The 71,225-nt window shown below is 43.1% G+C and overlaps 2 protein-coding genes and 1 long non-coding RNA gene across 4 annotated transcripts in view; all 3 read right to left on the bottom strand.

Annotated features, from left to right (window-relative positions):
* The window catches only part of LOC132541364 (uncharacterized), a 6,392-nt gene extending 6,308 nt beyond the window's left edge, over positions 1-84 (bottom strand). Inside the window, exon 1 of one of the 2 annotated variants that reach the window (XR_009552567.1) lies at positions 34-84. This is a non-coding gene — a long non-coding RNA (uncharacterized LOC132541364). The remainder of the gene's footprint in view (positions 1-33) is intronic. The other variant, XR_009552568.1, reaches the window with a different exon arrangement.
* A 21,036-nt stretch (positions 85-21,120) lies between these two features.
* TCHHL1 (trichohyalin like 1) lies at positions 21,121-28,481 on the bottom strand. Its single transcript, XM_007530687.2, has 3 exons — positions 28,437-28,481; positions 25,528-25,683; positions 21,121-24,453 (listed from the first exon to the last, which is right to left on the bottom strand). The coding sequence occupies exons 2-3, from the start codon at positions 25,663-25,665 to the stop codon at positions 21,970-21,972; spliced, it is 2,622 nt and encodes an 873-aa protein (XP_007530749.1). The 5' UTR covers positions 25,666-25,683; positions 28,437-28,481; the 3' UTR covers positions 21,121-21,969.
* A 19,655-nt stretch (positions 28,482-48,136) lies between these two features.
* On the bottom strand, positions 48,137-57,596 carry TCHH (trichohyalin). The gene is made up of 4 exons (XM_060201678.1): positions 57,515-57,596; positions 55,328-55,496; positions 51,510-53,947; positions 48,137-51,458 (listed from the first exon to the last, which is right to left on the bottom strand). Exons 2-4 carry the CDS (start codon positions 55,463-55,465, stop codon positions 48,446-48,448), a joined length of 5,589 nt encoding a protein of 1,862 aa, XP_060057661.1. The 5' UTR covers positions 55,466-55,496; positions 57,515-57,596; the 3' UTR covers positions 48,137-48,445.
* Positions 57,597-71,225: the final 13,629 nt, after the last annotated feature.

The raw sequence follows: 71,225 nt of genomic DNA, 5'->3' as shown, positions 1-71,225 counted from the left end.
CACCACAACAGAATTCTTTCTTGAAGGACTTACCTAAGGTTGCCAAGAGAAATAGAGGACTCAGGCCTGAGCGCTCGTGGAGCACTGGGTTCCAGAATCCTGCCATTTATATAGGGATTTTAATTGCACCTTTTGGCCAGACATTTCACAGACAACACCCTGGGTGGATAATGACCTGATTCATTGCCAGCCCAACCTATTCCACCTGTTTCTCCTCCAGCTCATCGGGGCTGTTTTATCTCAGTATTTCCTTGAATGCTCTTCCTACTTGGCATTCTCTTTGTCTGCAGCCTGAGTGACAGTAACTTCTCACCCTGTAGCACCCCCAGATGGTGCTGACTGGGTGTAAACACTCAGACCAACCTTGTGAGCTAACAACCACTTCAACTCCTAGAAGGGAAATATGCTGATAATTATTTATTATTTTTATTTTACCAGGGCACTGCTCAGCTCTGGCTTATGGTGGTGCCTGGGACTGAAATCTTAGACCTCAGAGTTCCAGGCATGAACGTCCTTCTACATAACCATTACACTGTCTCCCAGACCCAATAAGTTGATTTATTATTATTATTATTTTTAGATTGAGGCCAAGAGGCAGAGAGTGGATGAGACCACAACACTGAAGCTTCCTTCAGTGTGGTAGGGGCCAGGCTTGAACCTGGACCATGAACATGGCAAAGCACTATCTAAGTGAACTGTTTTTGCCTGCCCAAAATACGCAGATTTTTTTCTTTGATAGGACAGAGAAAATTTGAGATGGGAGGGGGAGAAAGAAAGGGAGAAACAGAGAGACACCTGCAACAACACTTTGCCACTAGTGAAGCTTCCTCCCTGTAGGTAGGGATCCAGAGCTAGAACCTGGATCCTTGCACATGGTAATGTGTGTGCTCAACTGGGTGTACCATCCACCAGGTGCCATAAGTAGATTCTTTTTATTATTTTTATGCTAAATTAATTTTAATGAAAGATACAGAGAAAGAGAGGGCAAAGAGGAAAAAGAGAGAGAGACAGACATCAGAGTACTGCCTAGCTCTGGCTCATAGTGTTGTTGGGGATTGTACCTGGGACCTTAGGGCCTTAGGCATGAACATCTTTTGCATAACCATTATTTTGTCTCTCTTGCTTATATGTAGAGTCTTAATTGGTGCCATTTCTGTCTTGAATCAGTTTTCTTTTTTCTTTTTTTTTTTTTGACACCTGCAGACCTGCTTCACAACCCCCCTGAAGGTGGGGAGTCAGGGGGCTTGAACTGGGATCCTTACACCAGTCCTTGCTCTTTGTGCCACCTGCACTTAACCCACAGTGCTACTGCCTGACCCCTTGAATCAGTTTTCTTTTATGTGGTGTAATAGAGAATTGAACTGATGAGCTCACTTACATCAGTGTTTTTGTTGCTGTAATTGTATTCCTCCTTCCTCTTCCTCATCTCCCCTCCCTCTCCCTCTCTTTCTCCTTTTTCTACTTTTTCTCTTGTCACTAGACTTATAACTGGGGCTTGGTACCTATACAACTCCAGTGCTTCCAGTAGTCATTTTTTCCTTTATTTTTAATAGAGGGTGGGAGAGAGAGAGAGAGAGAGAGAGAGAGAGACTCCAGGGTACATGGGTACATATGTTAGCTGAAGGAATAATTAGGGCTGATGAGAAGCCTACAATTGTTTCAGAAGCCTCCAGATAATACGGCAAATATTTTCCCTTATGCTTTTTTGTTTTGCTTTGTTTTATTTTTTTATTTGATAGGACAGAGGGCCATTGAGAGGGAAGGGGGAGATAGGGAGGGGGAGAAGAGATAGATAGATAGATAGATAGATAGATAGATAGGTAGATAGGCCTGCAGCACTGATTCACTGCTCATAAAGCATTTCACCTGCAGGTAAGGACTGAGGACTTGAATCCAGGTTATTGCATATGGTAATGTGATGCTCTACCAGGTGCACCATCACACAAACCACTTATTTATAGTTATTGCTATAGTGATGAACTCAGACTTCAGTGTGTGTGTTCATAATTGTTTAACAGCAGCGAAGTCAACTTTAGATACTTTTCATCACTCTGCCAAGTAACACGTCAGAGATCAGCAGCCACTTTCCAAGAGGAAGAAGCCATTTCTGCCTCTGGCCAGAGGTGTCAGTGATTTCTGCTGTGACTTCCAGTGATATGGCATCCAGGTCTCTCTGTGATGCTGTCTGGGAAGATCTTCTTGCCATGCCCATAGTCATGCTGAAGAACAGAGGGGACTCCCTGGTGGTTGCCAGGTATTGGGTCCCCGGTGGGAGAAACTTGGTGTTCAGAGTCTCAGCTGGGGTGGCCACCCCAGTGCCCTTCCCACTCTACCTGCTGTGTATCCTCAGGAAACTGGATGAAGTCTTGGAGCCTCAGTAGCAAGTCACTGGTTATCACAGCCTAGGTGTGTCACTGGAATTCTGTGCAACTCCAGGAAATCTTGTACTGTGGTATGTTTTAAGCTCATCTGAGGAAAAGCTCTTTACAAATCCCAGTTATTATGTTTATCACAGAGTTCAGCTTGGCTAAACACAAAGCTCTTGTTCCACCTCAGTGAAATGCACTGAATGAAACACATTTGGGTTGGTAATTACAGACCTTTCATTCTGCCTCAAACATATTCACAATTAGGCAGGGGTGTGACTGAATGAACTGGGGCTTGCAATGGACTCAGAGATCTCTGACAAAGGCTTGCATTAACTCAGTCTTGTATTTTTTTGCTTTTGTCACTAAGACATCTCTGGAGCTCTGTGCTTGCATGACTCTGCCGTTCCTCTTGGTCATTTCCTATACTTTTCTTTTCATAGAAGATGAGAGAGAGGAGAGAGAGAGATGGAGAGAAGGGCGGACATCTGAAGCATGACTCTATTGCTTGTAAACCCCCACTTCCACCCACTACATGTGGAAACTGGAGGCTTGAACCCAAGCCGTCTCATGTGGTAACATGCACTCTACTAGGTAAGCCACCAACCAGCCCTTATCTCTATTATTAGTAAAAAAGAAAGAAAGGGAAAAAAAGTGGTGTGTGTATGACTCCAGAAAAACTGTAGTCTTTTGTGCTTTTTTTGGACAAAGAAAATTAATTCAGTGACCAAGGCATATGGTATTTAACTGATTCTCTGTATGTGTTGGGACTCATTTCTAAAACTTTGACTATTACAGACTTTAAATATGTCCCAGATCAATGTGTAGCACAATCCTCTTTCTGGTGATTCATATGTGCTGATGTATTGATAGTTGGAGAGATAAACGTAATTTCTATATATACACAAATCATGTACAAACCACTGATTCTTGGAAAAGTTAAAATAAACACTGTAGACAAAATGACAAACTTCTTTGACTAGCACCATTGCTCCTGGTTTCTTTTCTCTCTGAGGTGACAACAGGGACCACTTAAATGTTTCTCTTTTCTTTGCTTTCTCCTTCTCTTCTTCCTTTTCCTCTTCCTTCCTCCTGATAGAGAGAAACAGAGAAACAGAGAAGCAAAGAGAGAGAGTCAAAAAGACTACAGCACCAAAACTTCCTTCAATGTGATGCACTATCCAAGAGAGCTATTTTACCAGCTCTCTTTGCCTTTACATAAAAAATGTATTTATTTACCAGGGAGGGAGGAAGGGAGAGAGAGAGAGGGAGAGAGAGAGAGAGAGAGAGAGAAGCAAGAGAACTGGAACATCAGTTTCGCACATTCATTGCCAGGGACAGAGATTTAGGACTGTATGTTTGCAAATCTGGCACTCTAGCCACTCCCTTTTCACTTTTATAGATAAAGAAAAAAAAGAACAATGTGAGCACAGGTTTCCACATAGTTCTCCCTGGTTTGATCTTATCTACTAGGCCAGATTATATGCTTCTTGGATAAGAAATGCCCATTTCTTCTTGTTGTGACTCCATTCCTCTCCACCCACTCCCAGTCCTGGCATGGAAAGTGTGTGTGTGTGTGTGTGTGTGTGTGTGTTGGGGATGGTAAGGAAAACTTAACCACCATGTTGTTGTTTGAGAGAAAAGTTGGTTTAACATTTCAGTCCAGTAGAGTTAGTAACAAGGCCAGGAAGGGCTCCAGATTGCTATGTTTAAAATCACAACACCCCCTCCCTCCCAACCCCACATGCTGCAGAAACCAGAACATTCTCACATGGATCTTTACAAAATACCTGGAGCTTTCAGCTTGATGCAGAGGGATTATCACTGGTTTAGACTCTCTTTGCAAAGAATGAAAACACTGCTAAACAGTCTTCATTTCCTCCTGCCACCCCATTCCTGCTTATTGATGCTCTAAAGCTTTGTATTCCCAGAAACAGATGTGAAACCTTTCTCAAATTCTCCTTCAGTGGTTTCTATGAAGTAGTGGTGGTGGTGGTGGTGGTGGTAGGGTGAAGCATGGGGGAGATTTGCCAGTAGGGCCCACACATTACTATGTGCAAGGATCTGGGCTTAATCCCCAGTCCCCACCTGCAGGGGGGAAGCTTCACAAGCAATGAGGCAAGGTCTGCAAGTGTCTCTCTTTCTCTCCCTCTCTTTATCTTCCCCTACCCTTTCAATTCTCTCCATACTATCAAATAAAATAAGGAATAAAGGAAAGGAATAAAGAAAAAGAAAAACAAAGCAGGGGGGAAAATGTTTGTCATGTTGCCTGAATGTTTCTGAAACAGTCTTGGATTTCTCACCAGCCCTATGTTTTCCTTCAGCTAATGTGTGTACTCAGACATGCATGGAAAGATTTGATTTTTTTTTTCCTGTCAAATAATTCTATTTTATTTTTATTTGTTTTTCTTTATTATTATTTTTTTTCAAAATGGCGCCTATGCTGGGGCCGTAGAAGATCCTGGTGGGAAGGGCACACCAGGAGGGTATTACCCTGGTGCTTTCTGGAAGGCCCCCAAGAAATGAGATCCATTCTACCTTCTGCACCCCATAAAGAAATTTGATCCAACCAACTGATTCTTCCACAAGGGTTGATTTTAATAACAGCAGTCTGTGCAATGAAAGCAATGCCTCTCAAAGTCACGCAAAGTGGACAATGAAGTCTGATGATGCACGTGTACAGGTCTCCGGTGAATTTTACACAATGCGATCTTGCAAAATAATTTTGACTCTTAACATATTTCAATGTAAATCTGAAATAAAACATAATAAACATGTAAAAAAAAGAATATTGGTCCTACTCCCAGAAGGTTAAAGAATGGGGAAGCTTCCAATGAAGAACATAGGACATGGAACTCAGGTGATAGTAACTGTGTGGAATTGTACCCTTGTTATCTTATGATCTTGTTAATCATTATTAAATCACTAGAAAAATAATAATAATAAAAAGAAATGAGGCCCATAGCTAATGTATAGAGGCTCTTTCCCATTCAGGTTCCTGTTGTTCCTGCCACCATCTGGAATTGGATTGGTCTTGGACCCTGGACTCTTTTTTTAAAGGTTTTATTATTTATGAGAGAGGAGAAAGGGGAAGAGAGAGAGAGAACCAGAGCATCACCCTGGCATATGCAATGTCAGGGACTGAACTCAGGACCTCATGCTTGAGAGTCCAACACTTTATCCACTGCACTACCTCCTAGGTCACTGGAGTCCAAACTCCTGGGAACAGTACCCTTCCTGTGCTCATTCCTGCCTTGGCTTTCAGTCTTTTCTAGTGTTGTTCCCTTTTGGTCTAAGAGCCAAATTCCCTGCTAACTGAATCCCATCTACATCTGCAGATCTCCTCTATTATCATTAGATCTCCTATTTGAACTCTGTATTTGTTAAAGGTTTATTTATTTGTTGGGTGGGGTAGGGGGCAGGGTCATTACTCTCACACATGGGATGCTAGTGGATTGAACTTGGGACCTCATGCTTTTGAGTCTACCTCTCTAGCCACTGTGTCACCCACTCTGGACCTCCAGATCTCTTACTCTTAAAGGCAATACACTCATCTCTGCTCCCCTTCCTCCCCTCACTTTCTCTCTCTCTCTCTCTTTTTTTTTCCCACCAGGGCTATTGCTAGGGCTCAGTGCTTACACAATGAACCTATTGTTCTTGGTGGCCTTCCCATCCATTCTTCCTTCTTTGCTCCCATTTTCCTTCCCCCTCCCTCTTTCTCTCTCTTTCTTAGATAGGACAGAGAGAAGTTGAGAAAGGAGGGGGAGACAGAGGGAGAGAGAAAAGAGATACCTGCTTCAGCACTCATGAACTATCCCCCTTGCAGGTGAGAACAGGGGCTTAAACCTGGGTCCTTGCACATGGTAATGTATGTGTTCAACAGGGGTATGCCACTCTCCAGCCCCTTCACTCTGCTTTTTTAATGCTCCCTAACATTTATTTCATCTGACATATTATATAGTTTCTTATTTGTTTTCCTTTTCCCAGGAGGATGGAGGTTCCATGAAGGGAAGGTCTTGGTGTGCTTTGCCCACTTTCCTATCCCCAACATCAGAAAAATGCTTCCCAGGGAGTTGGCACAGCAGAGATTGGATGAATGACCAGCCCAATTCCTCTGGCCATCACAATCTCATTCTTCTTAGTAGTCTCTTCACCAGTTGTCTGGGCCATGCCTGTACTGGGGCACTTGGTAAGAGCTGGGTGACAGCACTTTAGTTGGGCCTGTGTTGCCTAACTGCATGGTCTCCAGTTGTCTCACAAGCTCATCTTATTGCTTCAGCTATCTTGCAAGCTACTTGGGGGCAGATATTACATTTTATGATCCTTCCTAACTATAGAACCCTTTAGATAGTGCTGGGCTCCTCCTGTAATTACCTGCATGTTTGTACCTATCCTGTCACACTCTGTAAAAAGAGATGTTGCTCATGGTTGAATCACAGTGTGTGGCCCACAGCTGCTCAGGGGCTGACAGGTCACTGACACCAACTGCAGGCAAGATGATACTGACCCTAAAGACAGACTGGGCTTGCTTATTGGAAGCTACATTGGAGTACTTTATGTAAAACTTGGTTGGGGTCTTGGGGACCAGGATCTAACAACAGTCAGCACCTGCTACCATGTGTATCGACCATGGCTCAAACCCTTAGTTCCCATTTGCAGAGGGTGAAGCTTCATGAGAGAGACACCTGCAACTCTGCTTCACCAGGGTCATTTTACATTGTAACATGTACACTCAACTGGGTTTACCACCACTGGAACCCTCTCCCTCTGAGGTCTCCCCCTTCCCAATCCATTTCTCTGTTTCTATGCAAATAAACAACTCAAGGTCTTGCTTGTAGAAATTGATTTTTTTCTTTTTGAATTTTTTATTATCTTTATTTATTTATTAGGTAAAGACAGCCAGAAATTGAGAGGAAGGGGGGACATAGAGAAGGAGAGAGACAGAGAGACATCTGCAGCCCTGTTTCACCACTTCTGAAGCTCTCCCATGCAGGTGGGGACCGGAGGCTTGAGCCTGGGTTCTTGCACACTGTGACATGTGTGCTCAACCAGATGCACCACCACCCAGCCCTCAAGAAATGGATTTTCTTTGAGTGACTGAGCAACTCCTCAGTTGCCTTGCCTTTTCCTTCCTCCAGCATCATTTAGAGTCACTCAGCACCATCCTGTCATTAAAAGTGGTTGTGAGGGAGCCGGGCGGTAGCGCAGTGGGTTAAGCGCAGGTGGCGCTATGTGCAAGGACTGGCATGAGGATCCCGGTTCAAGCCCCTGGCTCCCCACCTGCAGGGGAGTGGCTTCACAGGCGGTGAAGCAGATCTGCAGGTGTCTGTCTTTCTCTCCTCCTCTCTGTCTTCCCCTCCTCTCTCCATTTCTCTCTGTCCTATCCAACAACGACGACATCAACTACAACAACAATAAAAAAAAAACAAGGGCAACAAAAGGGAAGATAAATAAATAAAATTACAAAAAAAAAAAAGAATTCTTTAAAAAAAAGTGGTTGTGGAATTAGAAATGCCTATCACTGTACAGAAATCAGTTTGTCGAGCTCCAGTAGCACAATTGGTACTTATACAGAAATCAGTTTGTCTTTACTCATTATCTGTAAAGTAACCTTTGAAAGAGAGAAAACTTATTCTCAGGGGCCTGGTGGTAGCACAGCAGGCTAAGCGCACACCAACCGGAGTAAGGACCCAGTTCAAGCCCCCAGCTCCCCACCTGCAGGAGGGTCCTTTCACAAGTGGTGAAGCAGGTCTGTAGGTGTCTATCCTTCTCTCTCCCACTCTGTCTTCCCCTCCTCTCTCAATCTCTCTGTCCTGTCCAACAACAACAGCAATAACAATAATAATAACAACAACAAGGGCAACAAAAATGGGAAAAAATGGCTTGCAGGAGCAGTGGATTCGTAGTGCAGGCACAGAGCCCTGATAACCCTGGGCAAAAAAGAAAACTTATTCTCTCATTTATAATATGTTAATATTTTTCTAGCCTCCTCAGATAGATCTGGAATTGTTTACAATGAAATGCAGAGATAATAAACTAGAAACAATTAAACAAGCAGCAAAACAGAGTGAGGGAAAAGGAGAATTCAATTTTTACCAGCAGCCATAGAGCTGGCTCAGTGGTAGAAAGCAGGACTTGCATGTGTGAAGTCCCCAGTTTGCCAGAGTGATCTCTGGTTCTCTCTCTTTAATTAAATCACTCTTTAAACGGAAAAAAAATTAACCACGAGGATCAACACCATCGTTGTGATCATGCTTCAAGCTTTCTGGTGGCATTTCCTGAAATAAAATACCACCTGCTGTGCTGTGTTTAGGATAAAAATAAGAAAATCAAACAATTGTCTAAGAATGTCTTAGAATTGACTTCTAAGGGGGGGTGGAAATTAAAATAAAAAAAGAATTGACTTCTAAAAGAAATATTTCACAAGGGTCAGCACCTGGGGGCCAGGTGGTAGTGCAGCAGGTTAAGTACACATGGCACAAAGGGCAAGGACCTGCTCAGGGATCCTGGTTCAAGCCCCCGGATCCCCACCTGCAGGGCAGTTGCTTCGTAAGTGGTGAAGCAGGTCTGCAGGTTATCTATCTTTCTCTTCCCCTTTCTGTCTTCCCTTCCTCTCTCAATTTCTCTCTGTCCTATCCAACAACAGCAATAACAATAATAATAACAACAGCAACGATAAACAACAAGGGCAACAATGGGGAAAAATAGCCCCAGGAGCATTGGATTTGTGGTGCAGGCACCGAGCCCAGCAATAACCCTGGAGGCAAAAAAAAAAAAAGTCAACACCTTATGAAGAAATTGACAAGATTCCCAACAGTGTTTTGATAACCAATCCCATGGTGAAATGTGAATTTCTTATAGTTTCAACAAAAATGAGGCTGTGAGAGCTATTATTTTTAAATGTTGGATGAATTTATTTATTTAATGAGTGATAGATGAGAAAAAGAGAGCCAAGAACATTACTCTGGCAAAGGCAACGCTGGGGATTTAACTCACAGCTTCATACCTACAAGCTTCATACCTTCATACTCTAGCCACTGTATCATCTGCTGGGCTACAAGAGTTGGTATTTAATAGGTATAAAAATGGGATATGAGGGTCAGGTGGTGGCACACCTGGTTGAGCGCACACATTACAGCGCAAAATGACCCAGGTTCAACCCCACCCATCCCTACCTGTAGCTGGAAACTTCATGTATGGCAAAGCAGTGCTTCAAGGGTCTCTACATATTAGCTATCTCTTCCCTTTCAGTGTCTCTCTATCGCTATCCAAAATAGTAAATATAAATATTTAAAGAAAAAAATATATATGGTGGCTCAGGAAGTGGTGCAGTGAATAAAAGATTGGACTCTTAGATATGAAGTCACAAGTTTGATCTCCAGCATTGTATGTGCTGGAATGATGCTTTGATTCATTAATTAATAAATATTTTTTAATTTTTTAATAAATACATTTTAAGGGGATGTGTGGACTGGAAGACAGCACAATGCAAAAGGGTTATGCAAAAGGGTTTCATGCCCTGAAGCTCTGAGGCCCCAAGTTCAATCCTCAGCACCACCATAAACCAGAGCTGAGCATTGCTCTGGTTTCTCTCTGAGTTTATTTTTTTCCTCTGTACCTCTCTCATTAAAATAAAAACAAAAAAGTAATAAGTGGGATATGTGCGCTTTGAGACATAATTCAGTGATGGCATGAATGTAGTCCCTTTATGCAGCCTTTTGTGATTGAATGTGGCAAGGAATAGACAACACTGAGGCCACGTGGAAGAAGGGATTATGCTTGAGCAGCCAATGTGCAAACCTGCCCTCTGCTCTGCCCCCCTTCAGCAAAGTCAGCGGGGCCTCCTTTGATGTTGCATAGGGGAGGAGGTGAACCTTCCGGCTCCACGCCCACCAGGCGGACATGTGTCAGCAGAGGGCCAGGAAGAACCAAGAAGCGCAATAGCAATGACCTTTCCTGGATGAAAGGTCGTGCATCTTTGCTCAGAAATGGGATTTGACGGCGCGCCCCCTCTTAGTCAGAAGCACCCTGATTCCCGGGTCCTGCGTGGGATCCGTGTCAGAAGCGGCTGCGATGTGCGTGCCTCAGCGGGCGGGTCCGGCAGGTCTTCAATTTCATAACCAGGTGGTTCTCATGGGCTTTAGGAGCCGGGCCTCCGCCTGCCCTGTTGAAGGCTTTGATCAGGGGTGGCTGCTCAGCTGCCTGCCACATTCAATGGACTCGCCAAAATCCCTGACAACACCCAGCTGCAGATGCTGACTCAGCATGGAGGGGGAGGGGATGTGACTTTTGCAGCTTTTTTTTTTTTTTTAAGTTTATATGTTTAGTAATAAGAGCAAGGAGGAGAGAGAGAGAGGGAGGAAACAGAACGAAAGCATCACTGGCATGTGTGATGCTGGGGTTCAAACTCCTGAGGTCTCCCCCTTCCCTGTCCATTTCTCTGTTTCTATGCAAATAAACAACTCAAGGTCCTGATTCTAGCAATTGATTTTTTTCTTTTTTAATTTTTAAATTATCTCTATTTATTTATTTATTTATTAGGTAAAGACAGTCAGAAATTGAGAGGAAGGGGGGACAATGGCCTCATGCCTCAGAGTTCAACATTTTATTCATCTTACAACCTCCCTGGCCACTCTGCATCTCTTTTCTTTAGTCCATTTTAACTTTTGTTGTGCCTTGTTTAAATTCCACACCCAGCTTCTGAATTCTTGCCTGTGGCTCTGACAGTGACATAAACAAATAGCCAGTGTCCCACAACTAGTCGACAAGAGAAGGGATCTGGAAGGAGCTGAGAATAGGAAGTTGGAAAGCCTGGACACACACCCTGCCTCAGGTTCCCCTGGACTGTCAGACCAGTGCATCTGCTGCTTAGTGTCTAGGGTAGTAATCTCAACACTTCTGCCCAGGGAATCATGGTATCAGGAGGTTCGAGGAACAACATTCAGCAATCAGGTGAATTGGGTGGGGTAATACTCTGTGAAGGCTCATAGTGAAGGCTCAGCAAGATCAGGTGGAGGGGGGAGCTGGACTCACCTGGCCTTTGGGTCCCTCTTAGCCCCTGGTTCAGAGCCGTTGGGATGCATACACCTTTTGTGTGCCATAGAGCAAAAAGCTCATCAAACTCGTAGCAGGGAGAGAAATTCCCACTCAAGGAGTTAAACCCAGCTCAGTGTGGCATTTGATTTATTTTTTATTGACAGTGGGGTTGGATGCCTACACAATAAATTTACCACTCCCAGAAGCCATTTCTCCCCATCCGTTCATCCTTCCTTTTCTATCTTTCTTTGTTTCTTTCTATTATTATTATTATTTATTATTATTTTTGGATAGGAAAGAGAGAAATAGAGAGAGGAGGGGAAGACAGAGGAGGCGAGAAAGATAGACACCTGCAGATCTGCTTCATTGCTTGTGAAGTGACCCCCCCTGCAGGTGGTAAACTGGGGTCTCATACTGGTATCCTTATGCCGGTCCTTGCGCTTTATGTCATGTGTGCTTAACCTGCTATGATACAGCCCCCTCTTCCTTTTATTTTATACAGAAAGAAATTGAGGAGGGAAGGGAAGAGAGAGAAAGATATCTGTAGCACTGTTTCATGGTTCATGAAGCTTCTCCCCTATAAGTGGGGGCTTGAACCTGGGTCTTTAAGCATGGCGGTGTGTGTACTCGACCCTGGCTGTGTGGTCTTCATATTCTGGTTTGGAAGTGTCCTAGGCCCAAAGTCCCTCTCACTGTGCCCAAGTGAAGATCAAAGAGTTGCATGAATAAGATTTCCCTTTCCAGCAAGGGTGAAGAGACTTAGGGAAGTCAGCTTTCCTTCTCTGGGTCTCACTTGGTGTTTCTGCAACCTGTGAGTTGACAGCCTCTTCTGAAGCCCAAGAATACCCAAACAGGTGTTCTTGAACTACATCCAGAAGTAGCTAGGGAGCCCCCTGTGATTTATTTATTTATTTGCTTATTTATTTATTTATACCAGAACACTGCTCAGCTCTGGCTTATCTTGGTACTGGGGATTGAATCTGGGACCTCGGAGTCTCAGACACTAATGTCTTTTTGCATAACCATTATGCTGTTTCCCTAGACCACTTCCTAAATTTTATGCAGCATTTTTTCACAGATGCACCAACAGAAACACAGAGAGGTTGAGTGGCTTGCCCAAAGACACATTGAAAGTGAGTGGCAGGGTCAGGAGAGACTGTCATCTGAGCACAGCCTGGCTCTTGAGTTCTTACCCACCATCCCATCCCACCTTTATTCCTCATTTCCTTACATCTTAGATCCACTTCCCTTGGTGTTTGTAGGAAGAAGTATGAGTTTTCATTCACTAGGAAGAGAGATAGCAGGAAGAGTCCTACTTGAGTGGTACACACATATCCTCAAGTGCTTTGTGGGACACCTTTGCTGAACTAGTAACTGCTGAACAATTGGACCCACCTGGCTGAACAACCAGTCATGATGACATGCTACTTCCTCAGGTCTTCTATGACCCTTTACATTAAATCAGACCTCCCTATTGGCTTTTTCTCCCTCATGGCACTTAACACAGTTTGCTATTCTGCATTGTCTTTATGTTAATGTAAGAAAATAAAAGAACTGTGGAAGTCCAGGAGGTTGATCAGTGACTAGAGCATTGGACTGAAGAGCATGAAATCCCAAGTTGGAGTCCTAGCATCATGTGTGTTAGAGTGTTGCTCTGGTTCTCTCAGACTTTTCTTTCATAAATAAATAAATATATCTTTAAAAATTTACTGTTTTCCTCCAAGGTCAAGAAGTCTGTCTCTTTTTTTTATTACTATACTCTATACATAGTTTAATAGGCCATCAATTGCTGAATTAATAGATAGGGCAAGTCCCTTTCATGTGTTTGGTAGGTCTTATAGTATGTAGCAAACACGCACGCTTTTGGCACTCATCAATGGTGTTTGCTGGGCACTTGTACTTCTGTTATTATACTTAGTCAATTTTTTTAAATACAGAGAGGTGGGGGGAACAACTGCTCAGTTCTGGCTCAAGGTGGTCCAGATGATTAAACAATGGGCCTCTGGGGCCTCAGATACAAAAATTGGTGAGCTGACAGGCTGAGCTATTTTCCCAGCCCATATATTTATCAAACTTTTTTATTGAATTATAAAATCTAAATTCTACTTTTTAATTTTCCTTTTTAAAAAATCTTTTTTATTTGAGAGAGTGAGAGAGAGAGAGAAGAGAGCACTGCTTAGCTCTGGCATATGATGGTGCTGCAGATTGAACCTAGGACCTCTGGGGCCTTAGGCATACAAATCCAACATGATTCACTGTGCTGCCTTCCAAGATAGAACATTTGAATTCTAAGTATATAGTCTGACAGGTGATCACAAAGTGGATGCTCTATATGGCTACCCCCATCTAGGATCAGAACATCACCCAGTGTCCCAGAAGTCTTTCTCTTCCCTGCACTCCCCCATCTCACTCTTGTGGTGTCATTATCCTGGCTTCTAAGCCCATAGATTATTTCTCTCTCTCTCTGAGATTTATGTAAATACAATCATGACTTATGACTTATTTCTTTTTATTTATTGATTTATTTTTTTGCCTATAGGGTTATTTCTGGGGCTTGGTGCCAGCACTATGAATCCACTGATCCTGGCAGTCATTTTAAAAATTTTTATTGGGTAGGACAGAGAGAAATTGAGAGGGGAAGGGGAGATAGAGAGGAAGAGACAAAGACACCTACAGACATGCTTCACCGCTTGTGAAGCGACCCTCATGCAGGTGGGGAGCTGGGGTTGAGCTGGGATCCTTGCATGGGTCCTTCTGCTTTGTACTATGTGTACTTAACCTGGTGCACCCAGCTCTGTTTGTTTTTCTTTATTAAAAATATTTATATTTTAAAAGGGGGGAGAGAGAGAGAGAGACAGACAGACAGACAGACACACACACACACACACACACACAGGCCACATCACTCAGGCACATGTGATAGTGGAGATGGAACTCAGGACCTCATGGCAGGTCAGAGGCTCTGTCTCCTGTGCTTGCTCCCTGGCTGCTATGCCTGGCTTTATTTTGATTCCTAGAGTGCATATGACAATGGAGGCTATATGTGACAGTTTTCTCTTGGTTGTGTTGCCTTATACTAAACTTTTGTATGGGCATAGTATAAACTGTGGTTTCATTTTCAGTTGAGGACTACATGAGCTATCTTCTTTTGGGGGGGAATGTTATGAATAGTGGTGTTATTAATATTTTTGAACTTGTGATTTCTGTTGCATTGTGATACATAGGATGGGACTATTTGGGCATAGGGTTTGAGTATGCTTTAATAGACATTTACCTACAGTTCTCCCCATTGATTATTTTATCAACATGTGCTCCCATTACCTGTGTGACAGCTTTAGTTACTATCTCTCTTTGCAGACACCTGATGGTATCACTTCTTAATTTCAGACCTTTGGTATGTGTAAGTGGTTTAATTTGCATTTACTTAGTATTTAAGGAGGTTTAGTGTCTTTTCACTGGCTTTTTTTATACCATTTTTTCTTAAGGCTCTCTTCATGTCTCTGATAATGTTCTTTAATTAGGTTTCCTTCTACTCACTGAATGACAGGCATTCTTTGTAGGTCCTGGAGACTCACTCTGTATTTTCCTTTTTTTTCTTCTTCTTCATAAGAACCTTGTGAGTTATTACAAGGACTTTCATAAAGGCATATGTTGAGGTCAGAGATGTTAAACCACTTACTCAAGGGCATGTGGGATATTAGAATATAAGAATCTTTCCTCTTCTCCTGTGGCTTATAGCCTATTAAGTTGAGTAAATAGCACTTAGGGAACAATGAGTGAGTAATACTGGCTGGTAAGTATTAAGACTTTATTAGGGTGGTGCAGTTTATGAATGCTGTGATAATTAGAGGATCATTGGGAGCTTCCTGGCAGAAGATTCAGTCTAGGCCTTGAGTGACAGGTGTCACTGAAGAGATAGAGGGAAGGTGAACCACAAGACCAGAGGCATGGAGATGGATATAAAAACACAACTGACATCTTGCATCTGAACAGTTCTTGATGTTACTGTAGAGTTGTTTCATGTAAGACTGCATCCCTCACAGGGTGGTGCTCATGCCTTTTCACCAGGACCTGCCCAGTGCCCACCACAGTGCCTGGTACAATTGGGCACTTAGAAAGTATATTTAAATGAAATGGTTACATGAATTCAGCCCCAACTAGGTTTCTGTAACTCAGTAGGATGGGATTTATATGGTCAATGTGAGGGTTGCAAGACAATCAGATGAGCAACTTGTTACCCTGAGCAGGCTTTATAGAGCCTCGAGTGGTAAATCATAACTAGAGGGTAGATTACACAGGGGATGAGCGGCTTAGACTTTCTGTGATAGAGACAGAAATGGAAGGTGTCACTGAGAGACTCTGAACGCAGAGAGATGTGGAGATGAGGGAGGAATGGATGGAAACAAGGGAGCCAGCTAAGAAGCTGTTGTGATGATACTGATACCCACCGCTTTATTCAACAAATATAGACAAGTATAGACTCGTCTGATACTAAGTTCCCTACTAGTGTAAAATATAAAGAGGCATGCATTATTTTTTAAGTTCAAAATTTAAAAATTATATATTTTGATAGGACAGAGGTAAATTCAAAATGGAGAGAGAGAGGGAGAAAGGTCTTGAGTTCTGCTTCACCACTCATGAAGCTTCCCTCCTTAGGTAGGGATCGGGGCTTGAACTTGAGTCCTTGCACATACTCAGCAGGGCAAGCCACCACTCAGCCCCTGAGTGTACGTTCTGATTATTGTCATCAAGGAATTTGTAGTCTAAGAGAAGAGCTAACACAAGCATATAGAAAATTAAAACTCAGCTAAGAGGTCATATGGTGGTGCACCCAGCTGAGTGTATACATTACTATGTGTAAAGACCTGAGTTCAAGCCCCTAGTCCTACCTGTAGGGGGAAGCTTCATGAGTAAAGAAGCAGTGCTACAGGTGTCTTTCTCCTCCCTCTCTATCTCCCCCATCCCTCTCAACTTCTGTCTGTCTCTATATAAAAAAATAAAATAAGAAATCCAAGCAGGAACCAAGAACCAAGACACAATTAAAGACTCTGAAGTTCCCGGGAGGACCACATCCACCTTGTCCTCAGCAAAGATGGATGGAATAGTCCACTTCTGCCTACCTTTGCCTTCCCACTCCTGTGCCCCCAATAACACTACCAAACTTATTACCTGGAACTATCTTACTTATTGTTACTTTTAAAAAACATTTATCTATTTATTTCCTTTTGTTGCCCTTGTTTTCTTATTGTTGTTGTTATTGATGTTGTCATTGTTGGCTAGGACAGAGAGAAATGGAGAGAGTAGGGGAAGTCAGAGAAGGGGGGAGAAAGATAGACACCTGCAGACCTGCTTCACTGCCTGTGAAGTGACTCCCCTGCAGGTGGGGAGCCAGGGCTCGAACCAGGAACCTTACACGAGTCTTTGCACTTTGCACCACCTGCACTTAACCTGCTGCACTATTGCCTGACCCCGAAGATGGTACTTTTAATAAGGGAGTAAACATTACAGAGTCTTATTCATTTGTTTCATTGGTGATAAGATGATGGTTTACAGGGTTATAAAATTTCCCATCCACATAGAGGGGTAGGGGCCCACAGAGGGGTCCATTTTGTTGTTCCTGAGGGAGATGACCAGTGACCGTGGAGAGAGGGATCTGTTAGAGGTCTAGGCCCATCATGTCTCTGGGAATCCCAGGACTCCCTGTCTAGGGCTGCAGATGATGGGGTGGCCTGATAGTGACCAAGGAGTCACTATCACTGAAGTATGCCAGTCTCTTGCCCTTATCTAGCTTTTGCAATCCTTACGTTGTCTGACAAGGTCAGCTTTGTGTGCTATTTCTTTAAGGTGTATATGTTATGGAGATATGTGTACATAAGCCCTATCTCATGGACCCTGGTATATATGTAGGTTTTTTGAGGCTTTGTTAGGAAGTGTACCACCCGAAATTGAATTAAGGAGTCCTATGAGCTAGGAAAGTTCTTACCAGAGTAATGAAGCTGGAGGGTTGACATTCTGTGCCTAACATCTCTGTATGCAATCTGAAGTGAAGCATGTCAAGGTAGTACTGGTTGCACTGAATAGGTTGGGATCAGCAGATGCAGTATCAATTGGTGTGAATTGAGACAAGCATGCAGGAAAGTGAGCCCCTACCCAGAGGTTCCAGGACTGGGAGAAATAATGGTAGGGACTATTCCATTCTCTGAATGAGGCTGGACATCATACTCTACCACTTGAGGAAGATGGGTCCTGAAATATTAGTACAGCCTGGAATGTTCCTAGCTGTGACCAAAGAATGCAAGCTTAGACCTACAGAGATTACATAGGCTCCTGTGCAGAATCTGGGCCCCAGCTCAAATCAATGGGGTTTATAGTTAACAATATTTATACGCTTTCCCCATATTTGGGAGCTACTCTCTTCTCTGATCCAACTTCCTAGTCCTTTTTCGAACTATGACCCCATTTCCTCAGACAATGTTGCAGAAATTCATCCCCAAACACCAAACCAGAGTCGGGTGAGGTAAAAAAGAGAGGCTATAACACAAACCAGGGTCGGATGAGGTGAAAAAGAGAGGCTATTTACTTCACACCAGTGGGGCTAGAGAACTGGATAACTCCAGCAATTTCTCTGTGACCCTCATAGGGATGTCTTCCAACTTTATAGGATTTTACAAACATGGTGACATTTCAGTAACGAAGGAGCAAGACAAGATGAATTAGTTTTCACAGGGATGCAGTCAAGATTGATGTTTTACTGTGACACAATGCAACTTGGCTCTGGAGTGGAGGGGTATGGAACTTATCTTGGGCCTGAATTGCTCCCTGGTGCCAGCCAGCCTGAATTCCTCCCTAAAGGTTCTTATCTCTCAAGGATATCTCAGGCTGTTCTGCTTAGGAGTGTGGGTTATTAGCAGCAACCTCTGATTGCTGTAAGGCCAGGACACAAGAGAAATATGAACACAGGTTATGACAAAGGAATATTCATCTATTATCTATACCAACAGTGCCGTGGGTCCTCCTGCATGTTAGCTGTCAGACTCAGGCAAAAACTAGTTAAGTCATGGGCCCCTTGGACTATACTTAAAATAGACCTCTGGGCTTTTTCCAAAATGGAGACCCCCAAATCTTCGTCTGCAATATTCTTGCCTTTAGGTTCAACAACTTGTTCTGCTTTATATCTTAACTCTTTTTCAGCCACCAGGTTCCAGATGCTATCATGATGCCAACCTGACTTCCCTGGGCAGATGACACCAATGTGTCCCCACCAATGTGTCTCTAGAGCCCTACCTCACTAAGGAAAGAGAGACAGGTTGGGAGTATGGATCGAACTACCAACACCCTTTTTCAGCAGGGAAGCAATTACAGAAGCCAGACCTTCCACCTTCTGTATCCCACAATGATCTTGGCTCCATACTCCCAGATGGATAAAGAATAGGAAAGCTTTACAACCCCCACTAGGTCCTCTGAATCCTTCTTGGACCTGTATTCTCCCCACCCACCCACCCCAGAGTCTTTTACTTGGGTTGTATTGTTATATGGGAAACTGGGGAATGTTATGCATGTACAAACTATTGTACTTACTGTTGAATGTAAAACATTAATTCCCCAATAAAAAAAAATCAGAAAAAAAAAAGAATAGGAAAGCTTTCAAGGGGTCGGGGGATGTGATAGGGAGTTCTGGTGGTGGGAACTGTGTGGTATTGTATCCCTCTTATCCTATAGTCTTGTCAATATCTCCATTTTATAAATAAAAAAAATGCAAAAAAATTTTCCCATCACAACCACAGAGCACATACACACTTCTAAATTTAAAAACCAGAAATCTGTCATATCACAGATCTCTAGGAAAAAGACAAGTCTTGGTAGAAAGTCTTAATGATTCTGTGCTGAAGTTTCATAGACCATAAGGCTCTAGTTTATGTATCTGATTCACTCCTGGTCACAGGACCCTTTTCATCCAGAAAAACTACCCCATGCCAGAACCAGTTAGATGTGATTGAACTCCCTCTCCCCTAAAGGCCCACCACTCTATATAACTCTTGAATCCCACTTTTAGTTAGACGGTTCTCTGAGACACAAGTGTGTCATCTTCCAAGGCCCCTGGCAACCTGAAACAAACAAACAAACAAACAAACAAACACAAAGCAAACTTGTTCATCTTTGCACCAATCACTGCAGAGTGGCTCCACAGCACTCGGTGCTCCAATGTAGTAGTGGCCAGGTGGCTTGAACTCAGATCCATGTGCATGGTAAAGTGCACTGTCTACCAAGTGAACTATCTTCCAATCTCTGTAGATGAATATGCAAATTTCTGATTATTTCCTTGCAGTGCTATCTGTGGAGTGTTTTTGGATACTTTTCTGCCAATTATTAGATTGTTTTCCAGGATGATTATGCTCATTTGAATGCTTAGAACTGATCACAAAGATATTTTGTGTTCGCCACACTCAATCTCACTTTGTGTTGTTGCTGATGCTGCTTCCTCTTGGTCTTTATCTTCTTCTCCTTCTGTATTTAATCAAGTAATTTATTTAGGATAGAAACAGAGAAAAATTGATAGGGAAGGGGTATGAAAAGAGGGAGAGAGGCACCTGCAGGTGTCTTGTGAAGCTTTCCTCTGCAAGTGGGGACCAGGAGCTTGAACCTGGATCCTTATGCACTGTATTATGTGTGCACCAATGCCTGGCCCTCACTCTGTGCTATTAAAAACAAACACACAAATGATCTTTACTAATTGAATAAGTACAGTGGAGAATTTTAAGTTTGCATTAAAAAATTTATTTATAAAATGGAAATATTGACAAGTTTATATTTTCTTGATGTTAAATGAGTTGTCTGCCAAAAGGGTTGATTAATTTATACTCTAGTGTATGATATGATATGATATACATCATATATATGTGTGTGTGTGTGTGTTTGTGTGTATGTGTGTAAATTGTGCATGTCATTTGCTCATCTAAGGGAATGAAAAGGGATGTTCACTGATAATTGAAAGTATAATGAAAAGAGCTGAAAATACTAGAGGGGATTTGGAAGAGGTATAATTCAAAGTTAAAGCAAACACAGCCTTGAAAACAGAATATATTTTCTAGGGTATTTTGGCTTCAGGAAACATTCTGTAATTGCTGTGGTATTTATTTCTTGGGTCATTACTAGGCTCTGAAAGCACTGTCCTTGGGCTGGGGAGAGAGCACAATGGCTATGCAAAGAGACTTTTTTCATGCCTGAGGCTCCAAGGTTCCAGGTTCAATCCCCAGCACCACCATAAGCCAGAGCTGAACAGTGCTCTGGTTTCTGTTCCATCTCCCGGTATATCTCTCATTAAAAGAAATAAGTAATGTATATATATATATATATGTATATGTATTTAAATTTTTATTTATTTTTTGGATAGAGACAGCCAGAAATTGAGAGGAAGGGGGAGATAGGGAGATAGAGAGACACCTGAAGCTCTGCTTCACCACTTGTGAAGCTTTCCCCCTGCAGATGGGGACCGGGGGCTTGAACATGGGTTCTTGCACACTGTAACGTGTGTGCTCAACCAAATGTGCCACCACCCAGCCTCAGTAAAATATTTTTTAAATGAAAGAATATCCTTTAATTATCATCTTGAAAACTTCCCGCAAATCACTAAGACTGTTTTTTTTTTTTTTTTTCCTGATCGATGACTCTCCAAGGCTAGATGGGGAATTAAGGGGAAAATGAGTCAACAGAAGATAAATAGCCATTAGATTATTTATTTATCAATTTAAATGCAGTGACTTCATCAGACCACATAGGTAAACATCTTGTAGGCTTAGTGAATTAGTTACAGAATTTGTGAACTAGTTACAGAATTTCTTGTGGACTCAAACAGACTTAGAATTTGCATTCTCTCTCCTTCATAAGTATTCTGATTGCTTGCTTAAGCCAGTAATTCTAAAAGACCATATAAAGAGAGGAACTTAATAAAATTTGTTGAATAAAATAAATGAAATAATATGTGGCATGAATTTTTTTGTACCTGGACATGAACAAAGAATCAAGACTCAAACTGGGTGCTAGAAAAATCATAATTCTTTGAAGTTATAGTGATATGTAAAATTATCTTGAAAGACAAACTTGAAATATATGCTAGGAAATGTGAAAAAAATAATTGACTTCTATAAATCAATCAATGATTATAAATGAATATTGCAGAGTCTCACCCCTCCTACTGCCACATTAAAAAAACAACAAAACAGAATCATTTAAAGAGATTGGCATCTGTTAAAGACATGGAAGGAACTTTTAGTAATAAGTCAATTTTGACTAGTGGTCTACAAAGAAGTTCATTCTGGCACTTGAAAATGGAATCATAAGGTAGGATGTTTCCTTTGTGTGATATTTCTTTCGGTATTTAACTCTCACTGCTGAACACTTCGTTGTTTACTTTTTTTAGGACTGTAGGAAAGGACATTAAATGGTCATTAACTTGCATCTGAATACGTTCATATTGGTAACTGTTGAGGGTAGTTGAGAGGAAAAAAATCTGTGGTCTGTCAAGACATAGGAAACTGCTTGGAATATCTGCTCCTCTGGGAACAATAAATCATTGCTTTGTGGTGTGTTCCTTCCTCTGTAGTGCTGGTGTCTCTTTCTGTGGGCAGCTCTGCTCATATGCCAAGGCCTGAAGAGCATCTGATGTCTGCTCTGTATCAGCTGATTCTCCACCAGGCACAAGTTCTTTGGTGCTCTGCTGTGATACTTGATTATCATTGGTAAGGGATGAACCAGAGGGGCTGTTGCAGCTCTCTGGGAACGACTCCTTGCCTCTCTGATCTTTCTGTTGAAGCTCCTCTTGGGTCTTGTCTGCTTGTTGTCCTATCTTCTCTTGCAGGTATGTGTACAGTGGATTGGAATACACAGTCTCTCTCTCCACTCTCCAGTCTCTTTCTCCACCTTTCTGTATCTTCTCTTTTAGGTCTGATTGGGAGACTGAAGTATTGTGGTCTTTCTTGGCTGAAATTTGTGGGTCATTGTCTGCATCCACCAGCTCTAGGGGCTGCTCCTTCTCCTGCTTTGATGTTGCAGACTCTGTTTCTTGGAATAGCTTGGAGACTGATGAGTCTTCATGCAGACTTTTAACTAGAGCCTCCTGCATCTCTGGTGCACCACCTTCCTCTTTGGAACTTGGGTCCTGGAACTTTAGCTCTTTCCCACTGTCTTCCTTCTTTACTGGGAGCTGTGTTACAGAAAGCTGGTCAATAAAGTCTGCATCCAGGGCACCTGGGGCCTCTATCTCCTGGAAGTTGTTTTCAGCTTCACCTGTGGACTTGTGTGCTTCTGGGTGCTCTTGAGGCTCCACAGCAGGAGCTGGACCTTTGACCTTGGAGCCCTGCTCTCTTTGGGGAGGCTGCTCCTGATCCTTGGAGAGCTGTTCATGCCCTTCTGTGACTTCCAGCATCATTGCCTCCTGACTTGTATTGTTCTCATCTGATGATGCCTGTTTCTGAGCAGCATCCAGGCTTCCTTGTGCAGACTCTGCAAGTAGGCCTACTTGACCCTGGGACTCCCTTTGTACAGGTGGGTCATTTAATTCTGAACTGCTGGTAGCATCTGGAGCCCAGCTTTTGGGGATTCCAGAAAGCCCTTTCTCCTTCTGTGAGACTGTTGCCTCAGGATCCTGTACCGGTTCACCAGCCTTCTCCTTGACCAGTTTGTTCTGAATCTTGCCAATGTTCTGGCTTTCCCACCCAAGTGGTGTTGACTCCTGTATCCTTTCTATTGTTTCCGGTACACCTTCTTCTTTAGGATCGTTCTTACTGCTTGCCAGTGCTTCTGCTGTGCCTTCTTCCTTGGCATAAGTCGTCTTTTTGGTTTCATGATTATTCTGATTTCCAGCTTCTGAAGCTGACTCTCGTGTCTTAGGACCATCAGTGTCCCCATGTTTGGATAGCTCTTGGAGTCCTTCATGCATCTTTTCATCCTGTGTATGGTCTTCCAGGACTGAAGGCTGATGTGGTCTCACACTTTCCTTCTGCCCTGCTTCTTCATGGACCTCAGGCTCTCTCCCTTCTTTGTTTTTAACATCAACAGCAGATATTTCTGGAATGTTTTTGCTATCACCTTGGAAATTCAGGTCCTTTGTTTCATCTTTTTCTTGTGTTGGTAAGTCTTGGCTCTTAGCTTTTTCCTCACTATCCTCAAGCTCTGCTGAGCTCTTGATCTTTGTTGGAGCCCTGGCTGCATCCTCTACTGTTTCTTGAGTCTCAGCTAGGCTGCTCACATTCTCACTACTGGCTGTTTTCTGCATCTGAAACATTTTCTGGGAAGCTGTTTGTTCTGGCAGGTCAGCCTGCTCTGATGTGAGCTTGTCTTTTCTCTCTGGCTCTTGTGTTCTTGAATGTTCCTGCACTTCCACACTGGTGGCAATTTCTTGCTCTTCAGATGGTGTCAGTGTTACTCCTTTTGGTGGAAAACTTTGGGTTCCTAAGTTTCCTTCTTCTCCTTCCATCTGCTCTCTTAGCTCAGTGCCGCTCTTCTCCCTGGTGGGTTTTGCTCCCTCCTTGGGCATCTCCTTATCTTGTCCCACCTGCTTTGTGGCATGAATGGCCTGTTTTGATCCTGCTGCATCTGTCTCTCTGTCTCCTGTTGCAGGAGCATCTTGAGCTTCTTCCTTGCTCTGTTCATCACGTCTCAAATGTTCTTTTTGAGAGTCTTTGTGCCCTGACATTCTGAGAGTCTCAATGTCTCCCTGTGAACTCTCTCTGTTGATCCCATTTCCTCCTGTAACCTCAAGGTTGAACTGAGCTGGGGGAGGCACTCCTGAGGGAGACACCCCTTTCTCTTGAGTTGGTAGAGCCCCCTCTGTTGAGTGACTAGTGGTGCTGATTGCTTGAACATCCCCATCAACTGGCTTCTCCTCTGGGTTCTCTCCTGGTCTTGGTTCTGAAGTGAGTATTGACTGGATGTCAAGATAACAGAAGTTCAACAAGTTGAAAATTGCAAGCAGAAATTCTTCAAAACAGATAGTGCTATTGCTATTGAGTTCCAGAAGGTCCAGGTTTCTCTCCACAGCGTGAATGACGGATGGCTACACGAAAATAAATGGGGAGTCAACTGATTTATGTGGGGAGAGATGTTCTGAGTGTCTGCCTGGCTCCCAGGAATCCTTTTCTCTGCCCTTATTCCTCAAGCAATTTGGAGAAATTTCCCCTAGATACTAAGAATGTCCATGTTTTCATTAGAGAGCTGTGGATAAGTAGGAGCTTTCATTCCACCAGTGAGCATCCTTTAGCTACAGGCTTTGGCTCCATTTAGAAGGCTCCTTTGCTGGGCCAGGTAGTGGCACACCTTGTACAATGCACATATTCCAGTGCACAAGGACCCTGGTTCAAGCCTCTGGTCCTCACCTGTGGTGGAGGAGTTTCACAAGCAGTGAAGCAGTGAAATAGTGCTGCAGGTGTCTCTCTTTCTCTCTCCCTCCCTCCTCACTTTGTGTCTATCCAAAATAAATCTATAAAGTATTAAAGAAAAGAAGCCTCCTTTGGTGAAACAATAGTCATGGGAGGAAATCTCTGTTTTCTTTCTTTCTTTCTATCTTTTTTTTTCCTAGATGATTGACTAAGCAATTGCACAGAGTAGGGAATTAGACTGGAAAAAAAGGTCAAGTGTAAAAGGGGAGCAAGTTTCATTTATACTTATCTTGCTTAGATTATAGAGAAAAGTAATATAGAGAATTCCCATAGCTCCATGAGCTTCTTCTTCTTTTTTTTTTTTTTTTGCTGGAAAATTTCATATGCATGATTTCACTGCTTCTGGGATTTTTTTTTTTCATTCAGAAAGAAATATAGTGAGTGAGAGAGAAACAGAGACACCACAGCACCAGAGCTTCCCCCAATGCTAAGTGGTGCTGGGGCTCAAACCTACATTATGCACATGGCAAGGTATATATCCTACCCACTGAGTTATTGCTCCAGACATTTTTTAGATGATTTATCTTAGTTATTAAATATGAGTTAAACTGGGGAATTCATATGTAAGAGAGGGAAGCCTGAGCACTGCTCTGGTACATGTGGTGTCAGAGGTCAATCCAGAAGCATCAGGCCTGCAAATCCTGTGCTCTACAAACTGAGCTATCTCCTCAGATGCCTCATGAGCTTCTTACCTGTAGGATGTCCCCAAACTCGCCCTGGATGAGCTGTTTCAGCTCTCTGAAGGTCAGCGTGGCCTCATTGCTATCCTCCTGGGCATAGCTGTGGAATGTCTCAATCACACACAGGATGTCTCTCAGTAGCCGAGGCATTGTTTGGAGCTCAGGAGGCTGAGAGAGACAGCAAGCAGAGTGAGTTTCACAGATGGAGCCACAAGGATGACTCCAGGGTGGCCTTTCTCTCTGTCCCTCTCCAGCTCCACCTGCGTCACATGAAACATCAGTAGTACTGCTGTCTTTTTTTTTTTTTTTAATATTTCATTTCTTCTTCTTCTTATTTTAATTACTTGATAGAGATAGAGAGAAATCTAGAGGAAGGGGGAAATAAAGAAGGGAAGAGACAAAGAGACACCTGGAGCATTGTTTCACCTCTTGTGAAGATTTTGCCCTGTAGGTAGGGACTGGGATCTTGAACCTGGGTCCTTGGGTATGATAACATCTGTGCTCAATGGGGTGCACCACCACTTGGCCCCTGATGTCTGTCTGTTTGTTAATTAATTGATTACTTTTGCTGCAAGAAACTATGAGCTCCTATGTTGCGGCAGGAAGTTCGAATCCAGATTCTTGTGCATGGTAAAGTATGCACTCAATTGGCAAATCATGTCCTTACCCCCTTGGTTCTATTTACATATATACATATATATATCTGTGAAGAGAGAGTGTGTCAGAGAGAGTGAAAGAGTCCACAGCACCAAAGTTTCCTTCAATATGGTGGGGCTGGGCTTGTGCTGAAACCTGGGTTGTGTCTATGGAAAAGCAATGCACTATCCAAGAGTTATTTCACTAGCCCATCAGTTCTATTCTTTTTCTTTTCTTTTTAAAAATATTTTTATTGGGAGTCAGGTGGTAGTGCAGCAGGTTAAGTGCAAATGGCACGAAGCCCAAGGACTGGCGAAAGGAATACAGTTCGAGCCCCCGGCTCCCCACCTGCAGGGGAGTCGCTTCACAAGTGGTGAAGCAGGTCTGCAGGTGTCTGTCTTTCTCTCCCCCTTCTGTCTTCCCTTCCTCTTTCCATTTCTCTCTGTCCTATCTAACAATGACAACATCAATAACAACAATAATAACTATAACAACAATGAAAACAAGGGCAACAAAAAGGAAAAATAAATTTTTAAAAAAAAGAAACTCAAAGAGTTAAAAATATTTTTAGTTAGTTTATTTTAGTGAGAAAGAGTAGATAAAGAGGGAAAGATACTGAGAGAGAGACCAGAACACTGCTCAGTTCTGGCTTATGGTGGTGCTGGGGATTGAACCTGGGACTTCAGAGCCTTAGGCTTAAAAGGCTTCTGCATAATCATTATGCTATCTCCCCAGCCCTCAGCTCTATTCTTTATCTCAGAATATTGTATGTGAACTTAAGAGGTGATTTAATTCTCTGCCAGATAATTTGTCGTGATCAGATTTGGCACAGGTAACTATTAGAAGAGACACTTCACCCCACCCTGTGACACCATGTGCACAGAATCACTTCCATTGCCAAAAGAAGAGGCACAGAGGGTTCCAATACAAGTATAGAGACACACAAATGGTCTGTGGCCATACCAACCTGAACATGCCTGATCTCATCTGATCTCAGAAGCTAAGCAGGGTTGGGCCTGGATAGTACTTGGATGGAAGAGATGCACAAATGAAGACAGCAGCATGAGCCTAACCCTTCCAGTCTCACTGAAAACATTCTTCTGTGCCCCTCCCCCTATTTGGTTCAGCCTATTGTCTCAGTTTAGCAAGATGTAATTTTTGAAGTGAATAAAGCTTCAAGACCAGGAGAAAGCTCATTCAGTACAGTGCATCCTTTACCATGTGCAAGGACCTGAGTTCATGCCCCTGGCTGCCACAGGGGAGCAACATGTACAGGGAAAACCTTACGAGTGCTGAGCAGTGCTATAATGTCACTCCTTCCCTCTGGGACTCTCACCCACTAGCTAAGAAAAATAAATAGATGCGAGGTGGTGGCACATCTGCTTGAGTGCACATGCTACCAAGGGTCTAGGGCCTGGGTTCAAGCCCCTTGTTCCAACTGGCAGGGGATGGGGAGAACTTCACGAGTGATGAAGTAGAGTTGCAGGTATCTCTCCCTCTCTATTTACTCTTCCACTCTCAATTGCTCTGTGCCCTAGAAAATTAATAGAAATAAGTAAATAAAGAGATCAGAAGAAAGAAGGAAAGAAAGAAAGGAAGGAAGGAAGGAAGGAAGGAAGGAAGGGAGAAAGAAAGAAAGAAAGAAAGAAAGAAAGAAAGAAAGAAAAAGAAAAAGAAAAAGTAAAAAAGGCTAAGTATTACAGACATGTTTTGCTAAGAAGACCTGGTTCAGTGAACTCACTGGTCAAACTGAATCCAGTCATTCCCATTGTTACAATAACTTGACATTTTCATTTTCATGGGGGTGTGGGGTCACTGAGTGCCATATCTTGTTAAGCAATGTCTGTGTCTATGCCATCCAAACTGTTCATAATTGAAAAATACGTATCTTGTTTATTTTATTTTAATGAGAGATATACATGGAGAAAGAGACACAGAGAAAGACCAGAGCACTGCTCAGCTCTGGCTTATGATGGTGCCGGGGGACTATCCCTGAGACCTCACCCACTGTGCTGTCTCCCCACCTGCTCCCTCTTTCTCCTCCCTCCCTTTCCTCTTCTCTCTTCATATATATATCTCTCTTCGTATGTATACATAAAATACACAATATGTATATTATGCATTTGAATAACATCAGTAGTGTCCTGACAGACTGTATTTTCTCTGAAATCCTAGTCTCTCTTACACACACACACACACACACACACACACACACACTCACAGACACACACACTACAGCAGCCCCTATCCAAAGGATTCTCAAGCAGACTGTCAATAAGACTTACCTGATTCACAGATGGGAGCAGGTGAACCGTGGGGCAGTGGGCTGTGAGCTGTGGCCAGCGCTGACACCTTTTATGGAGTCCCTAATTATACAGTAGGGAGGGAGACACCCTCTGGGGCTAATGCTCTGATTCATCATCCAGTCTCCCCTTCTTCTCTGCTGTCAGGTTGTCTTAATTTGAGTTCCTTCTTTGGGTCACTTTAGTCTTCCCCCTTCCTTGTGGAAGTCTTAGCTTCAACAAAGAAGATGGAAGGATATTTTTTTTCATTTATTGACCTCTGACCTTTTTAAAGTTCTTTAGAGAAATGAGGAGACAGCATAATGGTTCTGCAAAAGACATATGTGCCAGAGGCTCTGAGGTTCTAGGGTCAATACCCAGCACTATGAAAAGCATGAGCTGAGGAGTGCTCTGGTAAAAATAAAATAAGAAGAAAGAAAAAGAAAATAATTAAGAGGTGTTTTCTTTTTTTTTTGAATGGTGGAGTCAGTGTTTTGGTGGTGGAGTCAGTGTTTTGAATACATCCTTGATTTCACCACTTCAAAACACTTCTTTGGGGCTGGGTGATAGCACACCTAGTTGAGCACACATGTTACCCAGGTTCAATCCCCTAGTTCCCACCTGCAGGGGAGGAAGGCTTTGTAAATGGTGAAGCAAGACTGCAGGTCTCTCTCTGTCTCTCTGTCTCTGTCTCTCTCTCTTTACCAGAGCATTGATCAGCTCTGGTTTATGTTGGAGCAAGGGGATTGAACCTGGGACTTTGGAGCCTCAGGCATGAGAGTCTCTTTGCATAATCATCATGCTATCTACCCCCACTCTCTCTCCCCCCTCTCTCTTTTTTATTATCTTTACTTATTTATTGGCTAGAGACAGTCAGAAATTGAGAGGAGGAATAGAGAGGGTGAGAGACAGAGAGAGACACCTGCAGCACTGTTTCACCACTTGCGAAGCTTTCCCCCTGCAGGTGAGGACTGGGGGCTCAAACCTGAGTCCTTGCGCATTGTAACACATGCACTCAACCAGGCGCACCACCACCCATCCCCCTCTTTCCCTCTCTATCCCCCTTTCCCTTTCAATTTCTGGCTGTCTCTATCCAATAAATAAATAAATAAATATAATACAAAAAAACCCCACCAACAACCACTTCTACTATTTAGATAGAGACAGCAGACATAAGGGAAGACACCGCAGCACTGAAGTATCTTTCATTGCCATGGAACTTTTATATGGTGTCTGGGACTCTAACCTGATGTATGAGCATGGCACTGCAGGCACCTGTCCCGTGAACTATCTTTCTAACGTTCCTCTTTCCTTCTTTCCTTCTTTCCTTCCTTCCTTCCTTCCTTCCTTCCTTCCTTCCTTCCTCCCTCCCTCCCTCCCTCCTTCCCTTCCTTCCTTCCTTCCTTCCTTCCTTCCTTCCATCCTTCCTTCCATCCTTCCTTCCTTTTTTTTCTTTTTCTTTCTTTCTTTTTTTTTTTACATAGGACATAATTACATTTGTTTGACAAATCATAAAGCTGGCAGAGACCTCAGCAGTCATTTGATTCTTCTCTCTGCCTGCTGGATGGACTGTACTTGACCCAGCTTGATAGATGGGTGCCAATCATGTGTTTAAAAGTAAAGGCTCCATTAAGCCATGTGACAAAAGCATAGGTAGTGCTTGATTCAAGTGTTCCAGACCTATCCTTGCCCAGAGGCAGAGCAAGGAAAAAAAACCTCCTGCTAGGTATGTGGAATATTGCTTACCTAAGATATGCTACTTTAAAATGTGATTGGTATCTGTGCCAAGTGCTTTTTGTAATCCTAGGAGTTTAGAAATGGGCATCATTATTCCTGAGTCCCTCTCTCTCTCTCTCTCTCTCTATATATATATATATATATATATATATATTATATTTATTTATTTATTGGATACAAACAGCCAGAAATCAAGAAGGAAGGTCCACATAGAGAGGGAGAAAAACAGAGAGACACCTGCAGCCCTGCTTCACTGCTCATGAAGTTTTGCCCTTGCAGGTGGGGACTAGGGGCTCGAACCTGGGTCTTTGTGCACTGTAACTGAACCTTTCTATGAAGGGGAAAGGGAACTCAGAGGACAGTCAGGCTGGGAGTAGGTAAGGGAAACCTGAGATACTAGACTGGCGGGGGCTTTTATTTCCTCTTGATTTTGGATCCCTTTTAGTAGAGACAATTTGATTAGCAGGAGAATGAGATTCTGATTTTAAAAAGTTATTTAAAAATAGAGCAAAGTATGGACAGGGCGGGGTAGCTTAGTGGTTATGTAAAAAGACTTTCATGCCTAAGGCACCAAAGTCTCAGGTTCAATACCCAGAACCACCATAAGCTAGAGTTGAGCAGTGTTCTGGTCTCTCTCTCTCTTCCTCTCTCTCATTAAAATTAAACAGGTAAAAAAAAAATAAAACAAGTAATTATGTTTTAAATAATAATAATAAGAGAATAAAGCATATTTAAAAACATTCTTGTCTGTCTGCACAAAGATATAAGAAATAGATCCAAGGAAAAATATCTAAAAGATAATGATCAAGGTCACTGAAAGGAGAAAAGAGGAAAGGAGGTGATTACATGAGAAAACTAAGACTAAAGGAAACATTGCTATTGAGTAAAACCTATTACAATGTTCCTGACAAGGTAAGTACAAGAAGACTGAACATGTCCATGTAGGGAGACCACGCTCATCATTTTAACTGAGTATAAAATTCTTAATATTCCCCTAAGTGGGAGAAGACTTCTGTTGAGAAATGGGATTGGCCTGTGATAGCATCTTAAGTCTGATCAGTTTAAACCCCTTGAGTGCCAATTATTTCTCAGACATTAAGCCAGGCAATAGAGGTGGTTAAAGTCCTGGAGCTCATGAGTCAGCCTCATGAGAAAGGGTTCAGTTGACACTAAATATGTTCTAGACAGGACTGAAAAGAAGTCTTGGGGAGACATTATATAACTGATATTGATTATCTGAAAGGTTTTTATGGGGATGAGAAGAGGAGTCGAAAGAGAAAAGAGGGCCAGGGAGATAGCCATAATAATAGTACAAGAGTTCTCATGCCTGAGACTCTGAGCTCCCAGGTTCAATCCCCAGTATTACCATAAATCAGAGCTGAGCAGTGCTTCGGTATCTCCCTCTCACTTTAAAAATAAATAAGTAAATAAAATAGTTTTTAAAATAAAGAGATGAGGATTAATATTTATTGAATGCTCGTTGAACATAAGGAATGTTAAGCACTTCATGTGAGCACTGCTCAGCTCTGGCATATGGTAGTGTGCAGGACTGAACCTGGGACTTAGGATCCTCAGGCATGAGTGTCTCTTTGCATAACCATTATGCTCTCTATCCCCACAGCTACTACCCCTTTTAGCAGATAAGGAAATGAAGGCTCCTGGATGATAAATAACTTGCCTGTAGTTTTGTACCCAGTAAATGGCAATGCCAAGATTCGGAATAACAATGCCCCCTTAGGAAACACGCCTCTCAAATTATCTTGAGTTTCTTATTCTTTTTATTTTATATAGTTCTCTTTTTAAAATTTTTTTAAATACTTATTTATTCCCTTTTGTTGCTTTACTGCTGTAGTTATTATTCTTGTTGTTATTAATGTCGTCGTTGGATAGGACAGAGAGAAATGGAGAGAGGAAGGGAAGACAGAGAGGGGAAGAGAAAGATAGATACCTGTAGACCTGGTGGACTCTTCACTTCTGTGGGCTCTGATTACACAGCCAACCTGCTCTCACTTTTACTGTCAGAACCTTGATGGACTGTAACCAATCAGCTTGTATTGTGCCTAGCTTGGAACAGATAAAAACTGGGTACTGGTACAAGTTCAGGTCTGGTAGGAATCGGCCTTTAACTCATTCAAAAGTAAACATAGCTCCCTACCCTCCATGCAGCCTCAGTCTCATTCTTTGGTTATTCTTTTTTTTTTTTCTTTAAATTTTTTTATTATCTTTATTTATTGGATAGAGACAGTCAGAAATCAAGAGGGAAGGGAGGGATACAGAGGGTGAGAGATAGAGAGACACCTGCAGCCCTGCTTCACCACTTGTGAAGCTTTCCCCCTGCAGGTGGGGACTGGGGGCTCGAACCTGCGTCCTTGCGCATTGTAACGTGTGCGCTCAACCTGGTGCGCCACCACCCAGCCCCAACGTCTTTGGTAATTCTTGAGCTATAACACTGAACAGCTATATTATGGAATTATTCATAGTATCACAACTTTCCAATAACCCACTACTTCACACAACACTGGGCATTTATTGGTTTTGTAACTGAGCAAGAGATGATGAAAAAATATTAATAAATTCTAGTTTTTAAAATTTATTTTTTTTATCCAGGGCTGTTGCTGGTGGCCATTTTTTTTATTGGATAGGAGAGAGAGAAATTGAGAAGGGAGGGGAGATAGAGAGGGAGAGAGACAGATAGACACTTGCAGACCTGCTTCACCACTTGTGAAGTGACCCCCTTGTAGGTGGAGAGCCGGGGCTCAAACTGGGATTTTTGCACAGGTCCTTGAGCTTCTATGTACTATGCGCGCTTAACCCGGTACAACACTGCCCGGCCCCTTAGACATTTTCTTAAATTTTTATTTATTTATTGGATAGAGACAGAGAGAAATTGAGGGGGGGAGATAGAGAGGGAGAAACAGAGAGACACCTGCAGCCCTGCTTCACTTGTGAAGCTTTCCCCCTGCAGGTAGGGACCGGGGGCTTGAACCTGGGTCCTTGTGCACTGTAATGTGTACACTTAGCTAGGTACATCACCTCCTGGCCCCAACAACCAGTACTGTTAAGATATAAACTCTGATTTGTATCTATTATTGTTAAGAAAGGGATTTCAGTTTACCTCTACTAGTGTTAAGAAAGAAACAATAGTTTGACCTTTAAACACTTGTCTTTAAGAAAAGAGCTCTGGTTAACATCTGTTAGTTAAGAAGAAAATTCTAGTTTAATCCTTGTTAGACATATTGCACTGAAAACGGCAACACCCAGCTTTACAAAATGGGCTTTTTAACATACGACTGACTGAAGACCTGGAGTGCAGCACATAAGCGAGTGAGCTGAGCCTATATGAAAAGCAAGACAACACTAAAATGCGGAGTGGGAGAGGAGATGATTTTAGAAGTGATTCAACTAATTTCTTTGGGAAATATGTGAAAACGGTGTCTGTCTAAGCCTTAGAAAAGAATAAAGACATTGAGAGATATGAGCAAGGGGGAAAAAAAAAGAATGGTGCAAGGTCTAAGACAGCAAGCAGCCTGAAGGCAATCCTGAGTGTGTGTGTGTGTGTGTGTGTGGGGGGGGCTCTTTATACATTACTAGGGGGCTAGAGTTGCTTCCTTCCCATTGGTGGATAGGAGTGAACTCACAATCTAACCCTCTTGGGGGGAGGAGAAGTGAGCAAAGATATGGGAAGTGAGGAGGGGGGTGGGCAGGCTAGGTTAACAGAAGAAAAAGAGGGCCTGACTGATGAAAGCCATGGGCTGCAGCCATGCAGGCTGTATCTCACACCTCCATTTTCCCCTGTCAGAGAGGGATTGATTTGAGAGATATTCTTCTTTTGCCCCTTTGGCCGGTGATTTTCACTTTTATTCTTCTTAATAAAGTTTTCCTTTATGACTTCCTTACTAGCAGTTATGTGTTATTTATAATGATTTTTAAAATATTTTATTTTTGAACTTTTTCAATTGGCAATCTGAAGGGATTTTTAATTTTTCTCCTCCTCCAGAGTTCTCCACTATGGCTGAAGAACATCCAACAAAGCCCAGCAGCTCACTGGATTAGTCCAGGAATTTGATCTGAGGATAATTTTTTTTTTTTAAAGTTTCTTTACATGGTAAGGTAGAGAAGCTAACTGTTAAAAAAAATTTTTTTAAGCCCTTTTAGAAAAAGGAAAGACAGAGGTTGGGTGGTGGTGCACCTGGTTGAGCATATACATTACAGTGTTCAAGGACCCAGATTCTAGCTCCCGGTTCCCACTTGCAGTGGGGAAGCTTTACAAATACTGAAATAATACTGCGGGTGTCTCTCTTCCTCTGTATCTCCCTCTGAATTTCTCTTTTTCTCTATACGAAAGAAGCAAATAATATTTTAAAATAATGTAAATAAATCTTTGAAAAATAAAATTGAAAAAAGGAAAAAGGAGAAAATCAATCTCCCTCCCTCTCTCCTTCCTTCTATCCCTCCCTTCTTTCCTTCCTTCCTTCTTTCCTTCCTTCAGAAGTCACATAACTGACTCCGATAGTCCATTGTGCTTCAGATGAGCAGTTCCTGAAAGAAGGCCCTCCAACTTATCTGTTTTTGAGGCTCCTGGCTTGACGGTTCTGTGTAAGATCCCAAATCTGCATTGCATGATCTGTTCCTGAGAGGACTCCAGCTTGTTCTACTCTGGTGAGAGATCCTGATCTAGCAGAGCTACTTCTGAGACCCACTGGCATTGGTGGACTTGATGGGTCCCCATATTTGGCTTGTGTACACATTGTTTCCTAAAAATTCCATGCCTTAGTTCCATCATTCTGCTTAGCTCCTGAGTGAGGAGATTCCCACCTGGGCGCCATGCTATGCCTGAGAGAGACTTGAGACCTCAACTCATGTTGGCAGTCTATTTCTGAGACCCCTGCACCCCTCCGACATCAGTGTCTTTCTTCGTCTAGCATTGTTGTCCTCCTTAATTTATAGCTGAGCCCCCTTCAAGTTTTTACTTGATGTTTTGCCTGAGAGCTACCTAGCATTGGCCTTCTGCTTAATTCTGGGTAAGACCTCCACAGTTTGTGCTGATAGTTTGTTTTTAAAGAAAAGACTTCCAACTCTGTGCCTTTTAATAGGTGAATTCAGGCCATTGACATTTATTGATATCAAAGATTGCAGATATTTTAATGCCATTCTTATAGATATTTAGAGTGTTCTGATATATGGCATATTTATGCTGGTCTAACTGTTTATAGGAGACCTTTCAGAACTTCTTTCAGAGCAGGCTTGGTGATGGTTGATTCTTTCAACTGTTGCTTGTCTGAGAAGGTTTTTATGCCTCCACAGAGTCAGAAAGACAGTCTATCAGGATACAGTATTCTTGGTTTAAAGCCTTTCTCATTGAACACTTGATAGATATCTTGCCATTCTCTTCTGGCCTGTAGTGTTTGTGTGGTGAAGTCTGCTGTTAATCTTATGGGTTTTCCTCTGTAGGTGACTCTTTATTTTTCTCTTGCAGCCTTCAGGATCCTTTCTTTATCCTTATTCATTTCCATTCTAAATAGGATGTATCTTGGTGTCTTTAAATCTGGATTAATTCTGTTTGGGACCCTCTGGGCTTCTAGAACCTTTATGTCTTTGATGCTGTCTAGACTAGAGAATTTCTCAGCTATTATGTCCTAAAGAATGCTTTCTTCCCCTCCCTCTCTTTCTTCCTCTGGTAAGCCAATAATGTGTATATTATTTCTTTTGAAGTCATCCCATAGGTCTCTGTTGTTGTTTTCAGTATCTCTTAATCTCTTTTTGAGATCTCTTACTTCTTTTTTAGTTGTCTCTAATTCATCCTTTATCTTGCTAATTCTGTCTTCAGCCTCATTTATTCTATCCTCTCTCCCCTCTACTGTTTCCTAGAGTTTAACTATTTTGTTACCCTGTTCTGATACAGTTTTGGCTTGTTTAGCTAGCTGTGTTCTTAGCTCAGCTATTTCAGCTTTCAGCTCTCTAATAACCTTGAGATAATTAGTGTTTTCTTCCAGAGTCTCCTTTCTTGTTTCTGCATTTTTTATGACAATTCTTTGAAACTCTTTACTCACTCCTGTGATTATTTCCTTAACTGGTGTTTGGATGTTGACCTCATTATTTTTTGCTTCAACCTTTGGAAGGCTTTTAGCTGGACTCTTGTCCTGGTTAATTTCTCCAATATTCCTTCTTGTTTGTTTAACCATCCTATATATTATGTTATGAGGTCTCTCTCTCAGTACTTTTCAAATTACTGATCACTCTTGCCTGGATTGACTTGGGTCTAAATAAGATACTTAAAGGGTTCACAGTTGTGGAAATTGACAGTTGTTTCAATGTTATTTTAATCCCTGAGTTGGAGCACAGTGGCTTAAAAGCCTCTTTTGTTCTTTTTCTTCCCTGAGGCTATGGGAGCCTGAGGGCTTTTAAACTATAAGTAGGCTTCTTAGCTTAATCCCTCACTCCTGACCAAGAGATAAAGCAGGGTGTGGCAGAGATAATCCAGTGGTTATGTAAAAAGACTTTCATAGCCTCACCACTAGACCACTGAGCTATAGATCTTCTCCTGAGTTTCCTGGTTAGTTCTCTGTCCCCTGGTTCCAGTTAAGGCCTCCCCTCTCCTGCTCAGCCTTCTGAGGGCAGTAGCAATGGAGACTCATATTTGCATTTGATGAGTCTTCGGGGGAGTCCTCTCCTCCCTTCAGCTGTCTTTTTGGTGGTGAAACAGACTGGATGTGGTGTCTCAACTGGTAAACTGACAGATTGTTACCAGCCACTTAATCTCTCCCTAGGCTCGCTCCTCTTTGTCCACGAGCCACACGTATTTGCACTCACTAGTGATTTGGTGGGTTCCTGAAGTCGTTCTAGTCCTGTCTTGTTGTGGTCCCAGGTGATCCCTTTGGTATTTCTAGTTGACCCAGGAGAGAAGAGGAGAGAAACACAGCTGCTGCTGCTCCGTAGCCCCCTAGTCTAAGCATTTAATGTTTCATATTTGTAAACTGATTGAATCATGACACTGGGCTTAAATTTTTAAAGCATTTCTAAAAGTAACATTTTTCCCCCAAATAATAGAAACCTATGACTTTAGACCAGATAGATCAGAATCATTTGGTCCTCTCAGTATCCATGATATAGTTATTAACAGATAGAGTTAGATGACAGAATTCATTGTGAGGTCAATTATAGTATAGTAAACACTAACTATGGAATTTTCAAAGAAAACCAAGCTTCCAAGTAACTTGGTAATAATAATGATGATAATAATTATTATCTATTGCCTTCTAAAGAGATTTCCTATCTTCTGTCCACCCTGAGGTCCATCTCCCCATCTGCTGTATTCCTACTCTATCATTCCTATTTATTTAACATTTTGTCCTGGTTTATATCTTTTAGCCACCAAGTTACAGATGTTTTTATGATTCCATCCTGACTTCCCTGAGCAGATGACCTTACCAATGTGTCCCAAAGTCTCACTTCTCCAGAGCCCTAAACTACTAGGGAAAGAGAGAAACAGGCTGGGAGTATGTATTGACCTGCTAATGCCCATGTCCAGCAGAGAAGCAATTATAGAAACCAGAACTTCCATCTTCTGTACCCTATAAAGAATTGTGGTCCATACTCCCAGTGGGGGATAAATGTTAGGGGAAGATGATCAAGGGCTCTCAACTCCAATTCCATCAGGACCCAGAAGAAGAGGAAAACAGGAGGACATTCAGAAGTAACAGGTGTAGATGTGACTTAGGAAGGAAGGGAAGGCAGGGCCATAGAAAAAGTGGGCTAATATATATATAAATATAGAGTTATAAAAATAATAGTCAACATATATCTGTGACCTTGGGAAAACTAATGCAGTTTTCTTTTTTTTAATATTTGTTTATTTATTCCCTTTTGTTGCCCTTTTTTATTGTTGTAGTTATTATTATTATTGTCATTGTTGTTTAATGCAGTTTTCAATGGAGGGGATGGGGACACAGAAGTCTGGTGGTGGGCATGGTATGGAATTATACTCCTGTTACCTCATAATTTTGTAAACAAATATTAAATCACTAATAAAAATTTTAAAAAGTGTCGTATGCTTTACATTGGTTTGTTCTAGCCCTCCCCCGCCAAGAGAATTGGATCAGTCCAGTTAATTTCGCGGGCCCGCTTGGCCCCGCCCCAAGGAACCCCGAGAGAGGGTTCCTGAGTTCGAGAGTGCCAGAGTTTTCAGAGGGTTCCGGAGTACGAGAGTTCGAGAGTTCCTGAGTTCGAGAGTAAGAGAGAGTGCTTATGCCTCCGCAGAGACAGCAGAGTTCTGTTTGGTGATTAAAGAAATATAGCTTCCCTGCCCAGCCGTTGTCTCCGCGTCTCTGTTACCCGCCCGTGAAGCTAACTCGGCCAGCAAGAGCTTACAATTTTTAACAACAAAAAAGAAAAGAACTCTGGTTAACATCTATTAGTTAAGAAGAAAACTCTAGTTTAATCCTTGTTGCATATCCTTCACTGGAAAGGGCAACATCCAGATTTACAAAATGGGCTTTTTGGCATATGACTGACTGAAGACCTGGAGTGCAGCATGGAAGTGAGTGAGCTGAGTCTATATGAAAAGCAAGACAACACAAAAATGGGGAGATGGGGGCAATTGATTTTAGAAATGATTTGAGTAACTGACCTTCATCCTTTTTCTTGGAGAGCCTTTCCCTGTATAGATCCACATGCTGTGCTGAACTCTGGGAAAAAGCCAAAAGAACAGATTGCTATTTCCTCTTATAGTACAATGCCACCAGCTTTCCATCAATATCCGATTAAACTTACTCTAATTTTCCTAATACCATTTGTGAGATCTAGACTTTCATTATCACTAAGAAGTCTACTTCCCCCACCACCCCCACCAGGATTCCTTCTCTCCTTTTCTCTTTCCCTTCCTTGTCTCCTGTTTCTCTTAAGGGACCCTACATGTTCAGACCAAGAGGAATGAAGTACTTACTTGTGGTTGGAAATGCAAAAGTGTAAGTGGTCTTGCTAAAATTCGATGGGAAAAAATAGTGCACTGTTTAGAGTTTGAAAGGTAACCCAAGGTTAGAACAATGCATATATTAAGCATTGAGACAGGTAGAAAAGAGAGGTAGCTTAAGTAATTCAACCCTTACTTGTCGCATATAACCAAAAGGTCTAGATTACCCACTTAAGTATGATAAACTCAAACAGTATTATTATTTTATTTTAAATATTTAAATTTTTTTACCTCGTATTTTTTTCTTTATTGGGTGATTAGTGGTTTACAGTTGACAGTAAAACACAGTAGTTTTTATATGTGTAACATTTCTCAGTTTTCTATACTCCCCCCATTCTCCTCTGTCATCATGTTCCAGGACCTGAACCTTGAACAATATTTATATTTTATAAATAAAGTTTTTATTATTTTTATGGGAGTGGGGTGCCCAAGCTGAGGAGCAGCAGGGTCGATTTTCTGCAATGACTACACCAATGAGGGTTGACCACCAGCAGTTTTTCAGGAGGAAGAAGAGGAAACGCAGATTCCTGGTCCTGGGCAGTTAAGACAACCTTCATTCTGTTGGAATTTTCAACCTTGCTGGCAGTGGGAAATAAACGTTTGTTGGAGATGGTATTTATTTAAAGACAAAGATTGTCTTTTAACTTTGGTCCTAAAACTGCCCCAGGGGAGCTCTGCAGCCCTAAATTGAGGGACTAGTGTTTACTATAATAGAAGGCAGAAGGAAGGACTGCCTTTAATCCCCAGCAAGGTATTTGCATACTTAAGGAGGAGATGGGGCTATTTAGAGAGAAGAGGAATTTTCTGTTTAACATAATTTTACTGCAAGAGCTAAACTCCTGGAGAGTTTAACAAATTTGAAGTTTTCCTCTGAGCAAAGAAAAAAAACAAATGGGGCTAGGTGGTGACACACCTGGTTAAATGCACACACTATAGCGTGCAAGGACCTGGATTCAAGTCCCTGTCCCCATCTGCAGGGGGAAAGCTTCACAGGTGATGATGCAGGTCTGCATCAGGATTGGTCACCACTGGTGAAGCTTTCTCCCTGCAGGTAGAGACTAGGAGCTTGAACCTAGGTCCTTGTGCTCTAGGTCCTGTATGCGCTACAGGATGCACCACCACTTAGCCCCTTGTATATGTTATTTACAATGATTCTATTTAAAAAAAATAAACATAGTGAAAAAAAACAACGACCCTAGAATTTGACATATAACTTGAGGAACTTGAACTCAGATTCAAAGTCACTGTTTAACCACTTATCCATACATAAAGGATGATAATGTTTACATTTTGGTGTAAAGATCTCATATATATATTTCTTCCTGATTTTCTCTCAAATTCTCTTTCTTTCTTTCTTTCTTCTTCTTTTTTTTGCTGGGGATCTGTGCCTGCATGATTCCACCATTCCTGGTAGAATTTTTTTTTTTTTTTTTTTTGCCTTCAGGTGGCTGGGGGTGCTCAGTGACTGCACTACGAATCCACTGCTCCTGTGGCCATTTTTTCAATTCTTTAGAAAGGACAAAGGTGCCCAGACTATTAAATGGGGAAAGCAAAGTCTCCTCAACAAATGATGTTGGAAAAAAATGGGTTGAAACACACAGAAGAATGAAACTGAACCACTATATTTCACCAAACACAAAAGTAAATCCCAAGTGGATCAAGGACTTGGATGTCAGATCAGAAACTATCAGATACTTTGAGGAAAATATTGGCAGAACTCTTTTCCGCATACATTTTAAAGACATCTTCAATGAAACGAATCCAGTTACAAAGAAGACTATGGCAAGCATAAACTTCTGTGACTACATCAGATTAAAAAGCTTCTGCACAGCAAAAGAAACCACTACCCAAACCAAGAGACCCCTCACAGAATGGAAGAAAATCTTTACATGCCATACATCAGACAAGAGTTTAATAATGAGAATATATAAAGAGCTTGCCAAACTCAACAAGAAGAAAACAAATAACCCCATCCAAAAATGGGGAGAGGACATGGACAGAATATTCACCACAGAAGAGATCCAAAAGGCTGAGAAACATATGAAAAATGCTCCAAGTCTTTAATTGTCAGAGAAATGTAAATAAAGACAACCATGAGATACCACTTCACTCATGTGAGAACGTCATACATCAGAAAAGGTAGCAGCAACAAATGCTGTAGAGGTTGTTGGGACAAAGGAACCCTCCTGCACTGTTAGTGGGAATGTAAATTGGTCCAACCTCTGTGGAGAGCAGTCTGGAGAACTCTCAGAAGTCTAGAAATGGACCTATCCTATGATCCTGCAATTCCTCTCCTGGGGATAGATCCTGAGGAACCCAACACACCCATCTCAAAAGATTTGTATATACCGGGAGTCGGGCTGTAGCGCAGCGGGTTAAGCGCACGTGGCACAAAGCATAAGGACCGGCATAAGGATCCTGGTTCGAACCCCGGCTCCCCACCTGCAGAGGTCACTTCACAGGTGGTGAAGCAGGTCTGCAGGTGTCTATCTTTCTCTCCTCCTCTCTGTCTTCCCCTCCTCTCTCCATTTCTCTCTGTCCTATCCAACAACGAGAACAACAATAATAACTACAACAATAAAACAACAAGGGCAACAAAAGGGAATAAATAAATAAAATAAATATTAAAAAAATATTTGTATATACCTATGCTCTTAGCAGCACAATTTGTAATAGCCAAAACCCTCAAACAACTCAGGTGTCCAATAACAGATGAGTGGCTGAGCAAGTTGTGGTATATATACACAAAAGAATACTTACTACTCAGCTATAAAAAATGGTGACTTCACTGTTTTCAGCCCATCTTGGATGGAGCTTGAAGAAATCGTGTTAAGTAAAATAAGTCAGAAACAGAAGGATGAATATGGGATGATCTCATTCTCAGGCAGAAGTTGAAAACCAAGATCAGAAGAGAAAACACAAGTAGAACTTGAACTGGAGTTGGTGTATTGCACCAAAGTAAAAGACTCTGGGGTTGGTGGATGGGAGAATACAGGTCCAAGAAGGATGACAGAGGACCTAGTTGGGGTTATATTATTATATGGAAAACTGGGAAATGTTATGCCTGTAGAAACTATTGGGGGGTCCTCCATTTTATAGATAGCTAGGAGGCATATTTTAGTTATATTCCAAAGGGCCTGTGACTATACTAGTTTTTTTTTTTTTTTCCCCTGAGCCTGAAATCTGATATGCAGGTGGATCCTAATTATTGTCTGGGGAGATGATGCCATGGCTGGAAAAGGAACAGAAAGCTGGATCAGGGAAGAGAGTAGTTCCCTATTATGGGGAAGGGGTATAAATATTGTTGACTGTAAACTCCATCGATTTGATTTGGTCTGGGGCCCATATTCAGTTTAGGAGCCTATGTGACCTCTGCATCCCTGTAGATCTGAGCTCACATTCTGTGGTCATGAGTAGGAACATTCCAAGCTGCCACAATATCAGAACCCATCTTCCTCAGGTGTAGCATAGAATATGTTCCATCCTCCCTTCAGATGGAACATTCTCTACCGTTGTTGATCCAATTTGTTCAAATTGAAGATCTGATGCTTCATCTTGTAGAGAGTGTCATGTTTCTTTTCTTTTTCTTTTTTTCCCTTTTTTTTTCTTTTTTCTAAGGAGGGGTGTTGTTACAAGAAGTCAGATTAAATATTTTTTTCTTTTCCAGAAAAGCCACTAATTAGGAAGGAAATATGCACCCTATGTTCATAGCTATATTATTCACAATAGCCAAAGATTGGAAACAGCCTAGATACTAACAACAGGTGACTGGCTAAAGAAGTTGTGGTATGGGAGTCAGGCGGTGGCGCAGCAGGTTAAGCGCATGTGGTACAAAGTGCAAGGACTGACAAAGGGATGCTGGTTCAAGTCCCCGGCTCTCCATCTGCAGGAGAGTTGCTTTACAAGCAGTGAAGCAGGTCTGCAGGTGTCTGTCTTTCCCCCTCTCTGTCTTCTCCTCCTCTCTCCATTTCTTTCTGTCCTATCCAATAACGACGACATCAATAACCACAACAATGTTAAACAACAAGGGCAACAAAAAGGAAAATAAATAAATATATATATAAAAGAAGTTGTGGGATAATATATTCATTCCATGGAATACTACTCTGAAATCAAAACAGATGATATCGTGCCCTTTGGGACAAAATAGATGGAATTGGAGGTGATTATGCTTAGCAAAATAAATAAAGAGATGAAAGACAACTACCTGATAGTTTTATTCATATGTGGAATAAAGAGAACTGCTATACATGAAATTAAAAAAAAACAGAAGCAAGAAAACTGTTTCTGAGATTTATGAGAACTATGGTGGTTGGTTATCTTTGGGAGGTGGGAGGGTGGAAATACAGAATTTGGTGGTGGGTGTGGTGTGGAACTATACACTGTAATTTTATAACCTTGTAACCTATCACTAATCACAAATTAAAAAATGAAAAAAATTGTCGTGGATATCCCAAAGATTAAGAAAATGATAACCTGTTTAGAAATCTAGTTTTTGGGTTAGTTTCATATGATTACATGTGACTGTCACCTCCCTACTTAACAAGGGAAACATATGCTTATTATATATTACATAGATTACAGTCTTCAAAAGATTATAGTTCTAGTACACTTACTGAACAAAATAATAATTACTATGACTGAATAAAAATATTAGCAATGTATAATTAATGTAGATGATGGAGCAGAGATGTGATCATGATATTTAACCAAGGACTATTTAGTTTTACTTTGAATGGAACCAAGTTTCAGGACTTCTTTTTCTCTTTAGAAGAGAATAGTAGTAATTAAACTAATAGATTTATAAACTAGAGGGCATCTTGGATCAGGAAACTAGAAATGGTGTGAGTTTAGGTTTTTCTTAATGAATAAATGTAGGATGGTAGGAAAGAACTGTAGACAGGAAATTTAGAGACAAATAGAGAGTAGCTCAGGTGTGATTGGCTAGAAAGGAAAGGTCTTTTGAAACTGGAACTGTGCTCAGAAGAATCATTTCCTTCAGTTAATTATGTTCCCTACTTTTGATTAGCTAAAGGTAGAAATTCAGGTGAAGTGTTATTTAATTCAATTTGACAGTTTCAGCAATACTAGCACAATGTTTGAGTTAAAATCATTTTCTTTCTTTCTTTGTTTATTTTTAAAAAATATTTATTTATTTATTTCCTTTTGTTTCCCTGGTTGTTTTATTGTTGTAGTTATTATTGTTGTTGTTGGATAGGACAGAGAGAAATGGAGAGAAGAGGGGAAGACAGAGAGGGGGAGAGAAAGATAGACACCTACAGACCTGCTTCACTGCCTGTGAAGCAACTCCCCTGCAGGTGGGGAGCCAGGGGTCTTTTTTTATTTTTTAAGATATGGGAAAAAATTTTGTGATACTTAATCTAGCTCATGGTTTCAAATACAAAATAATGGAGACCCAGAAAGCTAAAGTAGCTTGCATGAGAATATCCAGATAATAAAAAAGAGGAATGAACTGGAATGACTACTTGACCACTGTATGCGTATCATCTAGAATACTTTGCACATAGGTCAAGCTCAATAATGTTTGTTGAATCAGTGAACCAGTCCTCTTCTAATTCTTTGCAGCATTCTCTCCACTGTATCATGAAAAATATGGTAGCTCTAATAAAAAACAAGTGTCTTTGAACAACCATGTCTTGCTTAGACAATGTCTAAGGACAAAGATGATCACAACATAAATGAGTTCACCTTGTAACATAACTACATTTAATGGTTTCTTAATTTACTAGGGTTATTATCACAGAGTGTAACAGATTGGGTGACTTTATCACCAGGAATATATATATATGTATATATATATGTATATATGAATATATTTATTTGCTGGTAATATTCATTTTTCTTTTTCAAATTGAGAGTTAATTGACATATGATATTTATTAGTTTCATGTTGGTTTCTTTCCAGGGCCACAAAGAAGGATTTATTAGATTCATTTTAGGCTTCTATGCTTGACTTGTAGATAACCATCTTTTTCCTGTACCCTCCTATAATCTTCCCTTTGATGTGTTCATTTCTCTTCATCCTCCTTTTTTTCCCTTTCCTTTCCTTTTTCTTACTTCTAGACATATGGTGGTGCCGAGGGTTGAACCTGGGATCTTTGGTGCCACAGGGATACAAATCCTTTTTCATAATCATTATGCTATCTGCCTGGTCCCATTTCTTCTTCTTGTAAGGACCCCATTATTTTTGGATTAGAGTCCATCTAATGACCACATTTTATTAAATTACCAATTTAATATGCCATTTATCCAAATGTTACATTCCAAGGTAATGTGAAGGTTATGATTTCAACATCTGAATGTTTAGAGAGGACACAATTCAGTCCATAACAAATTGAGACCAGTTTTCTTTTTTGACACAGAGAATAATAAATCTTCAACTTCATTCCCTAGAAGCAACTAAAATAATGTCAGTTGAGCTTCCAGTTCATAGTTAAGCAGCTAACTTCCTAACAGCTAAAAGGTCCACTTACATTGTTTAGGTGGAGCAGGAGAATTTGCATGTCAACTTGTCCTTCTGCTGGCATGCTAAAAGAACAGCCACAAAGCATGTGCTGGCTGACAGTTTTAAATACTATGTTGTTATAATTGTGATGAAACAATACTTCTTTGGAAATAGGTGCCTACTCATCTTGTAAAGTGTTACATGAAGTTTCAAGGATTTTGATTGCTTTTATAGTTATCGTTGAACTGTAGCTTATTTGTTGAGTGTATATTTTAGGAGTATCTGCTTTTATAAGGAAACTCTGAAGTGAGTGCCCATTGAGAGAGTCCTGGGAAGAACAAGGATGGCTCCCATGGTTTCTGTGAAGATCCTTAAGTAAGCAAAAGAAGACACTTATTTTAAGAGAAATTTTGTCTTGCTGTTAGAAATCATTTGAAAGAGATTAAGTTCCAAGAATGATAAGCTTCTTGGTCTCTGATGTATGGTGAGGTAATAGTGAAAAATAACATGAAAGTTTATCTCAGCATGTCAAAACTAGATGACCAGTCAACTAAACACACACACACACACACACACACACACACACACACACACACACACATTTCCAGATCCCATCTTGAGTCAGCACCAGTTATTTGTGTTTAAGTTAGAGAGAACCGGGTGCTCCTTAAAGAAAGAAAATGACACCTCACTCTATGGAAATAATACTTGGGAACTGCAGATTTAGATGTTTTATCTCTACCACTGACCAAAATGTTGAGTGACTATAACTTAAAACATCTCACCCACGACCCTCACAATTAAAAGTGATGCTATCTCAATCAGGGCCTCTTTGGACTTATTCTTAGCTACTAATGAACACAAAATAAACAGACTCCAGTTGGCAAGACAGGGTTATTTGGATCTGGAGTATTTAGATAATTTGATACTTTGGGCTTGGTTATTATTAAGCGCCGCTATGTTCCATTGCTGGGGAGCCAGAGACAATCCGAACTGCCCCTGCGGCTACAGACAGACTATGACCCACATAGTCAACGACTGCCACCTCTCCAGATTCAAAGGAGGTCTCAAAACTTTACATCAAGCTCAACCTGACGCTGTTGACTGGCTACGGAAGAAGGGCAAATGCTAGTAGTAGTAGTAGTATTAAGCACCTACTAAGTCACCTTATCTATTGTGTAATTTAAGTTGACTGGTCATCTAGTTTCAGAAATGCTGAGATAAACTTTCATGTTATTTTTTTACTATTGACTCACCAGACATCAGAGACCAAGAAACTCATTATTCACTTAAAGATTGACAAATACTGGGGATACCATTACCTATTATTTGTTGTGACTAGTGTATGGCTGGAAGAAAGGGAGTAGAAAAGTGTGGATTCAATAATAAAAATACTTGAAAGGGGAATTTTAGTTTGGGTAAGGAAATAATATAAGGTTCATCTTAACCAGGAAAAATAATGGCCATGTAGACATTTTTTCTTTTACATATTTAGACATAGCTAAAAGCAGTCAAATACTATTATGTGACTGGGAATGTGTATTGGTTTCTGATTCAAAAAATAAAGAGAGAGAAGTTGAGAGGGAAAGGGGGGTAGAGAAGTGCAGAGAGATACCTTCAGTACTGCTTCACTGTTTATGAAGTCTCCTCCCTGCAGGTGGGGGGCCAGGGACATGAACCCAGCTCCTTGTGCACAGTAACATGTGTGCTCTCTCAGATGTACCACTTTCCAGCTCCAGGAATTTATATAACATTAGATCTTGGGTTGTGACTTAAGGCATACTTAAGACAGACAAGAGGAACTATTTGCCAAACATTTATTTCCCAACAACTGCTTCAACAAGAATGTCACTAAGTGTCAGTAGCCTTCAAAGGAATGTGGGCTGATTTTTTTTTTTTTTTTAAATCATAGGGCCTGGAGGAACTTGATCTTCTGTTGACAAAAAATTCCCATTCCCTCCCCCAAAATATCCTCTGTAATCTCTTATTGGCCTTAGAGCAAGAGAGATGTTCACAGGATACTGAGTAGGTTTACTCTCAGTAAAATGAACAAAGGTAGTAATATTCTCAAATTCATCAAAGATTGGGGAAAGGGAAATGAGCACTACAGACTACAGCAGTTTTAAAATTTGGACTTTCGAGTTGAGAAATATTTTGCTTTTGTTTCATGAAATTTTAAGTGCTTATGAATTAAGTGTAAAAATAATCTTAAGTTTTACCTCCAAGTTACATATATTTCTCTTAACAGATGTTTATTTGGATTATGGGCTGATTTCACATGGGAAAGGGGCTCTGTAGAAGTTACCCTCCATTATTTAATGGTGTTCAAACTGTCACCTCACAGAATCTGTGCTAATTATGCCACTAAATATGAGAGGTTATTTGGAGGTACATGTGTGTACTTCAGGTTCAAAATGAAATCCCTGCTTGAACATAAATATCTTAAGTTGCTACGTGATGGATCAACTGTCAGATTCTCAGATTGTCGCGTTATTCTTCCTATCTTAGAAAGCAATATACTCCAAACAAAACTTTTTTTCAAACTTAATGGTTTATTTGTTTTTGTTTATTTTTTTAGATGCACACCACATCCGCACCAAAGAGCAAAGACATTCTGAAGTAAGGAATTACTTGAAGAAGATCAAAAGGGGGGTAGTAGAAAGTACATGAAATGAGAGTAGTTTAAGAATCTGGGGGCGGGGGCGCCGGGGGGGGGGAGGACATTCTAATATCAGAGAGGTTCCCCATAACCAGAAACATTTGGGCCATCTGGCATCCAGTGTTCCTTTGTTTCTTCTTTGCTCGAAGCTTTGGCAGGTGCCGGGGTCCGGGCAGGCTTTCTCAGGGGCGGTACTGAGACCTCTGCTCCTGGATGTACTCGTAGAGTGGGCTGGAGCGCACAGGGACATGGGCAGACTGCGGCCGCCCGCTGCGCTGCTCTTCCTGGGATCTCTTCTCCCACTGGCGGCGCCTCTGCTCTTTCTCCTCTTCCTCCTCCTCCTGGCGGCGGAGCTGCTCCTCCCGGAACTTCCTCTCGCGCTCCTGCACTTCCTGCCGCAGCTCTTCCTCCTGCAGGCGCCTCTTCTCCCGGACAAACTGCTCCTCCCTCTCCTCGCGCTGCAGCTGCTGCGGCTCTTCGCGGGACTTTCTGTCGCGCAGTTGCTGTTCTTCCTCCTCAAACTTTCTGTCACGTTCCCGGCGCAGCTGCTCCTCCTCCTCATGGAACTTACTGTCCCGCACCTGCTGTTCGCGTTCCTGGCGCCTCAGCTGTTCCTCCTCCTCCTCCAACTTTCTGTCGCGGTCCTGGCGGCGCAGCTGCTGCTCCTCCTGTTCTTGACGGAGCTGCTCCTCAAACTTTCTGTCACGTTCCCGGCGCAGTTGTTGCTCGCGCTCCAGGCGGCGCAGCTGCTGCTCCTCCTCCGCCTCAAACTTTCTGTCACGTTCTTGGCGCCTCAGTTGCCGCTCCTCCCGTTCCCGAAGAAGCTGCTCCTCCTCTTCAAACTTTCTGTCGCGCTCCTGGCGCAGTTGCTGCTGCTCCTCGCGGAAATTTCTGTCACGTTCCCGGCGCAGTTGTTGCTCGCGCTCCTGACGCCGCAGCTGCTGTTCCTCCTCAAACTTTCTGTCACGTTCCTGGCGCAGTTGTTGCTCGCGCTCCTGGCGGCGCAGCTGCTGCTCCTCCTGTTCCCGTCGGAGCTGCTGCTCCTCAAACTTTCTGTCAGGTTCCCGTCGCAGTTGTTGCTCGCGCTCCTGGCGGCGCAGCTGCTGCTCCTCCTGTTCCCGTCGGAGCTGCTGCTCCTCAAACTTTCTGTCAGGTTCCCGTCGCAGTTGTTGCTCGCCCTCCTGACGCCGCAGCTGCTGTTCCTCTTCAAACTTTCTGTCACGTTCCCGGCGCAGTTGTTGCTCGCGCTCCTGACGCCGCAGCTGCTGTTCCTCTTCAAACTTTCTGTCACGTTCCCGGCGCAGTTGTTGCTCGCGCTCCTGGCGGCGCAGCTGCTGCTCCTCCTGTTCCCGTCGGAGCTGCTGCTCCTCAAACTTTCTGTCACGTTCCCGGCGCAGTTGTTGCTCGCGCTCCTGGCGGCGCAGCTGCTGCTCCTCCTGTTCCCGTCGGAGCTGCTGCTCCTCAAACTTTCTGTCACGTTCCCGGCGCAGTTGTTGCTCGCGCTCCTGGCGGCGCAGCTGCTGCTCCTCCTGTTCCCGTCGGAGCTGCTGCTCCTCAAACTTTCTGTCAGGTTCCTGTCGCAGTTGTTGCTCGCCCTCCTGACGCCGCAGCTGCTGTTCCTCTTCAAACTTTCTGTCACGTTCCCGGCGCAGTTGTTGCTCGCGCTCCTGGCGGCGCAGCTGCTGCTCCTCCTGTTCCCGTCGGAGCTGCTGCTCCTCAAACTTTCTGTCACGTTCCCGGCGCAGTTGTTGCTCGCGCTCCTGGCGGCGCAGCTGCTGCTCCTCCTGTTCCCGTCGGAGCTGCTGCTCCTCAAACTTTCTGTCAGGTTCCCGTCGCAGTTGTTGCTCGCGCTCCTGGCGGCGCAGCTGCTGTTCCTCCTGTTCCCGTCGGAGCTGCTGCTCCTCAAACTTTCTGTCAGGTTCCCGTCGCAGTTGTTGCTCGCGCTCCTGGCGGCGCAGCTGCTGTTCCTCCTCAAACTTTCTGTCACGTTCCCGGCGCAGCTGTTGCTCGCGCTCCTGGCGGCGCAGCTGCTGCTCCTCCTCCGCCTCAAACTTTCTGTCACGTTCTTGGCGCCTCAGTTGCCGCTCCTCCCGTTCCCGAAGGAGTTGCTCCTCCTCTTCAAACTTGCTGTCGCGCTCCTGGCGGCGCAGCTGCTGCTGCTCCTCGCGGAAATTTCTATCACGTTCCCGGCGTAGCTGCTGGTCTTCACGTTCCTGACGGAGCTGCTCCTCCTCCTCCTCCTCAAACTTTCTGTCACTCTCCCGACGCTGCAGCTGCTCTTCCTGGCGGAGCTTTCTGTCGCGCTCCCGGCGCAGCTGTTGCTCGCGTTCCAGGCGGCGCAGGTGCTGCTCCTGCTCGCGGAACTTTCTGTCTTCCTCCTTCAGCAGCTGCTCTTCCTCTTGCAGCTCCCTGTCTCGCTTCTGCCTGCTCCTCTCTCTCACCCCCAGCTCGTCCCGTTGGCGTCGGCTCTCGCGCTCCCGGAGACCCTGGGGTTGTCTGCCCTCTTCTTCCTCCTCTGGGAGTTGGGAGTAGAGCCTGCTCCTGCGGGCCTCACTTTCCTTTTCCGGTTGCCACTGCCACTTCAGGTCGTGGCTCTGTGCCTCCTCCCGGAATTGCCTCTGGCGGTCCCGGCGCTGCAGCTCCTCCTGCAGCAGCGGCTGCTCCTCCCAGAGCTGCCGGCCACGCTCCTGGCGCCTCTCCTCTCTCTGCAGCAGCTCCTCCTCCCGAGACGGCCTCCTGCGCTGCTCCCTCTTCAGCGAGAGCTCCTCTTCCAGATCCCTCCTCTGGAGCTCCTGGCGCCTCTCCTCTCTAAGCAGCAGCTCCTCCTCGCTCTTCAGCTGCTCCCGCCGCGGGGCGGGCCTGGAGAACAGCGCAGGGCTGCGCCTCCGACTCTCCTCCTCCAGGCTCCTCCACTTCTGGCCCGGGCGCTCCTCCTCCAGGCGCTGCTGGGCACGCTCCCGCCGCTGGGAGCTTGGCTGCTCCTCTTCCTCCTCCTCTTGCAGGAACCGCTGCTCCTGCTCTCGCAGTTGGCGACGTGCCTCCTCCTCATGCTCCCGGCGCTCCTCCGCCCTCAGCTGCCGCTCCCGCTGCTGGTCCGCGGGTCTGGCGGACAGCCGCTGGAGGCGCCTCTCGCTCTCGTCCTCCAGCCGCCACTGCAAGTCGCGCCGCTGCGCTTCCTCCTCCTGCAGGCGCGCGCTCTCTTCCTGGCGCAGCCGCTGCTCGCGCTCCCGCTGGAGAGACCGGGACCTCTGCTCCTCCGGCTCCCGCAGCTGCTGCCTCTGCTCCTCCCGCTGCCGCTGCTCTTCGCGCTCTTCCTGCAGCCTCAGCTCCTCTTGCCTGCGGGGCCTGGAGTAGACTTTGCTCTGCCGTGCTTCGACCTCGCTTTCCAGCTGCCACTGCCAACTTTGGGAGGGTGTGTGCGCCTGCTCCTCCTCCTCAGCCAGCTGTTGCTCGCGCCTCACCACGCGCCTGTTCTCTCGCTCCCGCCTCAGCTCCTGCTCCAGGCGCGCCTCCTGCTCGCGCCTCTCTTGCTGTTCTCGCCTCTCTTCCTGCTCTAGGCGCGCCTCCTGCTCGCGCCTCTCTTGCTGTTCTCGCCTCAGCTCCTGCTCCAGGCGCGCCTCCTGCTCGCGCCTCTCTTGCTGTTCTCGCCTCTCTTCCTGCTCCAGGCGCGCCTCCTGCTCGCGCCTCTTTTGCTGTTCTCGCCTCTCTTCCTGCTCTAGGCGCGCCTCCTGCTCGCGCCTCTCTTGCTGTTCTCGCCTCAGCTCCTGCTCCAGGCGCGCCTCCTGCTCGCGCCTCTCCTCCCAGCGCCTCAGCTCCTGTTCGCGCCTCTCTTCCTGCTGGCGCCTGAGCTCTGGCTCATGCCTCTCCTGTTCCAGGAGCGCTTCCTGCTCGCGTCTCTTCTGGCGCCTCAGCTGCAGTTCCTGGCTCTCCTGCTCGCGCCTCTCCTGCTCCAGGCGCGCTTCCTGCTCCCGCCTCTTTTCCTTGCGCCTCAGGTCCTCTTCTTGCCTTACTTGCTCCTGGAGCCTGAGCTGCTCTTCACGCCTCTCCTCCTGCTCCAGGCGCGCTTCCCGTTCGCGCCTCTCCTGGCGCCTCAGCTCTTGTTCGCGCCTCTCCTCCAGCTCCAGGCGCGCTTCCCGTTTGCGCCTCTCCTCTTGGCGCCTCAGCTCCTGTTCGCGCCTCTCCTCCTGCTCCAGGCGCGCTTCCCGTTCGCGTCTCTCCTCTTGGCGCCTCAGCTCCTGTTCGCGCCTCTCCTCCAGCTCCAGGCGCGCTTCGCGTTCGCGTCTCTCCTCTTGGCGCCTCAGCTCCTGTTCGCGCCTCTCCTGCTCCAGGCGCGCTTCCCGTTTGAGCCTCTCCTCCTGCTCCAGGCGCGCTTCCTGCTCGCGCCTCTTCGCCTTGGTCTTGAGCTCCTGTTCGCGCCTCTCCTCCTGCTCCAGGCGCGCTTCCCGTTCGCGTCTTTCCTCCTGGCGCCTCAGCTCCTGTTCGCGCCTCTCCTCCTGCTCCAGGCGCGCTTCCCGTTCGCGTCTTTCCTCCTGGCGCCTCAGCTCCTGTTCGCGCCTCTCCTCCTGCTCCAGGCGCGCTTCCCGTTCGCGTCTTTCCTCCTGGCGCCTCAGCTCTTGTTCGCGCCTCTCCTCCAGCTCCAGGCGCGCTTCCCGTTTGCGCCTCTCCTCTTGGCGCCTCAGCTCCTGTTCGCGCCTCTCCTCCTGCTCCAGGCGCGCTTCCCGTTCGCGTCTTTCCTCCTGGCGCCTCAGCTCCTGTTCGCGCCTCTCCTCCTGCTCCAGGCGCGCTTCCCGTTCGCGTCTTTCCTCCTGGCGCCTCAGCTCCTGTTCGCGCCTCTCCTCCTGCTCCAGGCGCGCTTCCCGTTCGCGTCTTTCCTCCTGGCGCCTCAGCTCCTGTTCGCGCCTCTCCTCCTGTTCCAGGCGCGCTTCCCTTTCGCGCCTCTCCTCCTGGCGCCTCAGCTCCTGTTCACGCCTCTCCTCCAGCTCCAGGCGCGCTTCCTGCTCGCGTTTCTTCTGGCGCCTCAGCTCCAGTTCCTGGCTCTCCTCCTGCTCCAAACTGGGTTCTTGTTCGCGCCTCTTCACCTTGGTCTTGAGCTCCTGTTCGCGCCTCTCCTCCTGGCGCCTCAGTTCAGGCTCGCGCACCTCCTCCCGCTCCTGGAGCTCTCTGGGCCGGCGCACCCCGTCTTCCAGGCGCGCCCGCCTCTCCTGTCGCTGCAGCTCCTGCCTCTCCTCCTGGCGTTCCCTCTGCTCGCGCCTTGGCCGCTGCACCTGCCGCTCTTGGTCTTCAAGTCTCGGTTCCTGCCCTTTGCGCCCCTGCAGCCGCGCTTCCTCCTCCACAAGCTCTTCGGGTTCGCGCCTTCGCCACCGCTGGCGGTCCTCCCTCAGTTCCTCGTCCTCAGCGAGCTCTCTCTCCCGTTCCTGCCTCTTCCGCCTGCTTTCTTCCTCCAGCTGTCTGTCCTGGGACTCGAACCTCCTTTGATCTTCCCTTCTGCGATCTTCTGAAGGGCTCCTCTTCCCCTCAAGCTTGGCTCCCTGCTCTTCGAGCCCAGAGGCCTGGCTGAGAGCGTAGTAACAAGCTTGAGCCATCTTGAAAATGAACAGGAGGAATTCGTTGAAATCGACAACCCCGTTACAGTCGCGATCCAGAAGTTCCAGGGTCAGGTCTACTGTCTCTGGGTCATGTGGCCTCTGGGAAAGGGGAAAAAATAAAGAGAGAAAAGAAATTCTTACAAAGTACAGGCTGGTAGTGAACTCTCAAGCCTACACAATGTCTGTGTTAGGATATGCTGATACTCAAAATATATTAAGGTCAAACTAGAAACATTTCCAGTGTGTAGAGTATTGTCTCATGTGAACTGTGAACGTCTCATTTAAATGTAAAAAGTAAAGAAAAAGTCTGGGGAGAGAGCATAATGGCTATGCAAAAAGCTTTCATGCCTGAGTCTCAAAGGTCACAGATTCAATCTCTAGTACAATCATAAGCCATAGTTGAGTAGTGCTGTCCTCTGATTCTCTGTCACTGTGTCTCTCATTAAAGTAAATAAAATATTTTAAAACGCAACAAATTATTAAGACCAAATATTCAACATTAAAAACTGAAACTTTGCATCTTTTAATTAAAATCTGAGATAAAAAAGAGAAATTCTCTTTAGCTAGGTGCATAAGAATGAACTCACTCTTGAGAGAAACACAATGGGAAATTTATGAAGATTCACAGCTGTCATTTCTGTCTGAAATAGTACTCCTATTCCCTATTCCTACCTCCAGATGACTTATAGAGACACAAAGGAAAAGACACCACAGCAAAAACTTCCCCCAGTTGGAGGGAGTGCAGGTTTGAACTGGGGTCTCACAACAAAGCAGGTGCTGCCTTCTTTCTTTTAAAAAAATTTACTTATTTCCTTTTTGTTGCCCTTGTTTTTACTGTTGTAGTTATTATTGTTATTGATGTTGTCATTGTTGGGTAGGACAGAGAGAAATGGAGAGAGGAGGGGAAGACAGACCTGCTTCACTGCCTGTGATGCAACGCCCCTGCGGGTGGGGAGCCGGGGCTGGAACCAGGATCCTCACACTGTTCCTTGTGCTTTGCACCATGTGCGCTTAAGGTGCTGCGCTACTGCCTGACTCCCTGGTGCTGCCTTCTTAGGTGAACTGTCTTTCTAGTCTTGTCTCATATTTGAAAATAGAATAAACCACCTGTGGGAACACCACTTTAGTAGAGGGAAGACTGATTTTGGATATTGAAATTTTGAAACAAATTTAAGCTCCTTTCAAATCTAGTTCGATCTGTCATATTTGGTGATAACTCACCATGAACAGATCATTCACATGAACATTGTCATAAGTCCATGACATACTTTCCACCAACTTCTTTAGTATTCTTTTGTATTCAGACAATGACAATTAAATACCTCTAAACACAAAAAAAAGAAGAAAAAAAAAAAGAAAAGGAATGTAGTGTGATGTGAAATGGATGTAAAATCACCGTTCTTTGTTCTAGTTTCTTCCAAGAAGAAATTTCAGAACCCCAAATCAATAAAAGATTTCCTTTTCATATTATTTTCTTACCTGAAGAACATCTCCAAATTCTCTTTCAAGAAGGTTTTTCAGGTCTTTCTTGCTTAATGCTGCCCCATCACAATCATGTGAGGCATACTGGTTGAAAGTTTCGGTGATATCCAAGACGCTTCTCAGAAGTGGAGACATTTTTTTTCTTTTGTTTCTTTCAAGATTAAACCTAGAAAATTAAAAAAGCTACAGAATCAAAACTGAACTTGGATCTTGGTGAGGCTTCATCTCCTCTGTTATATGAAGATGCCTAAATCATATTTATTTTTAAACATTTATTTATTTTCCCTTTTGTTGCCCTTGTTTTTATTGTTGTTGTAATTATTATTGTTGTTATTGATGTCATCATTGTTAGATAGGACAGAGAGAAATGAAGAAAGGAGGGAAAACAGAGAGGATGGGAGAAAGATAGACACCCGCAGACCTGCTTCACAGCCTGTGAAGTGACTCCCCTGCAGGTGGGGAGCTGGGGGCTCGAACCAGGATTCCTGCACAGGTCCTTGCCCTTTGTGCCATGTGCTTAACCCACTGTGCTACCACCTGACTCCCAATGATATTTATTTTATTATTGAATGGAGACAAAAATATTGGGAGAGGAGGGGGAGATAGAGAGGGAAAGAGTTGGAGAGTCAACCTGCAGCCCTGTTTCATAATTTGTGAAGCTTTCCTCCTGTAGGTGGGAACCAGGGGCTTGAACTTGGGTCCTGGCACACTGTAATATGTGTGTTTAACCAGGTGCACCACTGCCTGCCCCCCTCAATCATTTGACTTTACAATAGTAATTATTATTTTTTTTATTGGATAAAACAGAGAAAAATTGAGAAGGGAGGGGAAGATAGAAGAGAGAGTGATAGACACCTACAAACTTGCTTCACCACTTGTGAATTGACCCCCCCTGCAAGTGGGGAGCCAGGGGCTTGAGATGGGCTCCTTCATGCTATGTGCACTTAACCTGGTGCACCAATGCCCCCCCAATCCAATAGTAATTATTTTCAACTAAGGTTTTCATATTATTCTATCACTGAATACAGCACTAAGGAAAGGGAATTGAAAGCCTGAGAAATTTTAAGTTAGATAATTATTTTCAAGTTACAGTCAGCTTTTGGTTATTCTCTCTCTGGATTCTCTATCCCCTGTCCTTCTTTGTCTGTCCAACTCTCTAGCATATTTCAGCTCAGACAGTGAAGAGAAGAGTATAGGCATTTAAATTTGATGTGTTACTACTAGTGAATATCTTCCTCTAAAGTTAAATAAAGAGTTGAAGTCCAAATGGGGAAGGAATATTTAAGGGTATTTTAGAGAGAATAGAAGTCATGTGTTCCTGATTGTGGCAACAACACTATATGTAGTAAGTAGAACAATGAAAATCTACTATGGACTGTTCTGCAACTCCATAAGGGATTTGGAAATAAAACTCATGAGCCAGCAGTTATAAGATTAAACACTACCTCTTCCTAGTCCAAGATGGCTTTGAAATATGCACATAGGCAGTGCAAAAACATATATTCCAATGCCTCAACTCAGTTATTGTAGATATGTTCAATCACCAATATCACTGAGAGGTACTATGTGACTGGATACCAGATCCAATGTATCTAACTTAACCTAGAAAACTTTGAATACTACTGATTTTATTGTTAGCTTTTGTTAAGACCAAACATGCCACTTGAATCACGGCATTAAAAACAAAACAAAACAGGACTTAGCCAGTAGCTGATCAATGTTAAATTCATGGAATATTTGAATAAAAAACTGGGTGAATACAGTGGTTCATCTAGCTATCTTCGTCATTTACTACTCAACTTTTATACTCAGATGCTACAACTACATATTGATAGCACATATTGGGATATATATATATATATCTCCATGCATCTAGAAGGAAGACTTTGGAGATGGTGTTTTCAGCAAGATGAAATTCACCAGAGTTACACAGGACCACCCCTAACCCCTGACATGCAAACAAATGTGTAGAATTCAGAGCCATCAGAGAAGAGCCATGTCTCTATTCAGGCAATAGTTCCAACCATAAGAAGATGGCATTGAGTTAGTGAGATTTCCATGTCCCTGTAAGATATGGATGCCTCTGGCATACAGACTGTCCTCAGTCCCTCCACCCCTAGCATCTCCAACAAATGGACAATGAGACATTGCGCAGAGGAGCATGATCCCCTGAATGGAACTTACCCACTCCACCAGAGGAAGAAGTCGAGTGCTCACTGACACCGCTGGCAAGTGTACTGGGCTACTGGGATCCAAGCCTTTTATAGAGGTTTTAATTGTGCCCTGGAGAGCAACTTGGGGAGGAGACACCCATTCTGTGGGATGGCCTGATTCATTCCCAACCAAGCCCAGCTCCACCTCTGTCTCCAAGAATGGCTTGTTTATCTCACTATTTGCTCACACAGCTATTTGGCACGAGTTTCACAAAACTTGCCTCCTGACAGGGTATGGACTCCACCTAACATGAAAAAGTAGAGTATTTGAGAGAATATCTTGTTCTTTTTAATTGTTAAAATTAAATCAAACCAGGGCCACTGAAATGGCTCACTTGGATACTGTGCTGCTCTGCCATGTGCATGACTCAGGTTTGAACCTGGCCCCACTGAGTTGAAGGAAGCTTCAGTGCTGTGGTCTTTTCCACTCTCTTTCTCTCAGTCTCTCTGGCTCTATCTTTAAAAAACAAAACAAAACAACAAAGTGAAGAAATTAACTTTTTTTAAAATTTATGACAAAATAGTATCCCCTAAGTCACTTAGTTTATGAAAAAGAAAAGTTCTAGCTTGGGATTAAACAGAAATTAGCATAAACTGGAGAGAACCAATTAATTTTATGCTAAGATAGTGACAGTTATGGGTACTTGGGGAGCTGCATGTAGCTCTTCCCAAAGGAATTCTAGTACAATAAGAAGGTGTAAGAAATTGGCTTTAGTTTCTCCTCTTAAAATACAGATCAGAAAAATTTGTATTCTTGGGATACATTATGATTCTCCTCCAGGTTGAGGATGGCTTACTTAGTAACTCATTTTAGAGGGCACTTTAAAAAATGTGTTTTTAGATCTTTGGTCCCTACTCCCAGAGGGATAAAGACTAGGGAGGGGATGGGATATGGAACTCTGGTAGTGGGAATTGTATGGAATTGTACCCCTCTTATTCCATAATCTTGTCAATCATTAAGTCATTAGTAAAAATGTGTTTTTATTAAATTGCTCATAAGAAAACTCAAAATCGGGGACTGGGAAGTGGCACACTGGCTTAAGCACATAGTGCAAAGTGCAACGACTGGCATAAAGATACTGGTTTGAGCCCCCCTCCTTTCCCATCTGCAGGGGGTCACTTCACAAGCTGTGAAGCAGTTCTGCAGGTGTCAATATTTCTCTACCCCTATCTATCTTCCCATAATCTCTCAATTTCTCTCTGTCCTATCCAATAAAATGGAGAAAGATGACTACCAAGCAATGGATTGATAGTGCAGGCATTGAGCCCCATCAAACCCTGGTAGAGGAAAAAAAAATCAAAACTTCAAAATCTGTGAAATTTTATCCTCTGGGGCATTATGTTGGTCATAGTTTGCACATTTTTCTCATTAGCATATTGATGCCCCTGGAGAAAAAGAGCTTGATCATAGATAGAATCATCGTACTCAGCTTAATGATTATGACACCTAAGCACTTGACTCTGATTCTCTTGAAAGCATATTAACATAATCAGTCATTCTAACCCATTATGTCTGTCAGGGCTTTCTCAACTCTTTTGGTCATTTGCAAATCTAAATGCTGTTTTATTGTAAGGAACTGGGTTTTATCCTTGGTTGGCAGCGACTCCTACCTTTACATTTCATACTATATGAAACTTTGCTTCACCATAGGTTTATGACAACTATTAAATGATTCAGTGGCTTTAAGCATTTCCATCTCGTCCTTTGTCTAACACAGGTCAAGCATTGTTTTTCTGAATTCTTAGAGATCCTGGGGCACTTTACTGAAAATTTGGAACTTAAATCTTGATGGTTATGCCAAATGATAGTGGGGATGAATCTGTGTGCCTTCTCACTTCCTTACCCCAGATGTCCAGGGTGAAGAGGAACATGGAAGTCATAGGGGGTGGGAAGGCAGTGTGAGCCTGGCTCAATTCTGCTTCCTTGGGTTATAAGGAAACTTGACCTAGTAGTTCTTTGATTTATTTTTACTGCTACCGTGGTTATTGCTGGAGCTTGATTCTGGCACTACAAATTTACCACTCTCAGTGACCATTTTTTTACTTTTTTTTTTTTTTTCTGTTTTCTTTGATTAGATAGAGAGAAATGGGGGGGGGAGATAAAGAGGGAGAGAGGAAGATAGATACTCGCAGACCTGCTTCATGGTTCCTGGAGAGCAGGGGCTCTGACCTAGGCCCAGGTCATGGTAATGTGTGCACTCAACTGGGTGTACCACGGCCCAGCCCTAGCAGTTCTTTAATAATGACTGAAAACTTCTACTTTGGAATTTACACAGCTCTCTTTATATTTGGATTTTAGGATAAGGCCATAGCAAACAAAAATCATCACGTACAGTGTTCTCACAGAAGATGATTTTTTTTTTTTTTTTTTTTTGGTGGGCATCCTTTAAGGAACGTCCTGGACAACCTCTGCCTTTTGTTTGACTCTCTCTCTTTCCCTGTGTTTGATTTATTATTGAATCTCAATCAAGGTGTTGGGTGACTTTGTAGGATTCCATTGTCTTTCTATAGTCAATTATACTCAAGGGGGTGGGGTGGACACTAATTACATTCTATGAGAATAAAGGGAGATATTAGTCATTCTAAAATCATGGTTAAGCAAGCAAATTAAATACAGAGGCAAACCTAAAAGGAAGATGCTTCTGAATATACTTGAAAAATGCCTGAAATTGCATTTAGAGGAACAGAAAATGCTCCTTGGAATGAATCTAGGTCTTAAATCTGGTGATGATTCTCTTACCCTCTCTTGTTTAAAAGTGGTACAAGGGGGCTGGGCAGTAGTGCAGTGGGTTAAGCGCACATGGGCACAAAGTGCAATGACCGGCTTAAGGATCCCAGTTCAAGGCTCCCAGCTCCCCACCTGCAGGGGGGTTGCTTTACAAGTAGTGAAGCAGGTCTTCAGGTGTCTTTCTCTCCCCTTCTCTCTTGATTTCTCTCTGTCCTACCCAAGAATAATGACAGCAATAGCAACAACAATAATAACTACAACAACAATAAACAACAAGGACAACAAAAGTGGAAAAAATAGCCTCCAGGAGTAGTGGATTTGTAGGGTATGCACTGAGCCCCAGCAATAACCCTGGAGGCAAAAAAAAGTGGTACAAAGTAAGGGGAAATATTTAAAAACCTGAATAAAACTAAAGGAATAAGTTTCTTCCTTGATACTTTTGTGTCATAATTAGCAAGAGTGTTAGTAGAACCAAATAATATATATATATTTTAAATTTTATTTATTTTTTTCCCTTTTGTTGCCCTTGTTTATTGTTATTGTTGTTATTGCTGTTGGGTAGGACAGAGAGAAATTGAGAGAGGAGGGGAAGACAGAGGGGGAGAGAAAGACACCTGAAGACCTGCTTCACCGCCAGTGAAGGGAACCCCTGGCAGGTGGGGAGCCGGGGGCTTGAACCGGGATCCTTACACCACTGCGCCACCGCCCGGCTCCTCCAAATGCTATATTTTAAAATAAGACTTGATATTCTCCAAATGAAGTGATTCTCATTACCATGTATTGTTTATTTGTTACCATGACATCACTAAAAAATATAACTAAAAAAAGCCACCCATCCCTGACCTTTCAGATTGGGAAATTATTTTCATTGTTTTCCAATTTCTCAAAACACTGGTAAATGTCAGAGATTGTAGAAAATTATAAGGTCCTAGCACACTGACGATATATATATATATATAATTTATTTATTTTTAAAGAACAACTGGGAGTCTTTAAAGTGTGGTGGTGTCTGTCCATTCATTGTGGTTCATCTGTAAAGAATGGCATTTTGTAATCTGGAAATCTCTACATTCTTTTTTAAAAAAATTTTTATACTTATTTATTTTCCCTTTTGTTGCCCTTGTTGTTTTATTATTGTAGTTATTATTGTTGTTGTTATTGATGTTGCTGTTGTTGGATAGGACAGAGAGAAATGGAGAGAGGAGGGGAAGACAGAGAGGGGGAGAGAAAGATAGACACTTGCAGACCTGCTTCACCGCCTGTGAAACAGCTCCCTGCAGGTGAGGGGCTGGGCCTGGAACCAGGATCCTTAAGCAAGTCCTTTTGCTTTATGCCATGTGCGCTTAACCTGCTGTGCTACCGCCCGACTCCCTTGCATTCTTTATAAGACAAAAAGTCCTGTTATCTTTATATAAAATTGGAGAATGAGGCATTAAGAGGTCAGACCACATTACCAATGGTCCAGGGATGACCTGAATGACCTGCTCTAATCAGCAATTTTGTCCTTTATCAAAGGTTAATGCCAGTGTGTCCACAGCACAGCTACAGTAGTGTGCTATTACTTGGGATTGAGATTTGGACTCCTCATTATAGAGGAATTAAGAAGAAAAAAATGAAATTGATACCACTCAGATATCTTAACATTACACATTGATTATCAGTTTTGAAGCCCCATCTTGCTGAAATTATGGAGGTGTGGGTGAACTTCTACTGGCTTAATAGGGAACTAAGAAAGAAATGTATCACACTGTTTTTTTTTTTATTTCATTCAAAGGTGCATTTTCCATTTTCTCCAGTCAGAACCCATAAAAAAGAAGATAATAAATGTGGCATTCTACCAAGATAGGGACTTGTATCCTTGATTAAGTTTTAAGTTCCTTGGAGGCAGTGCAGTATCTTTTATTTTCTACTAGGTGTTTAGTAAAATTCTTGCTGACAGATAATTTTATTGTGCTGTGGCCATTTTAAATGGCCAGCAGATGGGAATGAGATGAGTCTCTTGATTTGGGCTGGAGTTCCGTGGGTTTGGGTGATGACTGGGGAGTGAAGGCATATACCATAATGGGAGTCAGTCTTCCTGGGGCCTCTTTTTAGTTTTGCCACTTATGAAACAGGTGACAGAGAAGGTGGAGAAGGCATTACTCTACCCCCATTCCTCCATGCCCAGAACTTCACCCTTCTGCTATGTGAGGACCAGAATGATATGAATCCCTTCCTCAGAGAGGTGCTGTGATAATTATAGCTTGTAAAGCATTTTGTGATTCTTAGATATAAAGGGCTAACTATTATGACTATTAATAATTCTTAATTTTTATCTTCTTTAAAGTAAATTATCCTTACTTTAATTATACCCCCACCCTGGTGGTAATTATACCTCTGAGAGTCAGCAGATGCTTTCATCTTACATCATGTCAGGCATGGTGACTGGGTAGAGGTGTCCAAGGAGAACCCTTCCACCTTTTGCCTTGTCACCCAGAGTAGCTGAGGATCTCTGGCTTTTCTTGGTCAATACACTGGTCAGAGAAAGACAAGTGGTATCTATCTATCTATCTATCTATCTATCTATCTATCTATCTATTCTCTCCCTCTATAAACACACACACACACACACACACACACACACACACACACACACACACTTCTATATATAGGGAAACACCGTGGTGTTTCTCCCTCTGTGCTACACACACAAAATTGGAAGAAGGACTTTGATTTTTGTGATTTGAAGAATGCTTTGAGTGAAGGAAGCCTCTGATTGGGCTGTGAATGTTTTCTGGCATTTGTTATCAAAAAGCTCACAACTGCCATATTAAAGAAGGGTCATAGCCCCTTAAAGCTAGGGATGCTGGAGATTTAAAAAAATTTTTTTTATATTTATTTATTAGATATAGAGACAGAAATTGAGGAGGAAGGGAGAAATATAGACAAAGAGTGAAAGAGAGAGATGCCTGCAGCAGTGCATCACCACTTGCAAAGCTTTTTCTCCTGTAGGTGGGTACTGGGGGATTAAACCTGGGTCCTTGAGCACTGTAATGTGTGCACTCAACCAGGTGCATTACTATTCTTGGGCTTAGATCTATTTTTACTTATAGTAGAAGCTAGAGGATTTTGGGAATGTTTATATAGATATAGATATAGATATAGATATAGATATAGATATGGATATATATATATATCAGAGAGAGAGATAGAGAGAGATACCATAGTACCAAAGCTTCCTTCATTGTGATGAGGGATAGATTTGAACTTGGTTTGTTCTCTTGGCAAAGCAACACACTATCCAAGTGAGCTATTTTGGCAATCCAGCTTTTGTATTCTTCACAGAGATATTTTGCTTCTGACAGTAAGGCAAACCATAAAGAAGGCTGGAAACTGAGGCTCTACACATAGTAGATGCTTTAGGTTGTGGGAGCAAAGACTTTGACTGCCCAAATGACTGTTGTCTGCCAGTTTGACTTAGAAAATTTTCTCCAGATCCTGATAGTCAATAATCACTTTGTACTGCACATGAGTCTTGCTCTTAGATGTTTCAGCGCCCTAAATTCCACCCTGTGCTGAAGCTCAAGTATGGCTATAAGTGCAACAGGAGGTGGGGTACCCGGTCAGTGTTGAGAATCTTCGGTGACTTTAAAAAAAAACTTTACTGGAGGATTAATGGTTTACAGTCAACAGTAAAATGCAGTAGTTTGTGACTTTTATCCTGATCTTTCCCCTTTTGAGAGGCCCATGGTACTATGGATTCACTCTCAACCCCAGCTACCTAAGTTGATTGCTTGCTTTCCTCATTTACTTTTCTCTTACTAAAGAAAAAGTCTCTGTTTCCCCATTGCATCTGGAAAACCATTCAAAACTCAGACAGGGATACAGGATAGGGCTGAAGGGACTTTGCGGGTACAGTGGCAGTGGACTCCATGTTTCTGTTTCCAATAAGGATATGCCTAACTTCCTAGCAGAGAAGCCAGAGTCTGTGCTCGTCTTCGCTCCTCCTACAACAGTGTCTTGATGTGCAAATACTTATTGAAGTCCTTATTCTATGCCAGGGATTGTAATGTATGACATTGTATGTAAGGCATTGACCATTATCAGTACTGTGTGCCCTTAACTGGGTGCACCTTATTGACCATTATCAGAAGGTACTTTAATCCTAGGCCCTGATTTGGAGTAGAAGGCGTTATGACGAGAGGTTGAACTCTTTATGTGATATACTATATATTAGTATTGCTTGCATCTGTTTTGTGTATTTTCTTTTCTTTTTCTTTTTATTTTTTTGCACCTGCAAACCTGCTTCACCACCTGTGAATCAAATCCCCTGCAGGTGGGGATCTGGAAGCTCAAACCAGGTGCTTTCTGCCATGTGTGCTTCACCTGCTGTGCTACTGCCTGGCTCCCAGTTTTGTGTATTTTCTATCAACGGCAACAAAAATAAGTAATAGTGCTTATCTTTAGGAAAGGGAGGGGAAGTATCTCTTTTACTGCTTTCTTATTTTCACTTTTGATATTTGATCCCTTAGAAAGTCCTACCCATTCAAAAAAAATTTTCCCCCTAAATAATTGACCTGTGGAGAAAAGAGATGATGCAAATGAGAAGATGTCAACTAGCATATCATCAGGAATGACAGTGTTCACTTGAAGATCTGGAACAGGAGCATTCTTAAGAGTTGACGCTTTAGAATACAGTCATATGTTTTGTTTGCTCATTTTATATTGCACCTAACAAAGCTCTTTGGGATGAATGCATTTTTAAAATTGTATAAAATAATGGGGGCCCCGTGGTTGAGCAGCAGGTTAAGCACACATGGTGCCAAGTGCAAGGACCAGTGTAAGGAATCTGATTCAAGCCCCTGGCTCCCCACCTGAAGGGGGTTTCTTGACGGGTGGTGAAGCACGTCTGCAGGTGTCTATCTTTATCTCTCCCTCTCTGTCTTCCCCTCCTCTCTTGATTTCTCTGTCATATCCAACAACAACAACATCAATGGCAACAATAACAACAGCAACAAGGGCAACAACAAAGGCAACAAAATGGGAAAAAATGGCCTCTAGGAGCAATGGCTTCCTAGTGCAGGCACCAAGACCTAGCAATAACCCTGGAGGCAAAAAAAAAAAGTATAAAATAGCTCTTGAACTGTTTAAACCTTAAGACTGCTGAAGTGGCTGCGCAGTAAGCATTCATGTTAGCCTTTCAGATGTGTAATTGCAACTTTATATATCTTTTTCATTGAAGCTTTTCCTTATCTGCAGATGAAGAGTGCTGTGGCTGCTGCTTCTATGCTGTCTGTCCAAGCCCTGCCTGGCTCTGGGTTCCTAGTAGAAGGCAGAGGGCACACCATTTAAGACTCATCTGTAACTACATCCTTTGAAAGTCCTTCTCAAATTATAAGAAAAAATGCTTCCAGCAGCATGGATTGGGTCTTTGAAGTGAACCACATCCTCAACAGGTATTACAAATGGGGAATGATTAAAGATAATCCTCCCCCCAACATTAATGCAATCTCTTCTTTCAGTGCCAATGTATTTCAAAATCAGAATCTGGGTCTTTCTTGTTATGTTTTTCCAGGTGCAGAAAAAATTTTACAAGTCTCTGAATACAAACCCTATCTTGGTTATTTATATTCCCTTTCTGGTCCCATGAATATCCAAAGGCCTTGCAACTCAGCTAGTCAACAACTTTGTGTAACAAACAGTTAAGTGATTGATGCAGCCCCTGTGGAAAGCAGGATGGAGAGTACTTAAAACACTAAAAGTGGACGTTCAACTCGGAAATTCTTTCTTTAGGTATCTTTCCAAAGAACACAGGAAAGAGCATACCTGTATTTGTCACAGCACTGTTTGTAATAGCTCAGATTTGGATACAACCCTGATGTCTAGTGATCAGGACATTGTGGTATATGTACACAATTATACAGTAAGTAAGGAAGGTCATCCTTAACACCAAGTAAAATGGTGTCCCAGTGTCAGACTCTTCTGTGGGGAGTTCTCTTCCTAGGGCAAAAATTTCAGGGCTTACCCGCTCTGTTGCACACATTCCCCCAGAAGGAATGTCCCGGGGCAGCAGGGGTGAGCAACTGGATCTTTCCTTATGTAGCAAGAGGTGCCACCAGAGATCACTAGGGGAATGTGCCGTGCACAAAATCCGTTTATTGAACAGCAAAGCAGGGTTTATAAGGGGTTGCAGGAGGAAGTGACATGTGTATACCATATATGGTAGGGAGGCAAAGGGTCCTGGGGAGGGTCAGGACGTTTCCAGTAATTGTTGAGCAAAAGGTTTAATCGGTTAAAGGAACAAGAAAGCAAGGTTATCAGTAACCAGCAGCCAGTGAGGGGGGAGTCTTGGGGGCAGAGAGAAGATAGATCAGATACCATCAAAGGAATGGAATGGGTGGGGAATTAGGGAGGAGAATTTCAGGCAAAACAATGATTATGTAGATAATAAGGGAGTGGGCTACTGTAAGGCAGGGAGGCTGATAGATGGAACTTTTCCCTGGTGGTCATTTTCTTCCATGCTCGATCTCAAGTAGAGAGAGACTGATGGAAAGGTCCTGCCATCCAGGCTCCCCCTTTTAAATAGGAGGTGCCACACCATGGTCAACCATATCCTCACAATTTCCCTACATCCCAGCTTGATCAGTCAGAAAATCTTAAACAATAATAGCTTTCCTGATACAAAGAAGAAAGTTTCCTTGCAGAAAACCTTTTGATTAAGGTCATGAGATCCCTCCTGCCTATGGCCCACTCTTCCTGCTGGCCCTAATTCTCTGGCTGAACACTCCTACATACATTCTGCTGTATCTCTGGTGGTCCCATGCTTTGCTCTGAACCTATTTGCCTTCTTCCTCTCCTCAGATTTAATTTGTATGCCACAGATATTGATGGTATCTGTTGGAGGAAATGAAATAGGAGAGGTAGCTATGGACCAACAATATATATTTTGTTTATGTGTTCAAACAAAATATCTTGGAAGAGTTCACATATTAAATTCTACTTGATTATGCATAAAATACCCCTTATTCTACTCAGCTGTATGAAACAATGAAGTCTTCTCCTTTGTTATAACTTGGGTAGAATCTGAAGTGAAATAAACTAGAGGAAGGATGAGTACTAGATGTTCTCAGTCATAGGTGGAACTTGAGAAACAAAGCAAAGGTAAATACAGGGGGAAATATTCATTAACTGTAATCTAGTTCAGCATATCCAAAATTCTAACAACTGGGGTTGAGAGAGAGGGCTGAGAGGGGCTTGAGGATCTAACGTTTTATGATGGAGCAAGAAAATAAGTTGGTGTTTAGTGTGGTGTGACACCTTTCATGGGAAGATAGGAAAATGTGTATACTTGTGACAACAGTCTTTAAAAAAAATTCTTTATTGGGGAATTAATGTTTTACATTCATCAGTAAATACAATAGTTTATACATGCATAACATCTCTCAGTTTTCCATATAACAATACAACCCCCACTAGGTCCTCTGTCATCCTTTTTGGACCTGTATTCTCCCCCCCCCTCCACCCCAGAGTCTTTTATTTTGGTGCAACATGCCAATTCCAGTTCAGGTTCTACTTGTGTTTTCTCTTCTGATCTTGTTTTTCAACTTCTGCCTGAGAATGAGATCATCCCATATTCATCCTTCTGTTTCTCACTTATTTCACTTAACATGAATTTTTCAAGGTCCATCCAAGATCAGCTGAAAACGGTGAAGTCACCATTTTTTATAGCTAAGTAGTATTCCATCTAACAGTCTTTTTTTTAAAAAAGAATTTCTTTATTTATTCATGAGAAAGATAGGAGGAGAGAAAGAACCAGCCATCACTCTGGTACATGTGCTGCCGGGGATAGAACTCAGGACCTCCTACTTGAGAGACTAGTGTCTTAGCCACTGCACCACCTCCTGGACCACCCAACAGTCTTTTTAAAATAATCATTTTTATTTATTTGTTTTGGACAGAGGCACAGAAAAATTGAGAAGGGAGGGAGAGATAAAGAAGAAGAGAGACAGAGAAACACCTGCAGCAGTGATTCACCCCTTGTGAAGCTTCCCCTCCATTCGTCGGGATGCGGCATCATCTAAGTTCATTTCCCACGTCTACGCTCGACCAGACCTGCCAATATACGCGGATATCTTCGCCCACCCTGTCCAACGCTTGACGTCTCGTCACCCAATCTGGTCCCCTATGCCTACACTGAACTTCTCTGTTCCAGACTCTTGGAAACAGAGTTGGCAGTCAGCTGAGGTAAAGAACAAACACCTCACAGACCCCTGCAAGCGTCAACCCGGCTTTGACCTAGCACGTTATGATTGGGCCCTCCTCAATCGCTATGGAACAGGCCATGGCCGGTGCGCTGCTATGTTCCATCGCTGGGGAGCCAGAGACGACCCGAACTGCCCCTGCGGCTACAGACAGACTATGACCCACATAGTCAACGACTGCCTCCTCTCCAGATTCAAAGGAGGTCTCGAAACTTTACATCAGGCTCAACCTGACGCTGTTGACTGGCTACGGAAGATGGGCAAACGCTAGAAGAAGAAGAACAGGTAGAGACTGAGGGCTTGAACCCAGGTCCTTGAGTATTGTAGCATGTGTGCTTAACCAGGTGCACCACCACATGACCACCCAACAACAATTTTGTAAATCAACATTTTCCACCAATAAAATGATTGAAAATAAAGGAAGCTGTTAAATGTCAGGCTCTGCCTTAGGTGAAAGAGAGGTGTGCATCATTAAAAGCACCATCCTAGTTCACTCAGACAGTAAACATATCTAGTTGGGAAGTCTGGGTATAATTCACAAGCGTTTTTTGGGTTAAAGAAGGAAGCACTGGGTAAGTCATTTGGTAGGGCTGCAGGGAGGAGATGGAGTTTGCTCTGGACAGAAGAAATATATTTCACAGGAAAATGGAACAGAAAAGCCTTGCTGACACTGTGAGAAAAGTTGGGAAGGGGCGGGACATGTGGTGGTGCACCCAGGTGAGCACATACATTACTACGCTCAAGGATCTGAGTTTGAAAACCGCCCCCCACCTGCTCTTTACCCGCAGAGGGGAAGCTTCATGAGCAGTGAAGCAAGTGCTTTAGGTGTCTCTCTATCTTCCCCTCCCCTCTCAAATTCTCTTACCTATCAAATAAAAAGAAAAGGAAAAAGGAAATAGTCTGGAGTTGCGTGGTTAAACAGTGGGTTAAGCGCAGGTGGCGCAAAATGCAAGGACTGGCGTAAGGATCCCAGTTCCAGCCCTCAGCTCCCCACCTGCAGGGGAGTTGCTTCACAAGTGGTGAAGCAGTTCTGCAGGTGTCTTTCTCTCCTCTTCTCTGTCTTCCCCTCCTCTCTTCATTTCTCTCTGTCTTATTCAACAACAACGACATCAATAACAACAACAATAATAACTACAACAATAGAACAACAAGGGCAACAAAAGGGAATAAATAAAGAGAAAGAAAGAAAAAAGAAAGGAAAAGTGACCACAAAAAGTGGTGGATTCATTGTGGAGGCATGATTTCCAATAATAACCCTGGTGGCAATAAAAAAGGGGTGGTGGTGCTGGTGATGGTGCTCCCAGTTAAGCGCACATATTAACATGCACAAGGACTCGACTTCGAGTCCCCATTCTTTACCTGCAAGGGGTTACTTCACAAGTAGTGAAGCAGGTCTGCAGGTGCCTATCTTTCTCCTTCTCTGTCTTCCCCTCCCCTCTTAATTTCTCTGTGTCCTATGCAATAAAATAGAAAGAAAGAAAAGAAGAAAGAGAAAAAGAGAAAGAACAAAAAATAAAGGAAAAAAAAGCTACTCGGAGCCATTGATTTGTAGTGCCTGCATCAAACCCCAGTGATAACCCTGGTGGCAATATAAAAAGAAAGAAAGCTGGGAAATAGAAAGGGACAACGAATACTTTGAAAAAAAAAGTAGCCAACTAATGTCTGTGGAGAGTTTGTTGCTATGTAATAAAGAGCTGTGTCTCCTTGGTTGTGGACCTTGTAGAAAGAGGTGCTGGTTTTAACTTTCCATCCATTCATTGAGGAAGTAACTGAGTACAGTAAGTTGTAGGTTCTGTACTCACTTTTGTTTCTGCTGTATTCCTAGGGATTGGGATAGAGAAAGCATCCATGAAAAACACCTGTTAGTTAAAAGAACAAATTTCTATTTTTGTGTCATAAATAAGGCCCTTTACAAGCATCATGATCAGAAAATTGCCCAATAAGAATTCAGAGTTATTTCCTGATATAGTCAGGGTAGGAAGTGGATGGGCAGAAAAGAAATACATGAGAGAAGACACAATATACCATAAGGTAGGAGGGAGGAAACTTTAATTTTATTATTTGTTGCCACTGGAGCTTCACTGCTCCAGAATGATTTTTTTTCTAGAGAGAGAGAGTGAGGCAGAGGCAGACAAACAGCAGTAGAAGAGGGGCGAGACTACAGCTTCAAAGCTTCCCCCAATGCATAGGGACTTGGACTTGAACCTAGGTGGAGTGCATGGCAAATCAGGTGCCTTTCCAGCTGAACTATCTTACTAGCCTTGATTTTACTTAAAAATCATCTTGTTGGGGATATAAAATGTGTGGCTGACAGGTTAAGAGTGAGGGTGGAGAGGGCCAAAGTAGTGACTTTACAGTAAACACCCCAGTTCTGTCTATACTGTCTCTTCAGTGTTTTCTTTTGGAGATTAAAAAAACAAAGGTTGGGGCCATTTTCATATCTGTATCTTAAAAGCAATTCTAAGAGTATCATCTGAGCCAACCTGAGCTTCCTCTGCTATTACTACTTTAAATGAGGACTTGAATAAGCAAAATTTGCCTCCACAGAGGGAAACTGCCTGGGGCCCTGGACTGGTCAGGCTAAGTGGACTGGTTTTGCCCATATTTAGGCAGCGGCTCAGGAAAGAGGCCTCTTTTCTAATCCAAGCATCTACCATATTTTAGCCTAGTGCTCTGTGTTCAGCATCATATAATCAATTCAGTCTATAATCAAA

Source organism: Erinaceus europaeus, chromosome 11, assembly GCF_950295315.1.
Source record: "Erinaceus europaeus chromosome 11, mEriEur2.1, whole genome shotgun sequence".
Taxonomy (NCBI): Eukaryota; Metazoa; Chordata; class Mammalia; order Eulipotyphla; family Erinaceidae; genus Erinaceus; species Erinaceus europaeus.
Note: the sequence above shows the minus strand (reverse complement) of the source record. Positions and strands in the feature narration are given on the sequence as shown.

Coding starts and splice junctions, on each gene's coding strand:
- TCHHL1 (XM_007530687.2), bottom strand. CDS start 25,665: ATGCCTCGGCTACTGAGAGACATCCTGTGTGTGATTGAGACATTCCAC. Junction 24,454..25,527: donor AGTTTGGGGACATCCTACAG/GTAAGAAGCTCA, acceptor ATTTTCGTGTAG/CCATCCGTCATTCACGCTGT.
- TCHH (XM_060201678.1), bottom strand. CDS start 55,465: ATGTCTCCACTTCTGAGAAGCGTCTTGGATATCACCGAAACTTTCAAC. Junction 53,948..55,327: donor AATTTGGAGATGTTCTTCAG/GTAAGAAAATAA, acceptor CCCCTTTCCCAG/AGGCCACATGACCCAGAGAC. Junction 51,459..51,509: donor CGGGAGCCGGAGGAGCAGAG/GTCCCGGTCTCT, acceptor CCAGGAAGAGAG/CGCGCGCCTGCAGGAGGAGG.